The 71,755-nt window shown below is 41.3% G+C and overlaps 3 protein-coding genes across 6 annotated transcripts; all 3 read right to left on the bottom strand.

The window, feature by feature from the left end:
• Positions 1-27,652: 27,652 nt before the first annotated feature.
• SPTSSA (serine palmitoyltransferase small subunit A) lies at positions 27,653-32,298 on the bottom strand. Its single transcript, XM_075151683.1, has 2 exons — positions 32,116-32,298; positions 27,653-28,902 (listed from the first exon to the last, which is right to left on the bottom strand). The coding sequence occupies exons 1-2, from the start codon at positions 32,216-32,218 to the stop codon at positions 28,799-28,801; spliced, it is 207 nt and encodes a 68-aa protein (XP_075007784.1). The 5' UTR covers positions 32,219-32,298; the 3' UTR covers positions 27,653-28,798.
• Positions 32,299-35,560: 3,262 nt separating this feature from the next.
• EAPP (E2F associated phosphoprotein) lies at positions 35,561-41,564 on the bottom strand. The gene is made up of 6 exons (XM_075151682.1): positions 41,439-41,564; positions 40,590-40,771; positions 39,160-39,258; positions 38,675-38,798; positions 37,695-37,814; positions 35,561-36,173 (listed from the first exon to the last, which is right to left on the bottom strand). Exons 1-6 carry the CDS (start codon positions 41,510-41,512, stop codon positions 35,909-35,911), a joined length of 864 nt encoding a protein of 287 aa, XP_075007783.1. The 5' UTR covers positions 41,513-41,564; the 3' UTR covers positions 35,561-35,908.
• A 310-nt stretch (positions 41,565-41,874) lies between these two features.
• Positions 41,875-71,388, bottom strand: SNX6 (sorting nexin 6). Of its 4 annotated transcripts, none has more exons than XM_075151677.1 (14): positions 71,310-71,381; positions 71,105-71,152; positions 65,302-65,406; positions 64,333-64,443; positions 62,633-62,754; positions 60,530-60,653; positions 58,882-58,977; positions 56,604-56,709; positions 54,048-54,123; positions 52,693-52,732; positions 51,438-51,524; positions 50,356-50,515; positions 49,219-49,304; positions 41,875-43,742 (listed from the first exon to the last, which is right to left on the bottom strand). In XM_075151677.1, the coding sequence occupies exons 1-14, from the start codon at positions 71,313-71,315 to the stop codon at positions 43,689-43,691; spliced, it is 1,221 nt and encodes a 406-aa protein (XP_075007778.1). In that variant the 5' UTR covers positions 71,316-71,381; the 3' UTR covers positions 41,875-43,688. The 4 variants fall into 4 exon arrangements, with proteins under 4 accessions (XP_075007778.1, XP_075007782.1, XP_075007780.1 ...); XM_075151681.1 differs by having other exon boundaries at positions 71,105-71,155; positions 71,310-71,351; XM_075151678.1 differs by lacking the exon at positions 41,875-43,742 and adding an exon at positions 43,765-44,463 and having other exon boundaries at positions 71,105-71,155; positions 71,310-71,388.
• Positions 71,389-71,755: the final 367 nt, after the last annotated feature.

Here is a 71,755-nt window from a genome sequence, read left to right as displayed (position 1 = left end):
CAACATGGTAACATTTAATTAGTCTGGAAGGTATTTGGGGTAAAAAAAGAGAATAGAAACTCAGGTATATGGACATGCCAGCAATACTGTTTTAACTGGGTTATAAATTATTACTCATGGTTTGCTTATGTCAAGAAAGGAAACTAGTAATACTACTAGACTGGATAATCAAAATGAACAGTCAGCTAAGGTGATATTAATTGTATTTGACTGATGAGAAGGGGCGGGAGAATGAATAGCTGGCAGAGGGAAAATGTAAAATGTGATGCCTGCTAAATGAGGCATGATGAATAATGGTTTTTCTTGTCAAAACCACTGCTAGATTCCCCTCGAGCTGCGAGTGGGTATTCAGGAACACGTGTCTGGTTTTAACCAGGGGTCTGATCCTTCTCCAATAAAGGCAAGAAATTATTATAACTGATGCAAACAGGAGCTGGAAAAGACCAAGATAATGTCCTACAGCCACAAGCTGAAATTCCATCTTATTTCACAAAATGTACATCCGAAGCAAGTTAAAAACAATCCAGGGAGGGTATCTATTATCTCGCATGAACAGCCAGCAGTTGTTGACTGGAGTTAATAGCATTTCCCATGAAATTGGGCTTAATCTTTTTTTTGTTGAAACCTATTTCTTTTCATGTATTTATTAACAGTAAGTAGAATTTCTGACAAGACACTCTACAACCAAAGCATTAAAAGTAGATCTCAGCTAAATAAAATAATATAGCAGCAACTTAAGTCATTCAGATCTTCAGATAAGGTTATTCAGAGAGTTAATATCAGTGGTTTGTGTTTATCTTACTTGCTACATCTTTCCAGAAATTGTTCAGCTGTTAGCCTACTCTATTTATGTAAGAACTTGTCCCGTTTCAATGTGCATGAGGCTGAATTGCACTTTTTTGGGGGGGGAAGCAGTAACATCTGGTGGCTGCAGTCTGATGTGTTCTAAAACTCCTCTCAGTTTTCATTTAATTTTAAAGAATCAGGACATTTCCTATCACCATTATAATAAAATGAATTTGTGGTAGGGCAACTAATAAATCATTACTCTCTTTAGTTTTCTTGTTATGCAGAAGACAACTGTCCAATTATTTGGGCAAGAGCCCCAGGGCTTATGCACATAGAGACTTACTCCACATAACAAACCAATAAAGATGCTGAAAGTCAGGAGCAGAACAGAGATGCGCTATAAAAGCAACAACGCCTGAGATTCATTCTCTCTAAACTCCCTTTCAGACATTTTTTCTGTATCACTGCTGAAGCAAACTGACACTACATGTTTAACAGCAGGCTGCAGAAATAATTCAGGCACAGAACAAGCAAAGCATGTCCTGGGGATGGACTGCTCAGCGAGCAGAGCCACAGTCTCTTCAAGCTCACACTGAACCCAATGAAGAAAACGCTAAGCAGCAAGGCTGCATAGTAAAAATCATGCAGGGAGGCTATGTGGTCTCCACACCCAAAATTTTAAAACAAAGATCAAAAAGAGCCTCAACCAGTCATTGCATTGCAGAGCTTCTTGCATCTCGCCCAAAGCATCTATTACTGGCCACCTCGAAGTGGAGCCAGTGATGGTCTGATTGCCCTGCGCCAGGCACACAAAAGGAAATTAATGTTTTAAGAGACACAGAATTAGGATTCCCAGCCCACAGGGATTGGAAATGAGACCACATCGCCAGGGTTCAGGCCCAAAATCAAACTTCCCCCAAATTTGGAGGGACTGAGAGCCCAAGTTCTAATTTAGGCCCATCTTTGGCTGGAGTGAAGATTAACTCATGGGCTCAAGGATCAGCAAAGTCCGTTTACGAATCATTCCAATGGCACCAAGCTACATGTGTACGTTGCCACTGAGACCAGTGAGCAGGCCTGAAGACCTTACGGAGGCCCTTGCGGGCCGTGCAGGCCACACGAGGCACGAGTAGAGGTCAGGCTGGAAAGGAAAAGGGACTCAAGCGCACAGCAGGACTCACACCCAGCGTCCGCCTGCAATGTAAATTGGAAGGTGCCACCAGCCATGCGTTAGTGCTAATGAACTGATCCCAGGGAACTTTAAGTTTGATGGCTTACCTTTCGCTATCTCTGCAGCCCTGTAACTACCCAGGCCTTTCTAGTCCGAGAGGTCTGCTAGAGAACTGCTGGAGTACTCGGGAGCCTACCTCTGCCGGTTCTTCCCACTGCAGGGGCGGCTCCGGGCTCTCCCTGCAAAGGCCTCGTAACCGCGACTCCTTCCTCAGACACACGCACGTCTTCGTGACTCATGCACACCTACAGCCACAAGCACCGCCTAAACACTTCGTCTTCTCCCTCCCTCAGACCAACCTGCATAGCGCCTGCTGCAGCGTTCACCCCGCCATCAGGAAAAGCAGCAAGAGCCGGTTTGCAGACGACTTAGAAGCACCTACCTCCTGTCCGCCTATACTGGGAGAGATGTCAGATCAAGCGCCAGCCTGGGTGTGTGCCAGAGGAGGAGTCCGGCTTTCTGGGCAGCGTTTGAGCAAAGAAGAGGCAGAAGCATGCATGGACCCCATGCAGTCTGTAGACTGCTGCTCAGATGACACTGTCATCCATAATTCAGAGAGAAGACATGCATGCTATTCAAGCCTTTTAAGTAACAAAGCCCATGATGCGGAAAGTACAGGTAAATAGTTACTCATACTTACTACCCAGGTAGTAAATAATTTGAGGTTTTGATTTCCCCTATTTTGAGGAAGTTTTCATGTTGTGTCAGTCTTTTTTTTAAAAAAAAAACATATTCTATTTTCTTTTAACTTGCAATGCTTGTGAAAGTAAAAATACTAGCACTGGAGTGACACAAGCGAACTCCACATAAACTTGTAAGCAGATTCCTACAAACACTTCTTCAGCCCCGCCTGAAATACCCCCGCTGATCCCATGCAAAAACTGCCAGTTTCATACAACTGCCTGCTGTTGATGTGACCTTTCAAAGATGTTGGAGTCGAAGTGAATTACAGAAGAGTTCAGTATGCCTCAAACAGGCACTAGGAAGAAAGCACAGTGGTGTGTGCTGTTCAGGAAAGAGGAAAGCGCTCTTATACATGTGCCTTGCTGGAAACCACTTCTGTCTAACAACAGGGTCTCCCATTCTGTGTTCATTTCTGCAAGGAGTATACATTGGTTTGTTTGGTAACAGCGTAAGCAACAAACAAAAAAGGGGAACTTTCACTCCTTTTTTGGTTTTGCCCTTTCCCACCCCTCCCCAGCCTTGTGTGCATATGTGAGATTTTTTTCCCCTCTATTGCCTTGAATCAATTTCAGCATGATGCCTCTTAATCAAAGAGGTGCTGAGGTTGACAGGGACCCTTTGCAGGTCATCTAGTCTACCCCCTGCTTTTCTGCAGATTTCTAATCTCTGTGTTACGAGCACGTAAAAGCAGAACACGGGCAGGAAGCATTCATCCATGCACTTTTCAAAGGACTCAAAAGCCTATCCTATCCTATTAATTTTTCCATACATCATCCTTTTTTTTTTTCCCCACCAGACAAAAAAAGGTGTCCTTGTACGGCACTGTGAGAAACAGGGAATGGGCCATTGCAGAAAATGCCCAGGAACACAAGGTGGGGATTGCCCCTTGACAGCGAACATGCAGAGGCAGACACAAATGAAGCCTTCCTAAATTCAGAATCTATTAGCACAGCCTATTGCCAATGGTAAAACTGTCGAGAAGGTCGTACTTCCACTAGGTGTCATCTCCCAGAAACTGCCACGTTTGAAGTAACTTTAGCTGTAAATGCAAATACACCATTTCCCGCTCCAACTCCTTCCCCTGCGGTACTTTGATACAGCCTGTAAAAACAGCCCCCACGTAAGATATGTTTCCTTTATATCTGCTCACGCAAGCATGGGCTGAAGCTCTCCTTTGCAGAGGTGCTTGGTGGGGTAAAGAAGGGAGAGCGCTCATCTGTGAAATTTTGGAGGGGATTGATGGATTTTTTTATTTTCAAGCCCAGCAAAACATTTTGTAGCATTAAGCTGATACGCAAACACTATACCAGCCTGTGGTAAAAAAGGAGAGTAGGTGGGCAACATCAGTATAAGCTGAGTCTGAAAAACGTGCTGGTGCAGATGGGCTGAGGCCAGGTTACAAGACTTCCCCCTCGCACACAGCAGAGGGCTGTGTTGGGCTTAGCAGAGCCGGGACTGACAGCTGGAGACTTAGTCATAGCTGCAGGAAAAACACAGGCCCTAAGCAGAGAGAAATCCCTGAGTCACTGTAGGATGGGGAAGAGTCAGGAAGGACCAGTCTGACCTCCTCGTCTTCCCTCCTCAGAGCGCCGGAGGTCCTGCCATCACTTCTGCTCCATCCCAGTAACTCGCAGTACAACAGGAGCTTTCGGCCGTGCAACCCATCTTCCCCCGGAACAAGCTTACCTCTCCTTTGGTCTCGCCCAGTGTTAATTCCAAACATTAAATTATTTTGCTACACACATTTATTCCAGGAGAGAGTGGCTCCTTTGCTGCCGCTGTATAATTCAATTGTTCACCCTTTGCCAGAGAAGTACACGCGGTTCTGCTCGCTCCATTACAAAAGGGATGTATCAGCACTGGGAGCGTTTCTGGGACAATCGTTATGGATTATTAGAAACCCAGCAAGTATAGAGCAAGCGCAATGAAACGGGGCTGTTACCTAAGAAAGGAGGTAGGTGTTTCAAGACATCCTTTAAAACAACACAGATACTGTGTACCTGATAGGAGACAAAATATTTTATTTCAGCGATATAATGTGGGATATTCTGAGATATATAGTATGTATTGTTGCTATAACAACCTGTCAAGGGTGCTACCGCCATAGCATTAAAACTGCAGCTATTTGTAATGGAGTTTGATTCATAACCAAAGAGACAGAAGCCTGGAAGGCTGTAATGAGCAGAAGCTTAAGGTCAGATCAAATACTTTTACTTTTCGAGGAGGAGGGGGAAAATAAAGAACTGCAGGATTTGAACGAACAAAAAACAGCGTTAGACAGTTGTAATGACCACTCAGCCTGAACAACTGCCTAGCACCAACGCTGCTTCTCCGTAACGGATTCAGTTTTGCTGTAATGACAAAAAATGGCCCGTGTCAATACAAGGAAGAGCTCTTTTTCACCTCTCGTATGACTAAGCACACGAGGCTGACCTACCATCTAAGAGGCACTCATTTAAGGATGAGCTTTTCTGTTCCTGGCATATCGTGGAAAAGATCAGTTTGCTCTCATTTTGCTCACTGTGATGTGTCAATAGTCTAGAGAAATGACAAGTAGTGTGGTCTAGACAAATCTATTGATGAGCAGCTGCCTCTCATGTTTTTTTGAGAAGTAATAGTTTTGGTGTCTCCTGGAGTTTTATCAAGGGAGCTTTTTCCTAGCAATAACGTATGAGGGAGAACATCAACAGAGAGGAGTTCAGTCTTTATGGCACTTACTGTTCAGCAGGCTCGGTACCCCATTGCTATTTTCATTGTTTGAGTCACCCAAGCACTGAGTGACTTTGCACAGGAACAATTTGTATAGGAACCTATTTTGAGGAGGAAAAGGCTCACTCTCGTAGGTACAGCGATTGCACATTGGACAACTCAGCTTGTTCTCAAATGAGTCACAAAAATCTCCTCATCAGGGTAAATGCCATGAGTCACAGCTGTCATCCTCCATTTTAAAAAAATTTGAATCCTTATGAACTGTTAGTGGGATCAAGACAGAAGCATGATGATGCTGACCTTGAAACACTGGAATTGTTTCCACCATCATTTAGACCGGTCTGTCCTGTAGCATTATTTCAGGTGACTGAGGTAGCACCTGGACCAGAAAGGAGAGAATTTTTATATATAGGAAAGAGCAAGAACTGTCAGAAACTCCAGAAAGTCAGCATCTCACCTAAGCAGTATATTTTAAGTCTCAGGAGTTATATGCGATAAATCTCATTTAAAGGTTGTGAGTTACTGTCTCCCATTTTGTCTTCCTGTATGTCCAGTACAACCTAGGTATGGGGATTACTCTGAATATAAACAATCTTATCAAAGTAAAAATTAGGCAGCGAGCACTGTGTAAGAAATTGCCAAAAAGCTTATACGTATCTTTCCACCATGTGAAAAAATGGTGGGTCTCATTCAAGAGGTACAAATCAACAACTGAAGCCAAATTTAGGAAAGCACTGTCTGTGTTTTCAGACAAAACCAGTCCATTCATGCCAGCCTGATAAACACAGTGATGTACTAATACAAACAAACTAATCTCACTGTCACATCGTTTACGGTTTTTTAAACATTCACAACTAAATTCATTGTCACTTTACAATGAAGCTTAATCAGCTGTAGATTATCACATTGTCTTTTATATACCTGGCTTTGTTGTAATTTCAATTAACATTGCTGACACTGTAACCTCATTATTATTATTATGCTGACAAGGAACAAGTTTGCACGCGTTGTCTATCTGCCTCCAGAAGATCAGCTTTATGATGCTGTGAGGTTCACCATTACTGAGCTAACCATCCCAAAATATTAAAGTTCAGAAAGCAGTAAAGATCTAAAATCATGGCATCTGGCCAGCGCAGATTCAACCTACTCTTTGCAATGCTGAGAGCTAACTCCACAGGGTGTACGATGCGAGCGCCGCAGCTGGGCCACCCGCGTGCGGCATCAGCACCCGTCCTCGGGGACCACAGGACGGACCTACAAGAGGTATGCACTGCCCTGGCACGGTATGGCCCCAGCCTGCTTCCCTTCTCCATGGCCATTGCCGCAGGCAAAATCCAAGAGGTGGTGACAGTGGAGTCACTAAGGTGCGTTTATCCATTCATTAATTTAAAGTATGCAATTCCCACAGGCAAAGGAATAGCCTGCGCCGGGATGCTCGGAAATCGCCACCACTGGTGAGCTCTCAGGTTAGGCAGACGTCCGTCTAGCTCAGCATAGCGGATGCTGCTGATCCGCATAGCTGGTCCTGCGCTTGGCCGGGAGATGGGTAACTTTGTAAAGCAACGTCCAGCCTCATTTTTTCTATGGATCTCATAGAATTTGCTATCCTAACATTGCCTTCACTCTTCTTTTTTTGCCTATTCATCAAAACAAACATCTTTTTTACTTAAAAACTCACAAACGGGCAGAGAAGCGAGAGTTGCCCCCCCTTACAGCAGTCTAACTGGTTTTGACCATTAGTACACTGACCATTACACTGTCTTGGAAAACTGTCACCCTTCTGAGCGGAGGGAAACAGAAAAGGGGCATTGCACCGGCCCATCTGCTCAAAATCACCTCACCACCAAAAGTGCTCGTCACAAGATGCAACGGTATCACTTACTGTCCCCTCTGTCCAAATATGTGGATGTATTGCCCAAGAGTAGCTGGAATACTTAACATCAAGCAGTCAATTAAAAACCTTCTAGATTAGACATAAAACCACAGTGCAACTAGAGGTGTGGTAGGAGCATACCCGAGCTGGCTCTGGTGGAGCTAGCTCAGGTGGAGCAGCGAGGGGACGGCACCGAGTCAGTATGGACCAAGTACGCACATAAACTACCTGCATCTCCCCAGCGATGCTAAGACACATTTTAGATTAAACTACCCATTTGTCAACATCAGGGTAAGTAACCTGACACAAAGCTGAGGGATCCCCCCTCAGCAGCTCTTTCCCCCAGCGTTGTTTAGCTTCCCTCCTAAAGACTGATCATAACTCTACCTTCTTCTGGGGTTGCAACCAGTCACTCTCTAAAAACCACTGCCTCAGGTTGCTCTGAATCGCCCATCAAGCAGGGTCCTCCAAAAGAGCAGTCCACAGAGGCTTCGTCACCTCCTGGGACAGGAGCAGAGCTGCCAGGGGCTAGTCCATATTTGTTTTTACCATATTTGATACGGTAAAACCACATACTCCTGCCAGGTTTCACCACAGAGCTAAGATTTATACAGGCTTTTGCAAAGCTACAAAAGCAGGTGTTTGTTCCTTCCTCATACCAACCACTTCTGATAACAACAGTCGGCAACCTGGTTGTACAAGCCTTCCCTGACAACGAGGGGAAACCTCCATTAGCATCCAAAAGCTGTGGGCTGGAGTAGGCAGTAAGTAATAATCAGGAGTCATTCTACGGCAGACGAAGGCAGGACACCGTACTGGAAACTGTTTGGCTCCCCAGCTGAGCTCCTAGGTAATCTGTAACTAGCACTCCACACTTCTTTCCAAATCACAGTATCTACAGCTGCTCTACGGAAACAACCTCAGCAAGTAACTACAACTTACGAAGATGTTGAGAAAGCTCAGAGAGCACTGGGTAAGCAAACAGGAAAAGTTGTTATTCTATAGGGTATGTTAAAATCAGACCAAATAAAACTGGAACAGTAATAAACATGGAAAGGGTATTATCCATCTACTAAAATACTGATGTCCTTGCCTCAAAAGCCTTAAAACAAGGAAATGGATAACCAACCAAAGCCTTAGAAAATGGGAACAAGGAAACAGACTTTCAGTAAACCAGAAAGGGCATAAACTTAAAACAGTATACGAACTGAAAGGGAACAGAGTAAGCAAAGAGGGGATGAGGGAGGACTGCAGATCGAAAGTAGGAGGACAACAGAAAAGAGCAGTCTTGTCAACTTTCATCTTCCTAAAAATAAGGATTCGGGCTCAAAAATGTTATGAAATGAGGAAAAAGAAAAAAACCTGCAGGATTTGAAGACTGAAAGGACTTCCCACCTCCCCTTTTTTTTTAAATAAAGAATGGACTTAACCTCATTTTGTTTATTAAAGATTTTGACTGTGTGCAGAGCCTGAGCTTGGGTGTGCCTTGTTTGGCACTGAGTCGCAATATAAACAAACTCCAGCTGTGGTGCATGAAAAGCCTAGGAGCGGTGGGGGGCTGAATGTCTCTACTTAATGTCTGTTTGGACCTAAAATGAGGCATTGGAGACTCCAGATAAACTTTGGCACGTAACGCATTTCTAAGGGGAATTAGGAACTGGATAAATAAGAGTTTGTCACTGCTGTGCTCTGGATATATTTGCAAAATGGAGATGGTGATGAGATCAGACTATTTCTTTCCATGCTGTGCGCAGTCATCCTTGTGTCACCTTTTCACTGGCAAGAGCTATGGCAGGTCAGGAAAAGGAGAGAGATGTGAAAGAATATTATGTTTAACTTACCTTCAGGCCTACCCTTTAAGCACTGCAGCTATGTCCGGATTTGACTTGAAACACAAACCACCAGAACTATGGGTTCGTGCCATTGTAACATAGATAGGTTTTTCAACATAGATAAGCTTTTCAAACAAAAAAGTAAGTGTCTGAAAGTCAGCTTTGAGTGGGGATAAACAAGACCACTTTCATTAAACCCACGAGCCAGAAAAGAATCACAACCTTCCTGCTCTCTGTGCATCACAAGAAGAAAACACATGGGGAGCACGCTCCTGCTGCTGGAAAGCTGAGTGCATTTGTGGGCACCAGCCATCCCCACTCAGCTCCACTGTTCTCAGAGCACAGAGCTTTACTCGACTCTGTATTTCCCTGCTGAGGTTTCACAGGCTGAGATAAAAGCACAATTAAAGATAGTGTATAAATCCCACATGTGTGAACTTGCAGTCAAGAAGCCAGGATATTTACTCTTCGCCTCGGTACTACTCCTTACCAGGCAATGCGACGTACTTCTATGCTGTTGTTTCGTTACCTAGGCTCTTGTAGTGCCTACTTGCCCAGGCTTGACCACAACTACTTAGATCCATAATAAAAAGACATCTAACTCACCACACTGTTGTGCAGCATACCTCCCACCCTTCACAAACGTCAAGAAAACATCACAACAGGTCTGGTGCTCAGGCCACCGGTTTGGGGCTGCAGAGACTGGCACAGACACCGACCCCGTGCGTCCCAGTCCCAAAGACCAGTTGGAGCCAGTTCTGGAAGACAAAACAGGAGTTGAGGCTGACCAGGGGCAGTGAGATGGTAGTGGCAATGAGGTCAGCTACCTAAGAAGTAAGGCCCTATAAAAAAAGAATTCTTTCAGCTTCTCGTGCATAAGAAAAGACCTAAGACACCCAGAACACAGAAAAGTTGCTTTTTTCCACAAGTACATGAATAGGATATATCATAGGACCAGGATGCTCATAGACAGCAAAAATCAATTATCACAGTAACAACAAAATATATATATACGCACACACAGACGCACTTTCTGGGAAAAGTCAATGTAAAACAGAAAGGCAGTTCCCTCTGTTCCCAAAGCAAAGCATAATACTGTGGACATCTACAAACCCTCTAGCCCAAACTGCCCATAACAGGCCTGTCTCTAACCCAGCATGTCCAGTTAACTGGCTTCCTCAGCTGCCTATTTTCAGGCCAGGTCAAGGCCTTCAGAAGTGGCTTCTAGCAAACAGGAGTTAGTAACACCTTGTGCAAGGCTCCATCTCCCTTCAGAAACACTTTGTGAACCAGAACTTTGTTTAACCCAGTTTCCCGTGGTCTTCAGACACAGATGATCACTGCAATTACCTATCTAGTGGCTCCTAATGAAAACAGTAATTAATAATCAAAATTTTGAAATGCAGGTATCCAGTATTACGGGCATAATTATGAGTTTCCATTGAGTAAGACATGAACATTCAATACCAGGCAATCCCATCTTTCAGGTTATTATCAATCTTTCAATACTGTGTAATGTAAGATGACCCTCACTTCAAGTCAGGATTGACTCATCCTATCATCCTACGAAAAGCAGTGAAAATTAAGATGTATGGATTTTTACCACTGCCAATCACTTACCAAGTATGATATAAGGTTAATTCTGAATATTTAGTTTCTGTCTCCAAAATATAAGGCATTAGGAAAATGCATTTTTTTTACGAAATACTTGGATTTCCACAGGCCAATAAAAACGAAGAAGTCCATATGAAAGATACGTTCACACAAAGTACCAAAAATTTATTCTATCCTTTAGAAATGCCTTTGTTCCTTGGAGGAAACTTTTGAATACTACTCAGCCTGATGTCCTGCTTTAACCCAACCCAGAACACAGTTAGTATCAGCAGAAGGAAAGAAGGCGTGGAACTAACTTGACTGGATTACCCAACATCGGGAGAAATTTTTGGCCCTTCATTATGCCAAAACAGATTGTGTTTAGCACCGGTATAGGTCTGTAGGAATTAAAAATCTCTGATGTTTTTCCTTCTCAGTTATCCCTGGTTACCTTCGGGTTCTTCAGCTGTTGCCTCAGCTGGGAATCGATCTGCAGAAGGTGGTAAGCAGTGGAAACCTTTCTCCCTAAATTTCTAGGGCACGCCCCTATCTCACCCGTCATGTTCTGCTTGTGTTGCACAGTGCCAATGGGGTAGCACCATCACCACTGGTGGAGCATGGAGCAGGCGGTGCAATAAATGCCAAGCTGAATAAGGACAAGGTGGAGTTTCGTATGGCTTTGAGAGGTCTGAAACAGTATCACAAAGCTAATGGAAGTAAGTCCTACTTGAACATCTCTCGAGGGAAGGCAAAGAGCCTTTTCCACCCAACTCCCTAAGCACAGCCTAAAGTGCAGGCTAAACTGTGAGAAGCTTTTTAGGCAGTTCGCCAGCAATATACTCATTACGAAGTAGAGCAAATAGACTTTCATCAGAAAACGTATTTTAATTTTATTCTTCACTTAAGTTCAATGCACCTTGGTAAAAAAATCTCACATGGAGCTGCTCTGTGCTGCCACAGACTGAACTATATCCCATGCTGTAGCCAGCTCAGGCTATCTGCGGTTCTCGGTCCTGTGCAGAGCTGAACCGTTCAGCCAAGGGTTTTGCGTCAGCAGTTCCCTGTTGATTTGCGTTGCAGATTGAAGGCTCCGAAGCTGGAAGCCTCTAACAGGCACACTGCATCAACGCTAAGTTCACTTTGCAGAAGCATTTACACTGAGTGCAAGGAAAATACAAGTGTTTATGCTTTGAGAAGAGACTTTTACTTGTTTTTCACAAATATTCAGCTCCACTTCAGTGGATTTAGTTGGCTTAAGGTTTGAATTTTAAGTACCACTTACGGAAGGAGAATAAATAAGTGGTAAATATGCTGCACTCAGCAGACAATACAGCCAGGTAGCATGGTCTCTCCAAACAGACACACCGAGGTGAAATCCTGACACTTGGCATATCAGTGACACCGATCCCACTGTCTTGAACGGGGCTAGGATTCCTCAACATTTTGGCCAGACTGATTACTACTCTAACACCAGGGTTACCTAGTCCCTGCACTATCTGAAGACAACCAGGAAATTGAGAAGAAAAGAAAATAAGAGCACTGGCTCCAGACAAGCAGAGACCTGTCCTCTACTCGCAGCTTGTTGCTATGCCGTTGCCATCAAGGCATGGGGCTCATGAAGTCCGAACCACGAGGTCCCTCACCGCAGCGCAGCTGAGCCTGCAGCCAAGGCGCTGGACCTGCTGCAAGAGCACGCTAAGCGGAAAGAGAAAGGAGCCGAGGGGAGGCAACGGGCTTTACATTTCTTAGAAGCACCTGAAGTAATAGGCTGTACCCCTACCAGCTTCAGCAAAGTTTCAAAATGAGCTACAACATTTTTTCCCCAGCAAGAATCTGAACAAAATCTTTTAAATAAAAGGAAGTGTCACAAAATTATCTGCTGCTATAATCTGTACATCCTCCACTACTGTTTATCTCTCCCTACTCAGTTTCCTTTTAGTCACCAAAAAGGGGGCTTTCACCAGTGAACATCAGAAAACTACCCAGGGTTTCTGTGGAATTCGCTGGCTTTTCAAATTTTGATGACAATCTGACAATTTTCCCAGCCTCAGTGTGCAAAGCGCTGCTCTCCACTTCAGAGACCAGCCCTACCAATATTTTGTGCCCGTCATCTCCCTTCATGACCTGTATTGGGTAGGCCTGGATAGATACCTCTGCATTACTTTGAGTTAAGTAGCACTGAACTGCCTCGTTTATTCAGGTCGAGACGAGCCCCATAGAGAACGTGTTTAGCTCAGGGCTTCTCATCAGCACTCCCTGCTGCCCTCCCTGCAGCCAGCCCGCCTTACCTTCCCACACCACTTTCCATCTCCAGATTCTCCCTGCTCCACAAAGAACACGTGCAACCTCTGGTGATCTCAGCCTTGGCTCTGCCCTCTCCCAGCTTCACCGGCTCAAAGTGAATGCCACACTTCTTAGAATCATAGAATCATAGAAACATTAAGGTTGGAAAAGACCTCTAAGATCATCGAGTCCAACCATCAACCCAACACACCATGCCGACTACACCATGTCCCTAAGCGCCTCATCTACACATCTTTTAAATACTTCCAGGGATGGTGACTCAACCACTTCCCTGGGCAGCCTGTTCCAAGGCTTGACCACTCTTTCAGTAAAGAAATTTCTTCTAATGTCCAATCTAAACCTCCCTTGGTGCAACTTGAGGCCATTTCCTCTCGTCCTATCGCTAGTTACTGGAGAGAAGAGACCAACACCACCTTGCTACAACCTCCTTTCAGGTAGTTGTAGAGCACGATGAGGTCTCCCCTCAGCCTCCTCTTCTCCAGACTAAACAACCCCAGTTCCCTCAGCCGCTCCTCATAAGACTTGTGCTCCAGACCCTTCACCAGCTTCCTTGCCCTTCTCTGGACACGCTCCAGCACCTCCATGTCCTTCTTGTAGTGAGGGGCCCAGAACTGAACACAGTATTCGAGGTGCGGCCTCACCAGTGCCGAGTACAGGGGCACCATCACTTCCCTGCTCCTGCTGGCCACCCTAGTTCTGATAAAGGCCAGGATGCCGTTGGCCTTCTTGGCCACCTGAGCACACTGCCGGCTCATGTTCAGCCGGCTGTCAACCAGCACCCCCAGGTCCTTTTCCTCTGGGCAGCTTTCCAGCCACTCTTCCCCAAGCCTGTAGCGTTGCCTGGGGTTGTGGCCGAAGTGCAGGACCCGGCACTTGGCCCTGTTGAACCTCATACAGTTGGCCTCGGCCCATCGATCCAGCCTGTCCAGGTCCCTCTGCAGAGCCTTCCTGCCCTCCAGCAGATCAACACTCCCGCCCAACTTGGTGTCGTCTGCAAACTTACTGAGGGAGCACTCGATCCCCTCGTCCAGATCGTTGATAAAGATATTGAACAGGACCGGCCCCAGTACTGAGCCCTGGGGAACACCGCTCGTGACCGGCCGCCAGCTGGATTTAACTCCGTTCACCACAGCTCTCTGGGCTCGGCCGTCCAGCCAGTTTTTTACCCAGCGAAGAGTGCACCTGTCTAGGCCGTGAGCCGCCAGCTTCTCTAGGAGAATGCTGTGGGAGACAGTGTCAAAGGCTTTACTGAAGTCCAGGTAGACCACGTCCACAGCCTTTCCCTCATCCACCAGGCAGGTCACCTGCTCATAGAAGGAGATCAGGTTGGTCAAGCAGGACCTGCCTTCCATGAACCTGTGCTGGGTTCATGAATTTACGGCTGCCAGGAGGGACAACCTTTTGGGGAAGAAGAGGGGAGTATTTTCCTGTGGGGAGGGTCTTATTATCTCCTCCAAACATACTTCATAGTCACTCAAACTTCCATTTTGAAAAGTGCTGGTTTAATTCAGGGCCCCTGTCATCCTTTCTTTATGACTGCCATACTGCATCTCCCCTTTAAAAGGGGAGTAAAGTGGCATGGGAAGCATCTACATCTGATCAGAAGCTCTCCTCCATTTCTGTAACAATGCAAACGCTTTACTAGCTCTGGACGTGATTTGCAAAAATTTTAAGTTGCTTTATTTTTCTTCAGCCATTGCATGCAAGATGTTTGCTAGGATGCCTAAGTAGCATCCCGGGTCAGGAAGAAGGGTGCCAATCAATATTTCATACCTCAGTGGCTGCAGTGCTGAGAGCCAGAAATGATCAAGCTTTATAATTATTAGGCCACACAATCCATTTGCTACATATTCAGTGGCCTTATGACACATGTCCTCCCCTCCTTAATAACTGATACGCATCTCTTCCCCACCTTCTACTCCTCCCGTCACCTGGTATGGGTCAACACTGCATATAAGAGCTGTACACGGCTCCACAGGAGCACGGAGCGTCTGTATGGCATCTAGGGAGAGGTACCGATCCACAGGCCATATGGTTTGCACATACAAGTGAATGGGCAGAGTTTCTTCTGGAAGGGTAAGTTAAGGAGAGGAGAAGTTGGTATTTTTTATTTTGAGAATGCTTTGTGGTCTGGACCACTTCAGGAGTTAAACCTGCCCTGTGGTAACAGAGACGACCGAAGAGGAAAACAAACACGAAGATGTCACACCGATTACAGTTACGCGGACGAGGCTTGCTGTGAGCACACCCCCCCTCACTGGGCAACCTCACCCAGAACACGGTAATGGCAGGGAAGCCCCTGCCCAGGCTGCTTTCGGGAGGGGGGCACGGCAAGACGCAGGCCTGCGGAGGGCGGTAACGCACGTGCTTTCTGAGGCAGCGGGAGGGACAGGAACACCAGGAAGCCTGCTGGATTTGGTGCTAACGCGTAGGGAGGAACCAACTGGGGACGTAAAGGTGACGGCAGCCAAGAAATTATAGACTGTGTGATCCTTTGGAAGGCTGGGTAAAAGATAAGAAAATTACCTTCAAGCCAAGGTAAACTCAAAGAAACTTGCCCGTCATGAACTCTTTCTCTGAACTAAGGAAAAAAGGAGAATTAGGGTGCCAATTCCTCAAAGAAATTATACCGAAAATCTGAGCACAATCGGTCCTAAAGCAGAGAAGAAGGTGTATAGCATGAAAGTAATTTAGGTACATCATGAGCTCTTTATTGACCTCAGATAAAAAGGGGGAAGTGTACAGAAAACAATCTAGGTCATACCACTAAAGATGAGTACAGAAGAATAGCAGGAGAGCCTAGGGACAAAATCAGGAATGGCAAGACAAAGTGAGATGTAACTAGAATACTTCAGCAGCTAGAGGAATAGGAAATTTAGAATAGGAATAAGAATTTAGAAAAGAAGAAAAGTTATCAAAATATGGCACAAGTCCAAAACATTTAATGCCATCATATAGGAGTCTTCACTAGAAATGTCAGCAGCATGCAGATGGTTAATACCAACAACAAAAAGACTATGATTACATACAGCACAGTTACTCAAGTATTTCTAAGAAAAATATTTTAAAAGTAAAGAGAAGTCATTAAATAAGAGCAGAGATTCAGAGATAGCTTGAATTTTTAACCCAAAAGCCCCAATAAGAAGAATAGGTTATGATAACTTGGCCATCTTTTTCGTATTGGTTGGGCATGATGTTGTTTGTCCTAGGATAATTCAAAAAAACAGAGGAATCAATATCAGAAGTGTTGATGGTCATCCTGGAGAACTCTCAGAACATAGGCAGTTTCTGGCTGACAGAAGGTCTACTACTCCACAAGGGGAGGAAAAAGAGGAGTTGGAAATTAAAAACCTGTCATGTTCAATTACCAGAAAACTACTAGAATAAATCATACCATCTGTAAACCCACCCAAGGTACTAAAGCAGATGAACAGTAGGGAACAATCATACCAAACCAATCTAATTTCCTTCCACAACAGACTAAGAGGCCTTGTGTACAGAGAAGAAACAATCGATGTCAAAACTCGATTTCAGTAAAGGCCTTTGATGTCACCTAACACGACGGAAGTAAGCTGCAGAAGCAAAGATTAGATCAAACCACCATAGGATGGCTGCAAAAGTCTTCAGACACTATTCCTAAGGGGTAATTATTCACAGTTCCCTGACAAAAAGGAAAGATGCATTGAGCTGGACATTTCATGGATAACTGCACCACCTCCAACTTCATTCAGTGCTTTCACTAATAATTTGGACAATGGAATAAACCACCTTATCATATCTGCTTATGAGAAAGTAGAGAGAACTGCAAGTATACGGGATGGCAGACAGAATTCAAAATAAACAAACTGAGAAGCAATCTGGAAAATGACACAAACTGAGCAGGAACTTATGTCGAGCATTGCATTTTCATAGTAACACCCAAGTGAATGACTTTGTGTCAGGAAATGGCTGGTGAGGTAACAGCTCTTAAGAGGATGGGAAGACAATAGATATCAAGCAGAAGGCAAGTCAATACAATGCCACTGTGAAAAGGCAAACATCAGAACAGGATTATTTCATGTGTCTTTCAGGATACCATTTTTCCACTTTAGTTGGCGCTGATAAGGCCTTAGATGAGATAACATAACATCCAGTTTCAGAAGAGATTGATCTATTAGCTTATAGAAGATTGTTAATTCCCTGCCTCATCCCTCCAGCCTTCAAGTATATGAAAGCCTGTTGCAAAGAGAAAAGGAACAATCAGTCATCTTGGTGGACAGGACAGGTAGCAGTAGGCTTAGATGGAAGCAAGACTATGGTTAGAGATGAGGAAAATCTTTGTAATCAGAAAGGTGACAGCCACACCCCACAACAGATTATCTGGTTTGTTCCTTTATTTGTATAAGCATATGATGCATCCAAAAAGCATCTTGAACAGACACGTAAGGACAAGAACAATCAGAAGACCTTTGGTTCCCAAAACTGTAGATGACCCCACTGACCACAAAAATAGACTCCCTTCTCTTCAAAACCGTGTACGGCTTTTTGCTGTGCTAGCAGTCCCCAAAACGAATCTCTAATTGGAACAGAGCTCTGCAAAAGCGCACAGCTGGGAACAGCTGGGGAATCGCCACTTCCAGACAGACAGATGCCATCTCCTTTTCAGCAGTGCAAACTCCCCCTCTCGCTGACAGCATCCTCGTTAAAGGGTAATTCCTGGGGGGGCCGGGGGGTTGTCGTTGGTTGATGGCTTTGTGAGAAGGTTGATTTGATAGAAACCTTAAACTTACAGCTCATTTAAAAGCATAGCAGTTGTTGTTTGATGTTTGTAATCCACTTGACATTCTGGCTTGTTATACCAGTACATCAAGCTGGTATGACAACCAGGCTAATTAAATGGAGAGCAGGGACTATTTTCACAAGCTTCACCCACACTGTAGAGGTGAGCTCTAATTCCTTGAGTGCTGTCACTCAAAACGTAAGTCACTGCATTTAGAGTCGTTGCCAGGGGCCGGGGGGGGTTGCACGGATCAGGTGTAGTTTCCCTGACTATCAGTTGAGTTGTCAGTGGGAAACCTGTCTCATTCCCCAAGTGAAATTTTCAATCAGGTGTAAAGAAAAGCTGGAAGCTAATGCACTTGGGGCCAAACACATAGTGTGGATCAAGGGATACCTATGCATGTCTGGACATGTGCTAATAAGGAAAGCTACAGTCTCCTTAATACTAAATTCATTTGGACGTGAAGGCAGGGACTGGAAGCTGGGTTCCCCCAAGTGAGTGACCATATGACTGCACTGCAGCTACACAAGTAAAGCTGGCGCTAACTTCAGCTAGCAAGAGTAACCCCATCCCTTACCCTCTAAACTGGACATAGTGACAAGAGAAATGCAAGTTACGTGGATCCTCGTTTTTGCTGAGATCTCAGCGCTCTTATAGTCCAAAGAAGCTACAAATCACCCCTAGCAAGAGCAGAAGCTTCCTCCCACCCTTTTCAACTACTGGAAAAGGACACAAAATAAAGGTCTAGGTTCTGACTGAAGGCTCCGACTGAAGGCTCCTAAGTGGCGGTTTTTAAGTGTTCTCACATCTACAAAAAAAAAGTTCTTTACAAAGTGCTTTTTTCTTGTTGATGATGATCCAGGACTGGGAGAGAACAAAGCATTCCTTTTTAACAATTCTTCTTAACCGCACATCGTTCAGGAATTCACAAAAGAACATCAACAGCAATTCTATAATAACCAAAAGGAAAGAAAAAATTACTCCGTAAGTACTGACTGCAAAAACAGGCTTGTTTTCTCTAGTTTACAGTTTCAGGCCATTCACGAGAACAATCAGCTCCCATAAATAAGCTATTTTCAAGTTCCACAGGGAACAGCCGCAAACTGAATTAGTGGAAATTAGATTCTTCTTTCTGATCTCTTCCAGAACCAATACTTTACAGAAAATGGAGATGAGACATTTTGATTTCTTAACAGCAGAGTCATTCATGACTATGACATGTTAAGTATCAAGTACAAAAGTCCCCAGATGTGGATTAAGATGAATCAGCCTTTGAGCCCAGAAGACAACTCAGGACATGTGTTCCAAGGCAAAGAAAAAGTCACTTTGCTGTTGGTACAACATTAAAGTACAGGGCAAGTCCATGAGACACCTATTCTGGAAACAGAGCTCATGAAAAGGTAAATAATTCTGCTCAGCTCACAAGCTGCTCAGTTTTACAGGAAATGGACTTCCAAGATACTACAGCACATGCCTGTCCTGATTCTTTTTCTCATTTCAAGCTCAGAAGATAGTGCTTTCCATTCTGTTGTTTTCAGTCTCATTAACTATAATTTTTATTGACTAATAATAGCATTGAGGGAAATGCAATGTTGCTGTAGAGATCATCTTGGGACCACGTCACCAGTGTCATCTCAGCACCTTGCCTGTACTTTCACTCTGTCATCCTATGAGTTTCTAACACTTTGGGTTCTGTATAATTCTCCTAATGCCTACTGCTTCAGTTGCTATTATGATCCATGTGAACTTTTTGGTATTGCTCCTTCGCCTGACCTTTTCCTTAGTCTTTAAAGAACGATAGAAAGTTGGTTCAATAGGTCTTCTGGAGATCACCCAGCCCAACCTCCCACTGAAAGCAGGACTATTGCCAGCACTAGTTCCAGTCAGGTTACTCATGGCTTTGTCCAGCCAAGTCTTGAAAACCTTCAAGGACAGAGTTTCACAACCTCTCTAGGAAACCTGCTCCTAACTTCTGAGCATCTTTGTAGCCTCTTGTGGACCCTCTCTAGTTTCTCACCATCCTTCTGGAACCAAAGAGCCCAAAACCAGACACAGCATCACAGCTGCAGCCTCAACAGCATGAAGAGAATAATCATTTCCCTTGATCTGGTGGCCATGTTCTCCTGCTGTAGCCTAGCATACAGGCTGACTTATTTATGTTGTGAAGTCACTGTTGGCTCATGTTCAGCACATGCCACTCTAACTCCCAGGTGTTCTCTCAGCAAAGCTGCATGGGGTTATTCTGCATCAGGTGCAGAACTTGGCACTTCTCCTTGTCAAACTGCATGAGGTTTCTGTCAGCCAAATCCTGAACCAAGGCTCTTATCTTTCAGCTTATTAACTCCCTCGCTCAAAGAGTAATATTATCTAATTATCAGGGTCATCTATGAAGATACTGAACATCGGCCCCAGTATCACCTTACAGAATACTCCACTTTTAACCACCTTACAAATGAACAGTTGTTCAGTGCGATTTGAGTCCAGTGATCCAGCCAGTTCAAACCTCCAAACAGTCCATTCACTTTACTCATATTTCCTCTGGTCCAGATGAAAATGCTGCGGGAGATTGTGTCAAAATTGACACAACTGATTCTAAAGTCAAGGTACAAGAACATCCACCACTGCCCTCATCCACATAACAAGTCATTTAATCGTATACAGCAATCTGTTTGTCTAAGCAATGCTCTTACACATCTCCTTTGTAGCACGTCCTTACTTCTTTCCACTTCTTGCGTGCTCTTTTTTGGCATTCTAGTTCACTAACAAGCACCTTGCTTATATAAGTAAGCCTTTTGCAAAGAAAATTCACCCTCTTCACCCTCGTAGGTAGGAGGTCACAGCAAACCCTCACCACAGCATCATCAGTGCTACTTTCCATGTTTTGTTTTCCTTTGTTATTGTAATGCAGTGCTTTACCCTTGGCAACTCCAGTCTCCAACTATCAAAACACAAGTGGTAACTCACCAGGTGAAACAAAATGGACATGGATCAATTTTTGTTTCTCCTGTCCGTGTTCCCTCTTGTGGCTACTGTCCTACTCTAGATCTGAAACTGTCTGAGAAAGTATATAGTGGTAGAAACCACTCTAATGCACAATGCAAAGGGTTTATCAGTAGCTGTACGAAGAGTTCAGGTGTTGCTGAAATATCATGCAAAAGAGGTTTTCCCAAGAGGACTGCTTCTTGCAGCAGGTAAAGACATCCATAACACTGGTATATCATGGGGTGCACGTATGTTGGCTTTAAAAGGAATAAATATTACCATCATCAATCAACTCGGAGACCACCAATCTGCAGAGCATCTGCTGCCCAGATTGCAGTCACCACTCAAAGAAGGAGGAATGAAAGGCTTGAACTGCGCCTGCCACTCATCTGAACAAGCCTTATGATTTTCAAAAGGCACGAGACAGAACGTTTGTGCACACATGTGCACATCACATTTAGCAGAAACAGTACTGAAAACCAAGATGTCATGCAGATGTCCAAAGGCTGTCCACCTCACGCTGTGCAGCACAGCGCAGAGACCAGAGCTTGCATCTCTGCGTGCTTCAGCTTGTTCTGGATTCCTCGCAAACACTTTTAATCTTTTCAGCGTAAGCATGGCTTAACATAACTCTCTTTCCAAGGAAATGCAGAGAAGTTGCACAAGCCCTTCTGCCGGGTACTTCTGGATCTCAGCATTAGGCACCATCACATTGTGCAGGCATACCCTGCAGCTGCGTCCTGACCCAGAAAGCCTCACTTCCACAGAAGTTGTGGCATATTCTCTGGGTATAGATAGCCCCTTGATCACTTTCCAGTGGAGCCTACCTTTCCATTTGATTAGATACCAGGAGTGCAGCAGACCGTCTAAATATGGTCCCTGTTTCTGTGGTCTTTATCCTCAGTCACTTTGATCTGAGCCCTACTTTTTGTCTAGCCTACTGGAATACTCTACAATCACACGGGAGGGGTTTTGAAGATGTTTTTTTGAAAAAAGGCTAACGACCAAGAGATAATTTCATATAATCACCCACTAATTCAATCCTGAGTTTGGGAATTATCTGCTAATTCTGAGTAAAATTCAGCAAGTATTACCCAAGCATATAAACTTCTTGGGCCCTGGGATGCAATACAGGGGGCTTTCTCTCCAAAACGTTCGTTTTGAGCCGGTAACACAACATAAGCGAAAGAACGAGCTGTCATGAGTCTGGCACCTGTAACTAGATACTCAAATTCAGACCAAGCATGCCTTTGGATAACTCCTCAGGTGATCTGACAGCACAGCTGTATTATGCCAGCAAGAACATAATGCAAAGATGTCTTCCAGAATTTCATAATCTTACTGGTGTGTATTAAACAGCAACTCTGAAAAACGTGTTCTGATGCATCAATTTCTTGCTTTTTGAAGTATACGAAGCAAGAACACCTTGAAGGAAAAACAATCCAAATGGAAGAGAGGACAACAGCTAATCATTACAGAAGCAGGAGAGGAACACAAACCTTGGCGGGAGGATTTTTGGTTTAAATTCTTATGTGATCACAAATACTTAATTTTTTCTCCCCAGGTAGACCCCAAAACAAGCAAACAAACTTCACAGAAAAGACAAATAAGATCAATCATTGCCAAGACAATTTTTTTCCCAAAAAATTATTTTGGGGGCTGTGTAGTACATCTTCTCGTCATCGTGAAATACGGGCCTGAGATACGCTGTCCGTCTCAAATTGCAGGGAGCCCAAAATGCAAGATATGCCAAGGCAATTCCACCTGCAGATATGAGCATGAATAAAAACCAGACGCGTCAGACACGATATTGTAACCATATGAATATTAGTGAAGTGTTGATCATCTTTTAGTTCCAACTATCAGCTAGATCTTCGAGCAGGGAGCTTGTACAGGAACATTCAGGCTTATGAAGATTCACATGCAAGAACTGTCAGTTTTAATGAGAAAGCAACTAGCTACAACTATAAATTGAATCTTGGGCTTCTTCCTCCAACATTATCTGGATAACCTCTTTAATAGGATTAAATAAAAGAAATACTATGATTCATTTTTTTGTGAGAAGATAGTAGTAAGCTGTTTATTAGTCATATAAAGCAATAAAGACTAGAAGAGCTACCTACAAAATCAGTCAACTTTTCACTGTTAAAACACCCTCAATGTAATCCAGCCTAATGAAACCTACTGCTGTGACAAGATTGATGTTGTGCACAGCACACACCCTTCAAGATTAAGAGCGAGCAACAAAAGACAAAAAAGAGAGTCTTCTGTCAACCTACAAAAGCGCCTTTCAGCCAGTAACAGGCTGTGACAGAAAACCACCACCATGATCACCAACACGGAGGACGGCTGTTCCCCACACGGACACACTGTCTTTTCCGAGAGTCTTACGTAGGGTTTGTAGCTGCAACTGGCACATCCTATATCCAATTTAGTGATTACTGCTCCACGATTACCTGTCTGCAACTGGCACGTCCAATATCCAATTTAGCGATTACTGCTCCACGATTATCTGTCTAGCTTAAGACAGGTGTCGAGGCCACAGGGTTTTCCATCAGTTTATTTCATCAAAACATCCGTTTACGTAACACAGATATAACAGTAAAGCCTTTAGGATGATTATTCAGTCTCTAATCCCAAACACCATCAGTCCAAACCTTTAAATAAATAAATAAACCACTGTGACATCCTACCAGTGCTAGCAGGTGCCTTTATGGCATGAAGGATCTCCAACCTAGGTGAAACCATGGGTCCACACATTCCAACCACACAGTCTAAATATGCAGTGGTATTACCAGGGTGGTATTATCATCCCCTTAAACCAACTTTTCTGTAATGTAAGGCTCCTACCTTGGTAATTGTTATATTTACATGAAATATTTACTTTCTTTTGTCTAGTAAGTTTTGGGGTTTAGCACAAGTATCAGCATCCGTTTGAAAACAAGGTTACACTTTCTGTTCAGGGAAACAACTCCTACATTTTTTCAAAACATTAGAAAATCCCATTTTGCTAGAGTTAAAGTTTCACAGAAACCAGAGGCTTTGTAAAAGGATTTTCATCCCTCAGTTCATCCTGTCACTTGTCCAAAGACAACATTTTCATTTCCAATCTCTCTTCTTTTATATCAATTCCATTGTATGCACCGTCCCCATGATTTCTCATAATGAACCAATTTTAGATTAGAATCACTGTAACTCATTTAAAAATTCCTCCAGAATGAAGAATGCCATTAAGAGAGGGTCTTCCCCACACAGGAAAGTGGAATCTCTGTAACAGACTCCAAAATGCCAAGGAGCTGTATGCTTCTGGCGCCACGTGTCTTAGCAAAACATAGGGAGCTGTTGTAAGTGCAAAACAAGACTCTCTGATATTTGACAGGGCTCCTTCCAAAATAAAGCATACTTATAGTAACGTCTAAAGACCATATTATAAGGTCTAAATACCTGATCCATAAACAGACGCAGCTTATAAATTGTACATGTACATCATCATCATCTTATTCACTATTAAAATAAGCAGTACTACCTACAAAATAAAGTGCTAGCCAGTGCCTTAGAGTTAGTTTGGTTTTGGGTTGTGGTTTTTTTTTTTTTAATACAACAGGAACTCCACCCGCAAATAAGCAGAATTCTGTTAAGCGTACATGCTGGATGGCTCGCTAAATCCAGAGAGCACTGTCAAGAGGTCTGTGGCAACACAACCTCGGCAGAGTCTGACTTTCAGCCAAGTCCGCCTCCCAGCTTTTGTACAGTGTGTTAAACATTTAGTGATAAGGTATTGCATAACATAATTCCCCATTTTATTTAACCGTAAGTACTTGTAACATTTGAGATAGAGACCTGCTGCCATTGCAAAATTATTGTAAAAAAAAGCTCGACTAACGATACTTTAGAAATTGGATTTACATCAAGGCCTATTCAGCTCTTATCCAGCCAAACTCTCAGGGAGAGCAGATGATCATAATTTCTTAGTCTTCAATCATGCTAGGACACTCTAGATGTTTTGAGGATCATGTGATGAACATGAAGGTTAAGAAAAGCAGAGGGGTTTCTGCTGAAATCCCACACTGGGATATTTCTGATCTAGAATTTCATCTCTCCCCATTACAGGGGAAGGAAGGTTGATCCAGCTCTATCCAGCTCTGCACTATGATGCCAGATTTTCTCCTTAAACCATCGTTACACAAACAAAAGGCAGAAGAGACAGCAGCTGTTGTGCTCAGTGATGATTACCGTTTAAGGCTGACCTAGCAGATCAGAGAAACAATGCAAACCACATGGACAGCTTCATGCCTTTGTCTTTAAAAACAAAAAAAAAACACACTGGTATCAGGATAACACGTCAGCAAGAGGGAAAGAAACACTTTTCCTACAATAGCATCGTAGAAAACATGAACAAATTAGCAGGTGAAAGGAACTTCTGGCACTGAAAACTTTTATTGGGGTCCCAACTCCAGAGTATGCTGCTCTGGTACTTCAGAGGGTGGCTGCTGTCCCCACAACTTTGTGCACCGCCCACTAACCCCATGCTATCAGATCTTTCCAAGTTGTGTCTCTTCACTTCAATATAAACTTTATTTGTTGTTAGCTAACAGCAGGTACCCCTTCTTCAGTATTTATAATGCACACTTCATTACCGCACCTGAATGCAACATGGCAATGCTTCACGTCATAGCAGCTGCACCAATTGGCAGTAATACAATGCACATCTATCCCAGAAGGCTGAACTTCACAGTGCTGTGCTCCTTTCACACCTATTCCTTTCTAATATTTCATATTTACAAAAATCCACAAACAAATGGTTTTCTTGCTAAATTTTGCCAAGAAAGTCTCGATTTAGGATTCTCTGGTGTTTTCCTCACAAGGTAGTTAAGAAACCAGAAAAAAAAACAACAACCAACCAACCCACAGCCTATCTCCAAACTAATTACTACATAATAATTTCTGACAAGAAATAAACAGGCTATATATATATGCATATATATATATAAAAAAAAGAAATAAACAGCATATATATACATACACATACACACAAACATCACTGATCCAGGACATACATACACACGTCCTGGATCCGTTTCTGGCTCCAGACTGACTTTCTGCAATACTATGCCTCAGTTTCCTCTTTTGGTTATGGCAGCTCCTACTGCAAAGGCTTTTAATTATTATTTCTACAGCACCCAGCCCTCCTGTCAGCCAGGGTGGCTCTGCGGAGCTGGCTCTGGAAGCCACCACGGCCGCAGGCTACGCGGGCTCCTGCCAGGGCGACCAGCGCAGCAAGTCATCCCACCGGGCGGGATGCCCCGGCCACACCTTTTGCCAGCCTCAGGCGGGGGCTGGCTGATGGAGCTGGTATTAGCAGTTGTGCCGCAGCACACTTAATGCATTTTTAAAAGCTTATTTCTGATTACTCAATCTAAACCCCAAGACCTATTACTATTAAAAGACTAACATAAAGCCACTTGCAGGGCTCTCAAATTTTTTTTTTTCCTTATTTCTCACAATTATTTTTTCCAACTTTAACTAAAGCATTGATGGCTCAATTACTGTCACCTTTTTAAACAGAAGCATAGCTGACCAGCTGCCTCCAAATGGTATTTAAATTGCTTTTGACCTCCAGCTTACACAGAAAAAGCTTAGTTATATGGTAAGAAGGATACGATCCCCCAACTAACGTAACAATAAAGCAGGCTGCAGTGGGAAAACAGCTTGATAGCCTTATGATTCATTTATTATTCAAATTTAATGATTAATTAAATCCTTACCAATACCCTTATGTTAAAGAAGAAAACTTACTCTGCTTCGTAATTATCATCCCTTGAACCATCTCTTCACTAGATTAGCTTTATGAAAAGGACACGTTGCAGAAACTTTCTTCTAGAAATTCAAACTCTAGTAACATATAGCATATTATTAATGAAACTATTCCATCTTTAACAAAGTATCTGGAATCTAAAAGAACAGTCCAAGACTATAAGATTCTTGACTTATAATTAAAAAAAGAAATACTGAAAAAGACTGTACGCAAATTAGCAAATTGAATTCACGTATGATATCAATCAAGCCCACTCCCACGTACCCCAAGTTACTGGAGATTATGGTTATTCTTTTTTTCTCAACAAAAAGCAGACAGATAATAAAAGTCAGTATATCAAAGCCCTTTTATAAAACCTTTCACAATTAAAAATCATGTTTACATTCCTAATGCCACTGCACAGAAGGGCTTTTTTCCCCGCCTCATACAACTGAAACCCTTTCTCAGCAGTAGATGTGTATCAATCATGGTAGTAGTTCACAAAGAAACATCACAGTACCAATTTAATCCATGGACAGCAGGAATTTATGCTATATTACTTCAAAAAGTGTACGTTAACTTATCGTTATCTCCATATATATTTAAAATACTCATGTACAACTCTGGATACATTAAAAAAACCAAAACAAAAACACCACCCTAAAACCCACCTATGTTTAGATAGCCAGTTTTTATTAAGCAAAGGCACTAATTTAGGGGGAGACTCCTACCAACTTCAGTAAAGCTAGGGTTCACCTAGGAAGTTTAATGGCCACTGTTTATAGCTCCAAGACGACAACGGAGTTTTTAATCAGATACCTGTGAAGTTCTTAAATATGGGGGAAAAAAACTCTTTTCTCATGCGTATGCATTTGAGAAAATCAAATAAACCTGAAAGACAACAATTTAGTTGTACAACTTAGGTATAGTTCCTGATTTCAATAAAGTTGCATAAAAGAGGTAACAGTACCTATTATTACTAGCCCATTAAAAATCACAATTTGTTGGTCAAGTATCATTTTTCACCTTTTGAAAAGTTCTGAAAAAAACAAGCAGCATTCAGAAACACATTAACTTCTCAAAGAAAGTTTTGCATCAAAGCTCTGCTTTTAAACTTTTATTTTTTAAACAACAACAAAAAAAAATCCTCCACTTAGGAAAGTTAAGTTGTCACCATCTTACATTTCAGAATACAAAACTGAAAAAAATCCCTGTTAAAAAAAAAGACAGGACTTCAGCCAAGTATTCAGCTACTTATTGCTGTAGTTGTAACTCAAGTCCATTTAAACCCCTACGTTTTGGTCGTTTGTAGCGAGAACATGTTTGGAACAATAGCAGCAATAGAAAACCCCTTTAAAACCTAGACATAGTTACACTGTTGAGTGAAAATTAGCAGAAACCATAACCACTGGAACATAATACATAGTTGTAAAAGTACAATTGAATTGGTAGCTAGAAAAAAAGGGTTGATTTAAAGTGCTATCCCAAGCCTTATGTGGGCCTGTGTCAGTAAAGAAAAGTCCTTTTTTCCCCACTAGCTAAAGCCCAGAACCACAGCACTACTCCAAACATAACGAATGGAGTCTTCACGCTGTCTCAATGCCTCACCTCCCCCGCCCTCCTCCAACAGGTGGAATACAGAAACTTGAAATAATTGCTAATTCCAAATTTAGGTGATATGCACAAATATACTGTTGAGCAGAGTCTGGACAGCAAACAGTACACCTGAGTTCAGTCATACAAACTAACTTTTGTAAATAGCGTTAGACGAATATATCCGTGTCTCTAATATGAATCTAGATGTATTTTCTTACAAAACGCATTAATAGAAATATTCAGGCAAATACATACCATACAATAGCAAAAGCTTTAAGCCCCATTTAATAAGATGACTTTCCGATTAAAAATAGAAGGCAATTAAGATTTACTCAAAATTACAATTAAGAAAAGCTTTCACAGTGCCATATTGAAACTGTCACAAAGTTAAGAAAATACTGATATCAAAGTACAATCACAATGTTAAAGTAGACAAAACTACTATACAAGGGCATATCTTGTAAAATTAAAAGGAATGAACACAACATAGGGGACATCTCACGTCCCTGCTCTACATATCTCATTTCCTAGTCTTCAGAGTCATAATTGTGTCTTTCTGACATCGGCAGAAGTCTTGTTAAAACTAAGAGGTTCATTCTTCTTTGCAGACCAGATTTCAGAGCCCGATTACTTCTTGAAAATAGGTTCTTCATCACTGCACAATTTCAAAGTAGTGCAATATTGCCATGATGTGCTGAGGCATGAACACATAGCCCGTGTACAGTGCCATTCCAACAATGGAAACTAGCATGGAATCTGAATTACAGTTGAGGAAAAAAGCATTTGAAATAGTAAGTGCATTAGACATCACATAACTATAGCATTAAAACTTTTCTGGTAACTATCTTGTAACATTACATTTTTAAATCAGACGGGGTCAACTGCATTCAACAATTACAGCTGCAGGAAAAAATGACGGAACACTGAAAACTGGTAGGAGCGATTTATAGCTGAATTATGGGAGGATGCCCTGCAAAGTTATCCACTGCCTTGTCATGGACACAAGAGGACATGCTGAAGTGTGGGAACGGTGATGGAGGAACAGAAAACAGGCACTGAGAATATACAAGTTTTTACATGCATCTTCCCAGCTGTTGAGCAAGTCTTGCAGAAGCCAGCCCCATTCAGCCAAGCAGAAAAAAGTCAACCATCACAAAAAAACCCAAACCAAAACAAAAACACAGTATGAGTAGCTGTACTGAATAAGAGTTCTTAGTTGTGGATGAACTACTCATTTTTAAGCAGACAGCATTAGATGCTGACCTCAACTTCTTGGAATAGTATGACCTAATAGATTTAATTTATGATGCACAAAATACATCTGGTGTGAAAGTTGTACTGTTAGCGTAATAAAGTCAGGAAACCTCAAATCCATTTCTAGCTGCCTGTGTCCTCTATGCTTTAAGTCACTACATTATTTGGTCCGTTTCTCCATCTGCATGTCATGCTCAGACCCTTCCTCATGGGCAAGCAGCTCAATTTATGTGTCATTTGACAGTACTTCGGAAATAGAAACTGCAGGAAGAATGAAAAGCATGAGTAACACTGTGACACCCACCTTTCTAACACTATTTCACTCACAAAGCCTCAGAGCATCAGCATGGCCTGGAGTCAACTTGCGTATTTAAACAAATAGATACTCATTATTCGTGTCCTCCATCACGGCTTCCCTGCGCTTCGACGGGGCCCTGAATGTCGACCTGACGGAGTTCCAGACTAGTACTTTACTATAGTGGATCACACTGCAAAACAAACTTCACGTAAAGCTATCTGCTAAACAATCTTAAGACGACCACTTTTTTAGTTGAACTCCTAACAGGGACCTTTTGTAAAACTTATATAGAGAAGTGAGATGACAGCTTATAATGCATATACAGCTGGACCTCTGCCGAGCTCTAGGGTTCACAAAGCTTCATCTACAGAAATTATGGCATCAGCTTACCGAAAGATTATGCCATTCGAAGTTTAAAGTTTCAGAAATTCAAAAGAAGTACTCTAAATTAATAATAACCTGTTGACTTCATCCAACTACCTGCAGAGATTCAGTAAACTTAGACAGAAACACTACAAAAAGCACTGGAGATTAACAAGCGTGATAACACTGGACTCAGTTTCCACAGGTGAAACCAGAGGAGCTGCACATGCTCTGTGTCTTCGAGAAATCAAGTCACCGCAGCACACGTGTAACAAATGCTCTACGACCAACTTCCCCGTGGCAGAGCAGAGGTATTAGCTGCGCTTATTAGAGCATACTAGCTTCTTGGTGTATTTTTAGTCCCAGAAGATTATACAGTATAAGATACTAAAATGAAGGTCAACTCATAAATCCACATTTCCGTACCAGCGCTCACTTCTGATTCTGGAGCACAAGCAGCAGCGAGACGCAGCAGAGCCACACGCCGTTAGCTCCCAAGGCCGCTGTGTCCGCGCCGCATCTGTACAGCACCCAGCAGACCTGGCCCACCTACGGCGAAAGCGTCCAGTTTGAGGACAAAAAACAGTTTTGCTGACCCACGATTGCAAGCGATACTTGTGCCACTTATGACGTTTGTAAGTTCAGCGGCAATTACTTCACCCCAATATAAGTATTTTATAAAAGTAAACATACACACACACTTTGATTTACTTAAATATTTTGCACAAGTTAAAAAGCTGCATGGTTAACACAAAGGGGAAAAAAATACCCATAACTAATATAATTGCAACGAAAGCAAAGATGAGGTTTCCTCAGGATACAGACATGGCATAAAAAGAGGAAGGTATGTTAGCAGGGAACATAGTATTTTGAAAATAAGAACTCCTACCTAAATAACTGTGCACAGTAAGTCTATCAATACTAGAAAAGAGAAATAGTAAGTTATCTCCACTTTGACTGACTTTACACAGGAAAAAATGTCTAATTGCACAGCTGTAACTCGGGCAACCGAGTTTTATATAACAAAACTGACCAGTATGTCAGTAAAAGCAGGTTCTCACTACTACTTACACCCTTCTCTTTGTTAATTTCCCTCTTTGCCTCTCAACATTAATTGGAGATGGCTCAGGGTCATGCACATGAGACATCATTTTAAGTCAAGATCAAAACAGCCACACTTAAGAGAAAAATATTTGTGATGCCAAAACAACACTTGAGAGAATATACTGCCTGTATGAAAGCGCTGGGTAAAGAAGCAAACCTATAAATAGTCTTTATATAGATGCCTTCACATTAGCATCTATCAAGCTCTTCCACTCCAAAAGAGCCAAGCAAACTTACCAGCTCGAGGATTAAATACTCATCTAATAAAAATCATGTGACAAAGCACCATGCAAACGTACGCTTGCAAGGTTTTGCAGCGTGCACATTTACTTTCCACTAGGCAAAAATGCAGAAGAATTCATGAAAGGCACCTGTCCTTAACACAAACCTTGAGATGGCAGTGCAAAAGACAGGAGAAAGAACTACCGTAACTCTACAGAAGAGAAACTGAAGGAGAAACAACTTCGAGATACAAACTGACGCCGAGGAGCAGCGGAGGCGATCGCCGGACGCCCAGGGGCAGGATGCGGAACGCCCGCACGAGGACCGTTCCCCTCCCCGGGCAGCTCGTTAGTTGTGACGAGGCTGCCGCTCCCCTGCCCGCCGCGGGCACCCGCCGCGCTCGGCGCCTCGGGCCAGCTGCCCCCCGCCGCGGCCCGGCCCTCCTCCCGCCGCCCCTCGCCCCGCCGAAAGCCCCGCCGGCGGCCAGCCGCCCTCAGCGCGGCCACGGCCCAGGCGCTTCCCCGGCACCGGGTGGCCCGCCCGGCACCGCACCCGCCGGGGAGGCGGCGGCACGGCCGGCGGGGCCGCCACACCCGCCCGGCGGCCTCGGGGCGGCCCCGGAGCCGCCGCCGAGCACGACGCGGCAGGGGAGGGCAGCCCCCCGGCCCCCAGCGCCGCGCACACACACGCCCGGCCCGCCCCGCCAGGCCCCGCCGGCAGAAGGATACTGAAGACGGTGCGCTCCCAGGGCTCCAGCATGTAGAGCGCGGTGACCAGCAGGTACTGGTAGTACAGCCACGACATCTGCTTCCAGGCCGAGCCCAGCGCCATGGCGCGCCCCGCGCTCTGCCCGCCCGCCAGCGGCCCTGCGCCCGGCCCAGCCCGAGCGGAGACGGGGGGCGGTGGCAGCCCGGGGCCCGCCCTCCCGCCGCCGCCGCCGCCGCCGCCGCCGAGCCTGGCCCCGCCCCGCGCCCGCCCGGCCGCGGCCCCCCGAAATGGAGGCGGCGAGGCCCGGGGCCTCAGGCGGAGGGTGCTGCGCTGCGCAGCCACAGCGAAGCTCCTCCGTCCAGCGGTGCACGGCGGAGGCGCAGAGCGGCACAGCGGCGCTGGCGTGCCCCGCAGAACCTTAAAACCCAGCGGTGTGTGCCAGTGTGTGTCCGAGCTGATTAAATTACACGGCTGACCATGAACTTGGAGTAAGCTGCCGGCCCGAGTCATACCGAGGAAGATGGTGCTGCAGCCGATTTTCCCTCATCCTATTTAATGTGAATTGACGTTCTGGGAATCACGGAAGACCCGAAGACTGTGCTGGGCTGGGCCCGCGGGGAGCGCGGCAAAAATGCTCTGCAGGAGCCTTCAGTGGCTTCAGTTGTCCGAGGGTCAAGCCCAGTCAGAAACATGGCTCAGGTAAATGAGACCTTAACATCGGCAACTCTGACTAGATTAATCCCGAATGAATGGGAAAAATAAAGAGGCGATAGACCAACTGTTTACTGTAACTGTTGCTAACTTGGCACTTCCCTAAGGCACTTGGGGCCAGAAACCAGAGGGTGTGGGACACCCCTGCCCTGAGTGCTAATTGACCCAAGATAAGGAGAAATTCCCAGAGGTTGGCCTGGGACTGCACGATTAGAAAGTTTATACTGGCAACCTAGTTTAGAAGGCACTAGTTGAAAGTCTGCTGGAAGTGGTGGTAATCACTTTATCTATGCAGATTTATTTCAGCACAAGAAGAAGAAATGAGAGCATTCACATGATTAATACCCCCACACAGCTGGCTACAGGAGCTGTTGTCCCTGTCCAAGACCACTGTTGCTTGTTGCAATTGCTGCTGGAGGAGTCTTGTGTTGGTGTTGCTGCTTGAAAAAGTGGTGGTAATCATGAAAGCTTCCTTTCTATATAAACACATACAAAGTCCAAGGCCAAGTGGGGTATTCAGCGCAGCTAAAGCATTACTCCCGTTCAAAGCTGCAGGAACATTATCAATATGGGGCAAACGAGTCCCAGCCCTGCCTGCTCCAATGCTTCCTAAGAAGCAGCTCTGCAATTCAAGTGATAGGGCAAGCCAGAAGCAGCAGCAAGAAAGTACCTGAGATGAGAGGAAAGGTAATGTTGGGGCATGCCAGCTTCAAAATCTCCTGCTACATCTGCCCAAACCCACCAGGTGGTGCCCAGGCCCCTTACACCTTTTCAGAATGGTGCATTTTCATGGGACAGTTTTTTTGCTAGTTAGCCCCTTAAGAAAATTAACAATACTCGTCTCTATAGTTTCTCCTCCTTCGCCAGCTCCATTCTACCCCTGCTTAGGGACTGCCATCACTTACTGTTCCTCCTACCACCTTGGCACTTGAGCCCTTGAACTACACTCCCGCATGCTCATGTTTCCAGTAGCTCAGTGCAAAGACCCTTAACCTGGCACTAGACAGAGCCTTCGGGCTTCACCTGGAACGTGAAGACAGCTGCATCGAGGCCAGCATGGCCCACAGCACAGGCTATTATCTTCCATCACATCTGCTCCTCCACACTTCTACTAAGAAGAAACAGTTCTCTGTATGTTCCATGTTTTCCTTACACACCTCCTGGCTATGGCACACAGTAACAATTTATCCCGCTTCAGATGATCCCATAGCTGTCAATATGCAAGTCAGACACTCCACTGATCAGTCTGACTGTAGGTAGCAAAGACGACATTGAGATCTTACCTCAGGCAGATCCCAAGCCTCAAAACAAGTATGGCTCAATGCTGATCGTGGGTTGCACGTGCAGAGGAAGGCATACCGTGCTAACCAACCAGGCGGTCAGCAGCTGCCTCAGCAGTTCTCCACTTCGTCAAGCAGAGGTTAAGTTTCTGCTGACTTGAAAACAGGAAGTCAGTGTTCTCTTCATGCAATCCTGACAGAAGAACCAATGTATTTTTTTCTTCCTAATCCCACGTAACACTGTGTAGAATGAGTGTGTGTAGTTTAGTAAAATACAGCACCAGGGACTACAAAAGGTAACCAAAGAGTCTCAAGATTTTATTATCATCTAAGGCACAAAAGAAGTATGTTCTTCAGGTTCCTACCTCCTAAGTTTAAATATTTCTGACAATTTCTCAAAGCACATGTAACAAATTATTCCTAGTACTAGTAAAAGAAAAAGCATAAAGATGAGATTTTTTTCAGACAGACCCTTGTCAAAGTGAAGTGTTAAAAAATATCAGGCTATAAAGAGGAGACGTTGCTTACTAATAAAAAACAAGAGTTCACCTCTTGGGAGCATGCCTGGAGGAAGAGAGGGAAGGATCCATTGCTAACATTGCAGTGGCTTCATGGACTAAGCACGAAGTCTAAATATCAAGTAGCAGAAACTCTTTATGCTTCAATAAAAAAGCTATAGAAGTACTAAAGAAACAGAAAAAGCACACAAACTACTGCTATGATAATAGATCTGACCATAAATTTCTTCTTAAAACTTGTCGTAAGGAAAAAGGACGATAGAAAAAAAGTCCAGTATTTTCTTCATATATTTACATTAAAAACTCTTAACTGTATTACTAAGCATCAATATGTTGATTTAAATGATCCATGCCAGAATGATCCATGCCAGCAAACTCGATACTAATCTTCCACTCTGTATAAATAAAAATTTCCATTTTAGAGATCTTAATGGGCCAAAAATCCAAATGCGATGACAATTCCTTCTTTATCAAACCTACCGGTGTGCAAATCTACCAAGAATACCAGCCTAAAGAAGCCCAACATCCCAACTGAGAGTTTTTACCACATGCCATAGTGAGCCACATGCCAACTGAGCCTGCGCAAGAACAAAAGGTTACTAGCGGTGATGAAGAGGAACCACTAACCTTCATCCCCACGACCCCCGACGACCACCACTAGGAGGCAATGCGCAAGCGCGGATAGGAGGGGTCTATGGAAATGACTTCTTGGAACTCATTTTAATACAAAGCGGGGACAGGTCATGCATATGTATAGGCGTATTATGAAACTCTATGAATATGTAATGTTTTACTGTATATATTTATGGTAAGTGCCGCGTTGAGGCGCGCACGACTTTGGTGGGACTATCCCCCGTGCTGCCCAGCGCTGAATAAACATACCTACTTTACAATCTCATAGACTGTGGAGTCCGGTTTCCGCAAGTCAACAGAAATGACCAATGCAGCTATGGAGAACCAGTTACTATACAGTATTTATTCTAAGCAGCAGTTCTAATACATATTGAGATAATGGGTAGTATATATACAGGGAATGATCATAATACACAGATCTTACATTATATTTACAAAATTGTAAATCCTCAATGATGCAACCACCTGACAGTGTGAAAGAATATTGCTCTCAAATGCACGCAGTTAACTGTATTCCTTTCGTAAACTTTGCAAAAATCCAACCATTACAAAGTTCTCCAACAAAAATGTACATTTAAAAGACCATATTTAAAAAAGGCTAACATGCCTGCATTTCTGATACTTCACACAGTATCAAACAGTGCAGGATTTTTTTCCCCTGCTTTTGCACATTAGCAGTGGCTGGCTAGAACATTGAAGAAGTGAAAAACTTCATCTTTATCCATTACGGCCACTTCAGTTGAGCATTCAGTACATAATACGGGATGATACACTTCCTCCTCTTCTTGATTTGATTGCATAGAGGTAGTTTCTTTGCTGTACTTCATTTTCTTACTTCTTTTCTTTAGCTTCTTTCTGTATTTCAGAATTTCCTCTTTGTTAACAACACAGTTCATCACAAACATTGCTCTATACTGTGTTTTGTAAGATTCATGTCTACGGAGAAGGGGAGAAAATGCAAGTCATACCATTGGTAAAACTCTGCTTCCAAGAAATCAGTTACCGTCACTGGAAATGGGATTAAAGATAGGAAGTACCATGCCAAAGGGCTGAAAGCCAAATAAATACGAGGTTTTATAAACAGAACAAAAGTCACAACTACAAAAATCATAAAAAAATAGAATTGTAGCCATCTGTCTTGTTTTTAAGGCGTTTTTAAAAACACGCTGGTTCTGGCCAAAATAAACACCCCAGAGTACAATGGTATTGGTACTACAGAATTATGCATTGCTACATATAGCTGATGATAGGGAAAAGATCATGAAGTTGTGAGTGCAAATGACTCAAATACTGGCATTTATGTCCTAAAATGTCTTGCAAGCCTGAAATTCCTTATTTATAAATAACAAACATGGACACATCCCGCTTCAAAAAGCACGTCTATTAGAAAATATAAAATGTATTTTCAGCTGTCGTCAGTATAACAACTCTATAGCTGGAGTACATAGCAAAATTCAGGGCTGCAGTTCAATTCAATTCAACACAGCATCCCTCAGGCTGCAGTTTTACAGCAGCCTAAACCAACATAACAGGTGGCTGCAGAAGTCCTATCTCGACTTCTGCTGGCTTTACTGCTTGTATAATTCTGTGCTGAGCTATTTCAGTTTATTAAAACAAAAGACTAGTCTGACAATAAAAATGGACAGTTTTCTGTCAGCTTGGCAAACTGAAATACTTAACTATAGAACAGGGTCAAGGAATACCATAGCCAGCAAAGGGAAGAGAGCGAGAAACAGCACCCAGTACTTAGATGATTTTAGGCTCCTGTGGAATTTCATCCTCAATCACCAAAAGCACTCAATAAATGAGAGGTAGTTTATTCCTCATTTCACAAGATTTCTTTCTCCTTTATTCCCAGTTCAAGAGTCCTCTCCTTAGCACAGGTTAGCAGTACTAACTAGGTTTGCAGTGCAGTCAAGATACTAGAGAGCTGCACATTCTCATCTAAATGCTTTCCAGGCACTTTTTAATATAACTGTACTCAAAATCACAACTGCTAAAACTCAAACCAAGTAAGAATACACTATCTTGATTTTGCTTAATCTTCCCCAGAACAGGGACTTTCACGGAAAAATAATGGTTAACCTGGAATAATTCTATGCCTCTAAACATCAAGCCAACATATTTTTCAAAAAAAACCCAAAAAACATCACCCATAACTCACTCTGAACTTCTTGTTTAGTCTCCGTGTAATTTTTTTTTTTATAGTTTACCTTCTCCACTATGCTAAAGTTCTACCCCGTTCTTCCTCATCTCCATGTTACAGGTTAAGCTGATCATCATTCTTACAAACTAGCATTCACCCCTAAATCTGATTCACATATACCTGCCTTCTCTTTCATTAGCTCCACCTCGCAAGACAGACTTGATCAAATCAATTGATCAAATTGAAACACTAAAAATTCAACTGACCAAAAAATAGACATTCCAAAAGACCCCTTACTGTTCACCACTTACCTCTGACAGTCCAGGCATAATGTCGTCATGCAAGCAGGGCAATTCAAAACAGCATCACTATTTGGAACAGCTGAAGGTCTTGCCTGCTGCTGCTGCGGCACTCTTCTTTGATTACGGTACCTACCAATTCAGGGAAGGAGGAAGGAGAGACAAAAAGTGAAATTACGTGCTCTTGTTGTCAGATATATCAATTCAACTTCCAAACCTTTTTTATGGTAAAATACACCAGTAAATGTTTGTCTCCTTCTGGACACCTTTTTCACTAACTCAAAGCACATAAATAAATACACTGGGGGAAAAAACACATACCGGTATCTTCATTTACTTTGTACAGAGGATTCTTATCTGGTGAAACAAATACATCTAGCATGAGAATTTGTGCCTAATAACCCCCTCCTCTGATGAGGCAGTTGTCTCAAATGCAATCTCGGCAGGCAACATGCATTAATGTTATCTTTTTCAACAGACTTACATGGAGAATTTTACTTCTGCTGCAGCAACCATTTTTCTCCTTCACCCATCAAAAAACTCTCAGTAAAACTGCTTTGTGCTGTTCCTATTTTATCTGAACATTTTGTGGCTTGCTAAATTCAAAGTTTTCCAAAACCATAAATACAATATTTAACAGGAACGGATATTAATTTAGTATCGTAGGGCATTAAAAATCAAAATTAGCAAATCTTACAACCTTTTCAACCACGATATGGTGGTTTAGATGAGATCTACAGACAAAACTAGCTTACCAAACTAGGAAATTTTCATTTTAAAAAATTGCAAGTTTTTGAATTGTGTCATTTTGAAGACTCAACTTCCATTATATACACGTAAAAATTTTACAGGCTTTTACATTTCTATGCTGTAAATTCTAAAAAAAAAAAATATTTTCATTACATAGACTTCTTCTCTATATTCAGCATTTTCATTTAAATTTTTCATTTTATGTTAAGCATCCTACAATTCAAATATTTATGGTCTCTTACCCCCTCCTCTGTGTGTCTACCCACTCTTGGTCTCGACTGTCTTCTTCTGGGTCATATAGCAATTCATCATTGGAAAGAATCCGACGCTGCTGCTGTTTTCTGTTTTTCCGGACATCCTGTGTAACTGGAAAGATTTGTGCACGCACATGTTACATCCATCAGACATATGATAATTCTCCGCTTAGATAATCAAAATACCGATTTTTCATTTTTCTTTTTCCATACTCACAATAAATCTAAACTAAAACATAAAGGTCTAGCACATCTCTCCTCCAAATGCACCACCCCAAAGCATTAATGCGCCTTACATACATTGGGATACATCACAAAGTTGCAGGAACTACATTGAGATGATATAGGCTGGTAATTCCCCCCAAAAAGGCCACCTTCAGGAACAGCCCTTTGATCCCCCCCAAGAGGACTCTACAGGATCTGAGAGTTCTATTGTAAAGGTGTCCTCCTCCCTCCTCTCCTCAGCCATTTACCTATTTTATCTTCATCCTCTGAATCAGAATCAAAGTAAATGTCATCATAGTATTTTGAAGTGGTGGCAGGTCCAGTCTGCCCACTACTTGAGGAAGTACCTATGTGTGAAATTAGAGAGAGAAGTGGTAAGAACACCCCACCAAAAGGACAGCAAGCGTACAGGCCAGAACAAACCTTCGTTTTCAAGTTACTCTGTCCAGAAGTGCTCTGCTTTATCTGGGTGTGTTAAGTAACAGCTCTCCCAATTTATTCCCACATCCTGATCATCCACATCGCTTGTGTTATTTCACTTAGAGCTGCTCTCTCAGAGCAAAGCTGCTCACTCCCTCCGAGATGAACCTCAGGTACAGTTCAAGGGAAACTTTCTCCCGTAGGCATAGAGGACACCGCATCAAATATGCCTGCCACACAATCTCAGACACTCCATAAATCTTCAGTCATGCGAAAGAAATACAGGTGTGGCACATTGTTTCACAATGTATTACAATAAAATTCACTAAAAAAATCCCCCAAAATTTCAGGGCCACGGAAGTTCAAAAAAGACGCAGATGAATTGCCAAGCACATCTGTCACAGCCTCTACACCAAAAATCCTATTCTGATGCTGGATGGATGTGGTGGTATTACTATCGCTACATCTTCTTAATTGCACACTAAAACGTACAGATCAGATTTGCCCACTAAGATAGATAAAACTATTAAACCTGCTGAATGCAGAGTGAAGTCCCTACATTAAAGTGAACACTACGTTGATTGTCCAGGAAATTAAGAACACTTTACTAGGTGTTTTGTAATAGGTAAAAAGAACATATGCTTTTCAAATGCCAAAGCAATCCATCTCTTGCACCCATAGCACACAAACACCAACACACATATATCTTTAGTACAGTTTTACTATTTGATGTAACATGTAATTTTAAGCAGGTAAGGGAGGGAGAGATTAATACTCTTCCTGACTTTTTCCCCTAACTGATTTGGGATCTCAATCTACCATACACTATTCCTTTCTTCAAGAAAGGGCTCCAAACGTTGATAGCATCCGGAGCCACTAGACAAAGTACAGGAGACCACAACCGGCTCAAGAGGCTTCTAAATACATGTGAAAGAACAACTTAAAACAGAAGTTATAGAGATATTGGAAAAAAGGCGACTGATCCAACAAAGAGAAATCATATTAAAGCAGGAAATCAGAAGTTCAGAAACACCAAAATCGAAGTCTTAGAAAGATGAAACAGACGCATTCGCTGAAGTGGCACCTGGTGACCGTTTCTGCAGATCAGCCATTTTAAGATTTTCTGTAGGCTTCAAACGGCACTCGACTGTCACCACACATGCCGCTAGCCACAAGATTAATATATTAACTTCACATCTTAAATGGACACCACTTAACTCACGATTTCATATGCAAGCAGATGTTAAGTGTGATTTACCCATTTCTGGTGATTTCCATTTGCCTTCTATAGTCCTCATGGTGGTGTTCAGTTCCGCTTCCATCTCCTTTTGGAACTCATCGTCACTGGAAGACTCGCTCTCCCCAGTCAGGCATTCCCGTATCAGCTTCCGCTTCTGGTCAGGAGTGCCATGTAAGAGCACATCCACCTCATCCTCTGAGCTACAAATATTTAAGCGTTACACACCTAATTACGATAACCAGCTTAAAACATTGACCGAGTCATTTGGAGAACGAACATCTGAATTGTGTGGGTGCACCAGGAAGCACTTATTCGAGTGTTTATGGGAAGTGTATTTATTAAAATGTTTTATTATCTTGTTGGTGTGAAAACTCTGGTTTTAATGCAAAGGAGCTTCAGCGGGCCGGCTGCGGCCTGCCGCGAGGCCTCTGCAGCGCTGGTCAGCGAGCCTCCCTGCAGGGGCAGGACCCGTTTACACACTGGTACTTGCAGGGCTAGAAATGCAAATACTCCGCTTTCACGGAAGAGGATCGCCGCGGCTGTTGCGAAGCGATCCTCCCACAACCGCCCGCCCGGCACGCCGGGGCCCTGCCCAGCGCCCGGGCCGTGAGGGAGCCCCGCCGCGCACCGCAGGGCACCGCCGGCCCCGCCACCTGCGGAGCCCAGCACCCCGGCCTGCCGTCCCGCCGGGCCCCGCGGCGCCTCCCCGGACTCCGGCCAGGAGACGCCAGGCGACAGCGGGGAGCGGAGGGAAGCGGCGGCCCGCTGCCGCCGGGACGAGGCACCGCCGGCCGGCCGGCCCGCCCGCCTCAAGCAGGGCAGCGACGGGCCTCCCCGGGCCCGCCCGCGGCCGGGGCCCTCCAGCACCTGCTGAGCGCTCGCTCCTCGTCGCTGGGCTCCTCCACCACGTACGGGTCGTCCTCCTCCCGCAGGCAGCTCATGGCGGCGCCCGACGACCCGCCCGCCGCCGCCCGCGCACCGCCACTTCCGGGCGCCCCGCCGGCTTCCGGCAGCCGAGCCCCTCCCGCCCCGCCCCGCGCCTCCGCCCCCGCCGGGGGAAGCCGCCCCCGCCGCCTCGTCCCGGCTCCGCCCGCGGCGAGGCCCCAGCGGCTCCCGGGCAGCCCGCCTGCAGGGGCGGCCCCCGCGCTCCCCTCCTCTCCCCCCGCCGGGGCCGGTACCGGCCGCCCGGCCCGGCGGTGCTCCTCCTTTTTCCCCGTGGAGTTGCAAGTCCTCGGGTCACGTTTTAAGTATTTTTCTTCACCGTTAGCCAGCCAGGGGTTCGAGCTGTAAGAGACACACCCAATACCGAGAGGCTTGGAAAAAATTTAATGAGGTGGTAACACCGAACAACGAGGACTAATCTAAAAACGGTTCCCACATCCTACTTAAAATATTTACAATTCTGTTAACTGTATATACATTGTAATCTTTGTCCCTTATAGTCTACTTATAGATTAGTTCCTTAGGAATTAAACCTGTTATAGCTGGAAGATGAACAGCACAGTATTACTGTAGCAGTCACTGCTGGAAAATACTACGTATCCTAGACGAGCTGCTAATAGCCACTGGTAATCAAAGTCTGAGGCTATGCGTACGCAACTCAATGCACAATGCAAACAGCACGTTCAGCTGAGAAACTTCTCTGCCTTTGAAATGTTCCGATGTGGCAGCGGCAGTGTAAGTACCCTATTTGAGGGGAAAAAAAAACCCCACCCACCCAAACCAAACCGCACACCTCTGTGCGGCAGTACAGGGAGTCTGCAATCACAGAGACATTGACTTACATCGATCCCCACCTCCAAATACCCCATTCACCCAGAATTCTGCTGCTCCATTGAAGGTCTACATACCCATAAAAAGCAGCAATCCCACTGTGAAGAGGAATTCCTCAAGTAAAGCCTAATTTTATGACATCCTGAAATTACACAACAGAACAGCACCCTCTTGGAAAAGTTTCATGGTTCAAGTAAGAGAGACAAAGCAATACAACAAATAAAGCGGATTCATAGCTCTAAGTTTCAAGTCCACTTAGCAGAATGAGATCCTTTTCAGGCATTCGTTTATTGGGTATACCTTTACTTTTTATATTCTGAAGCAAAGCTTCTTACCTGTATCAAAGTGGGGCACAGTATTACCTTTCACTGATATTTTACGCACTTTCTGAACTCCCTTCTGCTACTTTATTTCCCCTTCCTGGGAAGAAACCCAAGAAGTTCTCAGAAAAGCATTTCTGCCAAAGAAATTGCAGAGTCAGCCACCAAGCTCAAAACAATTTAAGTACACTGGATAGGAAAGTCACAGACAAATGGATAGGCAAGCGGATAAACCTGAGAATGCAAGTGAAAAATTACTGGGTGAGTATTTAGTGTCAGAACAATCCAATACTTACTCAATGGCTTTACAGGATGAATAGAGAAAAAGCTAATTAAATTAATCTGATTTACTAGAAAATATTAAGCTTACAGATGATACAATGTCTGCATAATTTTAGAAAAATCATCGATTTCATGGTTTATTTTACAATAATTGGATTAGTCTACAAGTTAAGGCAAACATACTAATGCATTTGCTTTTCTTTTCAAATCATAGTTATAAAGGTTACACAAAGTTCTCCAAAATTTCTAAGAAACGTTCACAATTGAAAAAAAGATTAAGTTTCTTGATATCAGTACATGGAAAAAAACTAAGACAGTGTATACAATCCATTATAGTAACAATATTCAAATATCTAATGGTATATTTAGGCCATTTGAACAATGTGCTTCAAATGGTGAACTTCAGAAATTACTTACAAAGGTAAATAAGATTGGCAGCCATATTGTAGTATTCATAACATGAACATAATTATATTGGCTATTTTCACAAAAACAGAGCATTTGGTTTCTGAACAATGAAAGCATATAGTGATTAAATAAACATGAATATGTACGTATAACAAGTATGCTGTTGCTTCATTATAGTCTGGAGCTACTTTCAGGTGTTTGTTTTAATTCTTTTGAAAGAAGGAGCTTCCTTATGCACACTTTGTCAAATGTTTTCTGTAAAATGCCTATTTAAAGTCATGAAAACAAAATCCAGAGGAGGGCAGCCCTTGTTAGTGGGAGGACGGAGCGTAGCTTATGTGTCACCATTTAACACTGCCAGGCAGCTCTGCAGCAGCTGTAAGTTACCCTGCAAAAGTAAAGAAAAATATGACCACATTTCCCTACTTTCTTTTACACTTCTGGCAAAAAGACGTTTTTCAAATATCAATGACACTACTAAAGAAGAACAGACAGGTATTAAGCTTACGTAGAAATATTTATGTAAGTAACTTTTATCTCAAAGAGTTTTTTGAATGTAGGAGCATTGTGCCACGGAACTAAACAGAGCCCACTTAAAAGTCGAAAATAAGCGTTTAGTACCCTTTCCATGTTTCTTCACAAGTTTCTTACTAAAGATCTAGTCTGGCCACAAAAACTATTCACTGTAGAGCACTCTCTCAGCAATGAAGTTCAAAGTTACAAAGTTTTAATTTTGTATATAGTATTGCCATTACTCTGTCACTAGAATATTATTCCCAAAGCAGAAGTATTCATATATTATACTGCATACTGAATTCATCAAGAAGTGTTAACCAATTCACAGCACTCAGTATCTCCTCGCTATAACAGCCACCTAAGCTCGTAGCTCTGTTCAGGACAGGCCTTGTTTGCAAGACCACAGACTGATTAACATGCTTAGCCAGGGGATTTAGCCATCAAAGTTGAGTTTAGCCATTAGAGCCAGAGCTACAAAGTGATTATCAGAACATTATCAGAAGCTGTGATTTGCATGTCCTTGATAAACAGTCCACACAAGTACTAAAGAATTTGTATTTCTTACTTTTTCAGTTGAAAGCATTCCAAGTGACCTGTGGTAGACAGGCAGAAGGACACTCATCCCTCAGCCCAAGAAGGTAAGAAATCATAATTCTATCCCCCATTAAGGTTTTTATAATCCAGATTAAGCAATTAACTAATTCAAGGCTTCAAAGTAGAAGATTCCCAGTTGTGTCTACTGAATCCTATTCAGTCTTCTCCAGAAGACAACGATTTCAGTTATGGCTTCAACAGCTTTTTGTCCTTTTATGCCTATACTGGCAGAGGACAGTCACAAGCTATTTAAAAGGCTTGTAATTCTGCAATATGAACAAGTTCAATACACGAGATGCATGGGGACTTGGTAGCCCATCTTTGTAGTGTAGAAGATTCATAAATTTAAGGTCTCCATTACTGAACAGCTGACTACTGGCTGTAATGAAGTAATGAATGAAAAGGAATACATCAGTCTTCAAACGGAATACTTCAGTCTGAAGTATAATTGTGGACCGCACGCATGCTACCTATAACAAAAGTGTGACAGTGATCTTTTGGCCATCTCTTTATAGCCCATCAGCAGCATGAAGTATATTTGCAATTCAGAGGCCTATGCAATTCAGACTACGTAGCACTCTAAAGAAAAGACAGTACCAAGACCTCCTTTGTACATTAGTCATCTGCAGACTCAGCCAGCCAGTCTACTGAAATTTTCCAAATAAGCAAATAATTCATTTTCATTAGATCAAATTTACAAAGTTCACAAGAACCTTATTTAAATTATAATAAATCAAGGACAATAGAGCTTGTCAGCCATTACTCTTTCTGGCTGCAACGTCTGACATACTTGACTTACATCAGCATAGCTCGAGAAAGTCCTATAAATTCAGATTCAGAAAAGCGTTTCTTGCCAACTCAGACTCCTAAACTCTAGATATTACAATTATTGGCAGAACCATGATGACAGAAACATCCTTCTCAGGAAAGAGAGAATTACTGACAAAGCATTTAACCAAATCCCTTAGCATTGGATTTTGCTTCATCTGTCAGTTCCAAACAGACATCTGTTGCTAGTAATGCAACAAATTCTTTCTCCACAAAGACCCATAGAGGCAACAGCATATATATTAGCATTTGTGGAAAGAGATGTTTACATTTTTTTATTTTTTATTTGAAGGAAGTGGCTATCTTAGTTACAATTCATTTGTCAAAAGACTCTAAAAGTATAGCCAAGGCTATAAATGCTGTAAGTATATGATCGTAACACCTTAGCAGTTTCACCAGCTATCAAACCTCCCCTCTTGAACATGAAGTCCAACACAAGAACACCTCAAAATCCAACTGTTTAAAATACTGAATAGGTTTAAATGCAGCTTTTGCACTAAATGCCCAAACACTTAATCAGGTCTTACGTTAGGTATAGTTGCATGAAGTCATGAAGAAACACAGAGCTAGCAAAACAGAAGCTAAACACTACACCTAGAGGGATAGTCAGACAGAATGGCCATAGAAAAAGAAGTATCAATCTGTTTAGCATAGGTCAGAGACCAAGCAGAATCTAAAGCTGCAGTTTGGCAGCTATTTCAAGTAAATCTAGGGTACATGCTGCTGATAAGGTGTCAGTGCTCTCTTATTCTCAGACCCTCCCAGCCAAAACTTTGACACAAGGGATGCTGTGAAAACAAGACTGAAAGTAAAGCTTAGAAAAACCCAGAGCAACTCTTAGCTCCATCTTACTACACAGCTGCACACATAATAGTGCCAACATAAGGGAAAGGAACAGAGTCATGCATCATCATCCTTCCTGGCAGTAGTCTGCGCTTGCATCAACTTAAAGCAATCTCAACCCACAGTCTGATTTTTAGCTTTTTCAAAAGTCTTGAGCTGCAACCAGGAAAGGATAAGAGGATATCAGCAGATTAAAACAAGTACTTTATAAGGAAGTAGTATAAACATAACTGGGCAGAGAGAGTGTATTTAGTATTTGTATATACAGTGTCCTTGGTTTACTAAAAGCTTGATTTCCTTATCACTCTCCAGTCTTCTAGAGCCACACAGCCTGATATAGCTCAGGAAATGTGAGCTGTCTCTCAGAAGCTTCTCTCAATACTTTAGTCATTCTGACTTCTTCAGTGCAGCAATCTCTGTGTTTTGGGATTTGTGTTTTTCTTTCTGCACAGAGCAAACAACTTTTAACAGCAAGTCATGTAGCAGCCTTCACTGTGGCTGAATTCCTCCCACAGACAGCCTCTCAGGTGAGTTCCAGCACCCATTGCTGCATCGGATTTCACCTCCATGCTTTCAGTGCCAGGCAACTCCAAGTCCAGAAGACACATGGCTAGACCGATCCAGACACAGATGCATCTGCAAGACATCTAGTCTGGAGGTACTTGTTTCAGCAGAAAAAAAAAAACACAACAGAAGACTTGTAGCAAAAAGCCTGCAGCAGTGTTATCTGTTGCCCCCAGCCCCGCTCCCCAGTTAGCTTTTTTTGCTGGAAAGAGCACTTAGACCTGAATAACAGCTCATGTTGCAAAGTGTGGGAGAGCTGTGCTCCATATGCCATTGACAGGCCAAGCCATTTCCAGTTTGGGGATGCTAAAACTTCACGTGCCTCCAGTAGCTGCAAAAGCATGAAGACAGGGACTGCTGCAGCATCAGGCAAAGTATTTTGTCTAGAACCTTAAAGCAAGGGGCTTTTGATCCAACTTCATTAATTTATTGCCTACATGAAAAAGTAGCTTTCTTTTTGCTTGTACCAGCCCTTTTTTTGGCTCTACTGCAAGAGGAATTAGGTGTCTACAAACACCCCAGCTTAGCCCAACCAAAACCAGGGCTACTTAGCCTCCCTGTTCATGATTTGCATTGCAACAAGTATAAAAATGTTCTCTCCGGGACAAGGAGAAACCTTCATATTCCCCTAACATTGCTCTTCACACATAAGGGCACAATGCTATCTCAAAAAAAACCCAAGTCTTTTCATATCTTCTTTCTTCCTTTTATGGAATTACCTCAGAAAGTCTCCACCAAACCATTTCATCCTTCAATACTCTGTACAGACTAATAAAAACCTACCCATAAGACTACCCTCAAATACACAGGTTATAGCATTAATAAGAAAATTTCCCATTATATAAAATTGAAAAATATGATCTATTGCTCTTGTAAATTCTGTAATAATCGAACTCAGAATCTGTAGAAACAAAAGCACAGCAACCAAACTGATCCATCTGTAGTAGCTCCTTTTGAATAAATATGAAACACAGGCTTTGAGAAAACAGAACTTTCAAATCTAGTGAGAAACAAAATATCCTTTCATTCAACAAGTCACAACATTTGTTAACATTTCAAGAACTGTCACCATTAGTCAAAATGGCCTTTTAGACTCTACAGCTTTAAATATTCAAAACCGTCAAGGGTCAGCAAGGGTCAGTTACAAGAGGTGATCATGAGTCAATGACTGAAGCAGGACAGAAGGGCTGTGGATTCATTCCCTTATTACAATATGATATGGCAAATCAATAAAAACTGTTGCAAGTATAACTGTTAGGACTATTAATTTCACTAAAACCCGTAACCAGTACATTCATTACCAAACAGGGGGATTTCTGGGAGACTCAGGGCTGGATATATAGACAGCTGTTACACACAGAGAAGTAGGAAGGCTGAATAGTGCCAAGTATTATGAGAAGTTTTAAGACTTCAGGGGAAATACAGCTGAATTTCTGATATAGCGCATTAAAGTAAGCACTGTTTATCTGAAAAAGAAGTCGAGTATTCCAGACTTTACTGATTACTTTACCAGCTAAATATCCCATCACACTGAACTTACACCTACAAAGATTTAAAAAAAATAAAAAAGAGTCCCCAAAACAACCCTTTTTACAGTGCGTTAGTTTTACAAACAATGGGTTTGATGACACTGTCAACACTACTGAGAAGAGTGTAAAGCAGCAATAAGTTAACCCAGCAACGCTATACACCTCTTAACTAGTCCTTTCAAGGAGTTCCGAGTTAATTCAAAGCTTAGTAGTCAACGCACTTTCAGATTTGTGATGAGAATGAGAAATGCTAGAGTTGACTTTTAAAAGAAAGCTACCTCCTGCTATAGGACTGTTAAAGTAAACGACTGTTGTAATTGTCTGTGAAATCAGAGCAGCTAACCTGATTTAACCAAACCCATTCATTTCATACAGATTAAAAGAATCAAATACATTGTGAAATTTAAGGACAGTACAGGCCCTTTGAAGTTTTCTTCCTGCAAAAATTTATTTTACTGAAAAGGCTATCTGCAACATTCCTCTTTTGTTAGCACTTTATAGTTTAAAGGCAAAAAGATTCAAAAAGCATACTCAGAATAACACTGATCTGACTTCAGACAGGCCTGGGTGATCTCATGCTTAATAGTTAGTTTATCCTATACATCAAGTCCCCAACATCTGGATAACAGGAGAAACCACTTCCTATCTCACAGTAAAGTGGTGAAATGAGGTTTTAAAAATAGGCAGGTATTCAAACTCTGCAGCTATAAATATCAAACGGCTAGAGAAACATAAAACTGAAGCCAAAATTGTCTTCAAGAAGTTGAGTTTTCCAAAAGCACCCCAGTCCATCGGAGATATTTCACCTATACTTCCCCCCCCCCCCCCTTTATTATTCAAGAAAGTTCACCTTTCTGGATGATGCTTACCTTCAAATTCCCCTTCCTGAATGTGAAGTGTGTATCACACAACAAATGTAGCCATTTCAGTTATTCAAGCATATAATATTTAAAATGAGTTGAAATACAGGCCAAAAAGGATCACAATTACCTTAGCATGCTTTAATTCCAGTTCTGCTAGTTCCACCAGATTTTTTCTGAATGCTGCAACTCTTCTTGTCTTAAAGTCTATCAGTTCTATAGAAAATAAAAATGGATTAATTAACAGTATTATTGCCAGTGCCCTCAACTGTTAACAGACTTTCCTTCAGGATGGCAGAGGTAAAGGGTAAGACAAGGCAACAGGAAAAAACTCAAGTTTAATCTCAGCACGTTCCAGGCTCAAAGATACTGCTACACTGTTGGATGAAAGCAAACCATCATTGCAGTTCCTCATCTCTAGCTAGCCTTTTGTGGACACAAAGTTCTTTTGAAAAAAGACTGCAATGTGGATGCTTTTAAACATTTAGTTCTCTTACTCCATGTGCACTGTTCTTTCAAGGCTGATACATAAAAGTATCTAGGGAAGATACTAAGCTAAAACTAGCATGAAGAACAGAGGAAGCAAGTATGCTTCATGGATATACCTTTGTGGCTAACAGGATCGCTCATTCTCCACTGTCTCATTTATAGGAGTCATTAGCCAGATTTACAGGGTCAAACAACACTTAAGTGATAAAAACAGAAGAGCATGGTGTTTAGACCTTGAACAAATCTGCCCCAAATAATGAGTCAGATGACTACTAACTAACAACAATCTTAGCCTAAAAAAAAAGAGTAAGTTTCCAGGAAAAAGGCAACATGTAAATAAGGTTTCTTTTCTCTAGAGCTACTGTAACACTGCAACTTCAATGAAATCTCATTTCATGATCTCTGCCTTTTCTAATGTAGTATCATCTCTGCAACGGACTGCTGCCTTCACAGTAGAATGCATAAAACCAAAAGGGGAATTTCAACAATAGTTTAAAAGATTAGGTTTGCCTCTACTGCTAGCAATTATCATTTTGTATCCTATCCTATTCATATAAAAAAAGTGGTTAACAAGTAATTTGCACTTAGACTTTGCTTTGCCTGATGGACCTATGAGGAGCCAAAGGAAAATATCATTTGAGCTTTCTAAAATAAGTAAATACTGATTAAAAGATAATAGTTCAGCTTAGGAAACAGAACAAAAATCTATTCTCATTAATAATATCCTAAATCTGTTAATTTTCAAGTAGTATCATAGGATCAAAGACCACCCAAATACCTTGTTTTGCCGATTCAGATATTTTCTCAAATTTCTGACAGCATATTTGCTGAGTAGTTTCAGCTTGCAGCACATCTTTATTTTTTGCTCTTGCTTTATCCAATGCCTTATTAGCATTTTCATAATCCACTAGTGACCTAGATCTTCTATATAGGAGATCCTATTTAAAAAAACATAAAGAATGTATAGAGTTTACAAGAATCTACCCAAGAATTTCCATATATACCAAGTAATAAAAAAAATTCAGATTAATTTTAGTCTTTCTTGCTGTATTTCAGTTCTTACTAAATTATTTGCATTCACTTTACTTCATCCTGCAAGTCACAGGAACGTCCATACTGGATCAGACACACAATTTAATATTGTTTGGTCTGCATCTTGTTTGACAGAGGCTAGCAACAGATGGCTTAGATGATACTCCAAAAAGCCCAAGAAGGGGCAATCATGGGAAATTTAACAGCTTCTTAAATTAGAAACAAACTATATTTAGATTATGTATTTGAAATACACACAGGGCCCAAGAAACAGTAGGGGCATTTTTTGTGCAAGTTATTGCTGTGATCTTCTAACTACAGACGTTTTCTGTCAAATGCTTCCTCACTCTGTCATGTTACTTAATCACCTTACATCAAACAGCACTAAAATGAAATTTTCTGTAGATACAGAATATCAAATTTGGCCCATATGTTTTTGTATCACCACTTGCAGATCATCTGGAGTATGCATTTTGAATATTAAAAAAAAGTAGAATTGCTTGCAGTCTACCAGCAGCAAACACACTGCAAACACATGAACAATTCACCAACAGCTCTTCCACCGTTTTTAATTATCGAGGCCAAATCATACAGCAGAAGTGGATCACACAGTTCCAAATAGTCAGTCACACAGTCAGCAACTCCTTACATACAACAGAGATCCAGTTTTTACAGCTGAGGGAGAAATTGCGGGCTAGAGGCAGCGTTTTAACCTATCTGCTGTGTATTTCTCAAGATGATCCCTTACCTCTTTTTTTTTTTTTTTTTTTTGCTTCTTTCTTTGCTTAAAGAAACACTATTTCACTGAACAAAAAACCATAAATTCACCTTAGCAGCTTGAGATTCCCTTAGGTAATATTTCAGAAGATCAGAAAGTTTAAGATCTTCATCAGCAGATACCCGGGCCTCTATTTTCTGTAAAAAGGGTAAGTAAAAGCATCAATTTAAAAACATCCAGACTTTGGGTATTCACTTGTGTGATGTAAATACAACATAAAATATAAAACAGTACCTGACAGATTGTCTTTTTCAAAAACTAAGATCATGCATTTGTGACAGAATACTTAAAGATGCAACATGAGAAGCAGTATTAGGATTTTGTATTAAAATGCAAGCAATAACCTACTGTGAGAGCAGTAATTGACAACTAGCTTTCTATTTTACACAATGCTTTCTTCCCAATTTCAATTATATGTATCATACACTAGGAAAACAGCAGAGAAACAAAAACTTATCTAGTATAAAGAGCTGCACAAGAAGTTTTGTGTTGTTTTTGAGATCAAAGGAAAACAAATCTTTAAGGCACCTTTGCAGACTAGTTGTGTAACTGCATGTATTAAATGGTCCAAAAGCCCAATAAACTTATTTGCTTGTATTTGAAGCAGACATTTCTGTGAATTTAGAAAACAGAGTCTGCAAGTGTATTTTTTAAATCTTAATTTAAAAAAAAAATTCTAAAAAGCAACATTTTAGGTCAAAGCAAGTAATTCTGTTAACTTCATTTTCTTTAAAGGACGTATGCAGATATAACTAACTGTGTTTAAGAAATGCACACATTTTTCATTCAAAAGTTTTCCTGATACATGGCATGCATCTTCTGCTCTACCAAGCCAAGCAAATAAGGCAAAAGAGACAAGATATTTGAAAATCTGGTTAGAAGCACCAGCAATAGTATTTCTGAGTCAAATAGTTGCAGAAACAGATCTTGGTTCCAGAAAAAAGCAGCATGACGGGCATTTTTTGGATTAAGGATTACATTTCTTTATTTCTTTTTTCTACGACAGGTTCTGCGATACCCAGTAACAAGTATGGAAGGCCTCTAAGCATTTTAGAGAACAGCAGCTTTGCTAGTGTATTACACAGAAGACAGGAAAACTGCCTAGAAATGTTTAGTAGACTGAAGACTCCTAAGGATCAATCATTTTACAAAACAGATGACTGAAATCTTACGCTTTTTCATTCCCTACCACACACTGCTTAAATGCTTCATATAGAAGCATCCATAAAACGTCCACATATTAATGTCCTGACACTTCCAGGATGTACACAAAGAATGTATCTAAAAAGGTTTCATAGTACATACCCTTGTTTTGTCAAATAACTCTGATACCTTCAGAAAAAACCTGCACAAAGGAAACAGCTTATATTACAACATTCATTTGAACAGTCTAATTACTTTCTAGAACTCAAAATATAATCTGTGTCTGGCAATAAAGACTGTAAAGGCACTGCTTAGAATTGTAATTCACAGAACTTGGAGAACATAATAGTTTCAAATTGTAGCACTTCAAACATCTGGAACCGTACAACTTAAAGAAAAGGTAAGGGACAAATGAAGCAAAACGGATGATGTTTTTTACTTTACTTTTTTACTTTTTTTTTTAAAGAATAACTGCACAGCTCCTCAGGGATTCTTTGTGCTTCTGTGAATTAAACCCCAAACACTACCACCCTGGTTAACGGTCCTCTGCTATTATCAAGTGTCCTTCACTCAAATTTGAATGTACTTTTCTTCGCACAGTAAACATGATGCATGCCCTACTTTGAATTCAGGGAGGTTGAGCAACAATGTGGCACATCTTCATCACAGAAGACAATACAGAGGTTCAGTATACCACCAGACTGAATTACAGTCAAATCATACTATTTTGACAGATGGCAGGCGCAATTCCTGACAGACTCTAATAGACTACATCAAATCTCAATACTATAATCAAAGTAATCGATATGTAAGCTATCATCACATTTGAAAGTATATCACTGTAATTCAGGTAAATTAATAAAAACAAGTTAACTTTCATACTCCTCTCCTACCTGTCATCACACTAACTCTAAGTAGTGTACATGTTCACAAGCATCAACATCTTTAAGCTAGTTAACTAAGTTTTACTTTCAGATACACCAAACTTCATATTCAAGCAAATGACTTAAAGATTAAAGGACAAACATCTGTACATAGAGACTCTCTTCTATTTTCACAGTTTTAGGAATCTCTGTAGATTCCTTTCTTTTCCTAAAGGCATTAAAACTGCCAGAACAGTAAAACTATTTTTCAAGGTGTTGGGACAGGGAACACTGACAAAAATCAGTGTACTCAGACTGAGACCTGTTCTTGCTGCACATGTCAAAGCACTTAACACACTTTAAAAAAACCTGGTGAGAGAGTTGGGGTTTTTCCTTATTCTATGACGAATTTTCCATCTCATCTATGTAATTTTCTACAAACTGCAGAAAACAGCTTTTTTTTCCAGACAAATATTAAAGCAAAAATATTAGAGCAGCCTGTTACAGAAATGAAACACTAGAGAAGAAAATTTCTTAATGCGATATAACTATAATAAATTCTGTTTTTCTCATAACAGGAAAGCTACCGATCTCAGCAGGTCACCGTTAAGACTGCTACGTAGCAAATTCCCCCGTAAGTTATTCATATCTTACTTGCATATATCTGTGGAGTCCTGCGTTCCTAATGCATATAATGAAGAACCAATTCTATTATAGTCATCCGCCACATCTAGAAAAACAAACAAGCACTTGTTTTACTATTTCATTCCTCTTCTTTCTGAAAATTTTGACGTTCCTCTCTTTCTTCAAGAGTAGATGTTTTTCTAAAAGGAACATGCTTTAACACAAAAGCAGAAATAAAATTTCAATCATGTCACTTATTATGAAGGATAGCTTCACACAATAAACATGGCGCTTTCACCAAATCGTGAAGTCTGTAATTTATCTAGGAATATTTCATACAGTTAGCACCTGCTGGGTAAATTTATTGTGCAACTTTGTTAGCTTTTATTTTGGTGGAAGATGTACAAACTTAATGGACTATTCAGACTAAAGTCTGAATTAAAATCTGAATTTAAAGTCTAAAGCTATCTGAAAAAAAAAAATCAGAGTCTAACAATAACGAAGAGTAAGTTTGTGTGCTTGAGAGCAGTAAATTGAATACAAACTCCAAACTATCAAAATGAAGCGCTATATACACAACACCTTTCTAGCACACACCTAATTTTCAGGAAACCCTTACCTCATCAACAAGTGGTCACTGACTGAAATAGTATTAGCGTTAAAGCATTTTAAACAATGAAATTAGAAGCAGGGTTTGTAAAGAAGGCTGCATAATTTGACTTGTGAGGTATTGCTATATAGTAATTATAAAGATCAAATCTTTGCACAGATGGCTTTTTTAAAGAGCTTTTAGTATAAACTCAATGGATGATGAAAACGCTAACAGATCCAAGCAATGAACAGGAAAATATATTTGCTTGTTATTTTTGAAGTTTATATGCCTTTAAGCAGAATTTTTTTTTTTTTAAATAACACAATCTTGTTTTAACAGATTGAGTGGGTCACCTTCCACCCAATTCATTACTCCATATATCCCAAGGGAATCACTGCAGTTGGTTACAGTGAAGAATGGTATTAGAAAGCCATTAACCTCCCCTTCTATTCCTCCCATTTAAACATAAAAATAGATTTTCTGCTGGAAATAGGAAGTTACTATCTTTGCAAGCCCTACAGCTCTCTGTCAATCATAAGTTATCCATAAACTACAGATTGCCCACTTCCAAAACAGGCTTCCCAGGTCATTGCTCTACTCCTCTAGCCAGAATTTCAAAAGGTGCCATTTGTCCCAGTTTGCAGTTTGATAAAAGTTGTCAATAAAAATGCTAGGTGATTTGAGTCTGAAAACCAGGGAAGCTTTGTCACGAGTTTGATCAATCCTTTCCCATCAGATCCTCTACAGCCTCATTTCTAACAATTTTCCTGGTTCTACAATGAACGTGAAAGGCTCTCTCACTATCTAAAGTTTGGCACCTAACTATCATGACTGAAGTTCAGTTTTCATTTTAAGAAAGCAAACAAAACACCAGAAACCATTCCAGATGGGAACTGAATGAAGACACAGGGTCCCTTAGTACTTCATTAAGCCCTAACTGACTCTCCCCATCTCCTAGCACAGATACTAAAGCTACAAAAGACTCAGTCTTCATACAACGGCAAGAGAAGCATCTGAAGAGCTCACTAAATTCTTGGTTTAATGTCTCATTCAATATCCACTTTAGAGTCCTTACCAATGGAGATTCATAAAAAGTTTGTGGCCTGGTTTTGCGTGAACTGTATTACTGTAGATAGCAAAGACGGAATCCGTGAATCAGACACGAACTTCAAGAAAGTAGATAGAATCTAGTAGTTCAATTTTGATTTATCTAGTCACAAAAACTTAAAATCAAGGGCAATAAAGGTCAACTTTTTTCTGAGCTTCTCAAAACACAGTAATCCTAAATCAAACACAGTAGTCCTAAACTAAAGATTTTTCATTTTCTCAAATAAATGCACTGCACTTGAGAAGACTACCTAGAGCTTTCAGAAATCACATTAGCTAGCACTCAGCTCAGGAAGAGAAATCAATAGCTAAGTGGAAAATCTCACCTCAGTAAGAAAAGGGGTCCTGCAAACCAAGCTACTGAATGTACACATTCCAGTCTCCATTCTAAAAGGCTGAAAAACAGAAACCTGATTTCCCGGTCTAGAACTAACGGCCCAAATAGGAGTTTGCTGCTCAGCAAGGTAATGCAATGCCTTGTGTGCCAAGAAATTGCACTCTGATGAATGCAAGCTCATCCAATCAAGAGCAACTTCATTAGGAGTAAAATCACATATACTGCTATATTACCCACCTTTACACTTTAAAGACTAAGAATCAGACTTCAAAAAAACGTTATTACATAAAGCGTGTTTCTTTTCAAAGGGACAGCATGAATAATCAAGATCTCTTCAGTGTTGCATCAGGCTGTTCTTAATCCATCTAGTCTATTACAGCAAAGGCTAAACTTTGAAAGTCAGATTAAACTTCTTTAGACTACCCAAAGACTACTTGGAGAAATTAATTAACTTTTCACATGCAAAAAGAAAACTAAAAATTACTGCTCCTCACGAACCACTTCTATACACTTTAACTAGTACTGTTTTCACTCTGGAAAAAGAACTCACTTTTATGTGATCTTGTCATTTTATCAGATTTAGCAGAGGCATCTTTGACTCGGTTGTGATATTCTACAAGGAATGTTCTTTCATGTTCAAAGAAGTCATCCACATCCTACACAAAAAAAGAACAATTTAAAAAACAGAATTTCACTCACTCTGTGCAGAGCAATTGCAGAGTAAATTTGCATATATTGGTGTTGCTGTGACATGAAATGCAATCTATTTTTATTGTCTAAAACACCATTTATGTAAACCGATTTCTTCTTCACTTATTTTATCATGATCTGAAGTTTTATTAAGAATTTATTAAGTGTGAAATATGTTCATCTGATTCGTGTGATGAAGTGTGACCTTCTGTCCTACATAGCCTTGTATGACCACAAGCCTAAGTCTAGCAGAGTGGTTAATGTATATAGTATGTATATAGTTCCTGCTTCTTGCAAAAGCCACTTAGTGAACATTCTGGTATAGTAAATGAATTTACTAACTTTTTAGAAAAGGGGGGATTGATAGTGGGAACTAACACTTAAGGGTTAATAACAGAGCCATTGTCTAGCCTAAGCCATAAATTAACTAACAATTCCTGACTGAGATTTCACCATGGTACATCCTCCCACTTGATAAGGGCGGACAGGCCTTGAGCTGGCTTGTTAGGCCTCCTATGTAACAGCTGTGATGAGATAGTGTCCTATGTAAATCACTAATAACGAACACCTGTGAAAGGATAAGTGTTAAAGGACAAGATAACCCAATGCCTTGTTACATTACAAGAGTCGAGGAACGGATGAGTTAATTAAATGACCATATATAGACAAAGGAAGCCCAGAGTTCAACTAACGGACACAGTGAAGAAGACTATGAACGACCACCGGAGAGGAAAAGACCCTAACCCTAATTTTACTGCGCATGCTTGGACTATGTAAATGACTTTTGGAACTCATTTTAATACGAAGCGGGGACAGGTCATGCATATGTATAGGCATATTACAAAATTATATGAATATGTAATGTTTTACTGTATATATTTATGATGAGTGCCGCGTTATGGTGTGTGTCCTGGTGGAGCGGAGACTCCCGGCACACCCAGCGCTGTTTGCTTGCCTCTATTCATTTAATAAATTGTAAACTTTAATTGGAACCTTCTTTGGGGTTCAGTCATTTATCACATTAAGAATTAAGAATTTGTAACAAGCATCTTAAAGATCTAGATAAGTAAACCTGAAGTGAAGGAAATAACTACCACTTCGGTGACAGAAAAATAGAATAAATGTTAAGTACTTAATAGGACATCTACCTAAAAAAAGGGGAGGGGGGAAGAAAGACACCCAGTTGCACAAATGCTGCAGTCATAGCAGAGACTACATGAACTCCTAGCTCAGGAATGCTGACCTTGATGACAGATTTCTTTCAAGTTGGTAAATGTAGGTAAATTTTAATATTTTCTGTATTACAATTTGAGATACTTGGTTTATATTTATTTTAAAAAACCTTCTAAAATAGCACAGATGCTCAATACCATGGAATAGCCTACAACATGGGCTTTGAGCAATGTGCTTATGAAAACTACTGATTATTTGGACCTTATCTTTTTCTACACGTCATAATTAATCCATTGTTATATCCACTTTCCAGCAGTTTCAAAACTCAAGATTTTACAATTAGGAACTTTAGCTCCTCTAATTTGCTTGCAAATGGAAAGTTACCACTAAACACAAAGGAGATCAAAACCACCTTCTGCAGAATTTATGCTTGTTATAAAACCAATCTTTCAACTTTTTCAAAAGTTGAAATGTAATTGAATTTTCATTAAAATTCTTTTTTTTTTTTTTTTTTGACTCAGTTACATTCTTGCATCTGTTGGGAAAAAATGTATCTCCTCTACTGTTGTTCTTAGCTTTGAAACAGTAGAAGGATGTTACAAGGCTGGTAAAATTCACACTGCATTAGTAACTCCTGAGCTGTAGCAGTTGTCAAAGCTAGTGCACCTTCCCACTATATAAAATGACAGGCCAGAACAAAAAAACAGATTATCAATTATGGATTAAAAAAATGCTTAATTTCATAAAGCAGGGGAAAGAGTGCTGAAAGCTCTCTTTTACAGAAGCAGTCAGATAACTCTCAGTTGTCTTGCATCCAGGGTCACAGGTTCCTCTGCCTCTAATTCTGAAGTTAGATATTGGTACAAAAATCCCTTTTTTGTAGCGATGTAAAATTCTGCTTCATTAAAAAAAGGGGACAACAATGTTAATACATTTTAAATCTTGATATGTTAAGCAGTAATCACCTTTACTCCTGAAACAATGACACCATCTGCTGATTTAACCATATTTTTGAAGAAGTCTTCAAGTTTCTCTTTCTTATTTTTCCCACGAACACTCAACTGAAAAACAAATGTATTTATCAAGTTAGTTCATTTCCTGGAGGCAATAAAAGCTTTTTAAAAAGAAAAAAAAAAAAAAAGAACTTCATACCACAACTTGCTACTCCTAAACCAGCTTTCCTGCTCTCTGCTTAATCTTTTACTCTGCATTAATAGGGACAGAGCACCATGCACCCAGAATGACAGACTACCTCATTTACTAGACTGTTCTTTATCACCTAAAATACTATTCCAGGAAAAAAAAAAAAATCAGTAACATTCTAGCACCTGCAGATAATACCAAATGTACAAGGTGTACATTTCAGTTATCAATAATAGAGTATTTATCACATACAGTATAGCTGTTAACCTAATATAACCAGGTATGCTCTTTTAAGTGTAGAATGGCACACCTTTGACATTCAGAAACTACAGAAGCATTCACCCCTCTCTGCACTGAGGATAATGAGGTTTCAGCCTCCTCACACTCTTCCTGTCCATCTAAATTTGCCCAGTTTGGGTAAACTGAGTTCCTGAACCAGTAAGCATTTCTACATCAAGCAACAAGAGGATCCTCTGTAACATATTTTGAAGTTAAGCATGTACTCAGTTGAGCCAATCTTTGTCATGATTTCTTCAACATTCAATGCTGATTTCTGCAATTTTAAAAAGCAACTAAAAACTGTTTGCAGAATATGAACAACCACTTACTCCAACACCAAAGAGTTATTATGAATCCAGAAAGTCCTCTCCATTAACTTAAAATTAGATAGCAACTCAGTATGTAACATGTGGATAGCCACACTAGTCCAGTATCTAGAAAAAAATTAACCAACTTTTCACCTACATTATTAACAAAAAAGCTTTACTTATCAGAACATTTCATTAGAAAGCCTCTCTAGTTTTGTTAGCAATAGACTTTAAACCACAGTTCCAAACCCTAAAAATGACTGTTCTGTCTTTGTTGCACCATCCTTCCCTACAAAAAAAAAATATTCAAAGGGTGGACAAGTATAATGTAATGCGAAATCACCATGCCCTGGTTTCGGCTGGGATAGAGTTAATTTTCTTCCTAGTAACTGGGATAGTGCTGTGTTTTGGATTTAGGATGAGAATAATGTTGATAACACACTGATGTTTTAGATGTTGCTAACTCAAGGACTTTTCAGCTTCCCATGCTCTGCCAGGTGCATAAGAAGCTGGGAGGGAGCATAGCCAGGACAGCTGACCCAAACTGACCAACGGGGTATTCCGTAAGCCCTGCTTTCCTGGAGATGGCTGAACACCTGCCTGCCGATGGGAAGCTAATCTTTTTAATCCAAAACATATTGGATTCCCATTAATATTTTTGATGCTGAGGCTAGAGCACATAGTGCATTTGATTCCCCAGGTGGCAGCAAAATGAACTACTACAGACTAAATGAATTTCTAACTTTTACAATACAAATATGTCTGGTATGAAGGAATTGATGCAATTTGCTCCAGGAGGTAAAGCCCTCTTAATCAATTTTCCATCCTACCATAAAAGTACATCTTGATTTCTCTTGCCAGCAACTCAGTTTTCAATACTCACATCCTGATTATATTCCAAGAATACATGGAAATTTAAATCCTTTCTCAAAATAGGATGTGCTGCCACGCGACACAAAAACACTTCATGCATTGCAACTGTCTTCTTGAATATTGCCAAATATTCACTGAAAACAAGAAGTTAGACTGACATAAGAATTTCATATGAAGCAATTAAATTTGAGACAAGCCTAATGAGCAGCTTTAAGAGATCCTCAGTAAGTATACAAAATTATACGCTGATATAGTAGAGGTTATCACTCTAATATTTGATACATACATAAATAAATAATACAATGTTAATACTAGGGGGAAATTTGAAGCCCTAACATATTACAGAGAGACATTTAATGAACACTCAACAAATACATTCTAACTTTTAAGGCTAGCTAACACAGACTGGTTTGCTGAAAGTGTAACCTCACGTAATTGTCCCTTCCCCAACTCCCCAAATTCAAGAAATTGAGATACAGGCTACAGTCACTAGGCACTATGTAGCTGATGTGCAAATTCCTTCCTCCCCATCTCCATCCCCTTACCTATTTGCACCCTCCTTACTTGTTTAAACATTCATGTAGTTTTGTTAGCTCTTTAGATAGTAGTCTTTTATTCCATGTAAAAGCACCTAGCCTTTTTGGGCTGAAGCTTACGTGGACATCTTGCTTCATAGTGGTTCTAAAAGTGAAATTAAGTGCTGCATTTGGTAGGTACAACCGAAAAAGTCACGTTGAACCATGACAATCGCATAGTTGCCCAGTTCAGCCAACTCAACTTTAAAGCAATTACTCATTTGTGATTTAATTAAGAGGAAGGCATTCTTATCAAAACAAGTTTGCTAGAATTCATTTTGCTTTGCAAATTCAATTAATAAGATGTTACTTCTCTAGAAATGAGAAGGGGCTCTTTTCCCCATTCTGAGGTCAAATGGTGAAATGATAATCAACACTTTTGCTTCCACTATGTGCAAGGAGGTTAAGATTTACATACCAGCAAACCAGCAGGGCCAGTGTTGGGAGATGTTTGATCTCAGTGAGAGTAGTAGTCATTCAGTGAAGACAAAAAAGGAGGATGCAGAGGATGGAGGTGGCAGTAGAAGAAACCCAAAGTTTTCTGTGTTATCCAACCCCTAACCAGACCACAAGAGAATCATGATCAGGGCCGCTGGAAAACCACAGATTCTTTAAAATCTATAGTGTTTTGCTAATTTCCAGTTTTCTGCATGTGAAGTGTATATCTACTCTGCTATAAATTATGTTGTACATAACACTGATACAGAGCTTTTTAAGACATTTGCTCACAGCAGCTGGAGTTCGGAGAGAAAGCAGCAGTTCTAAGAGTTCTATGTACTTTTCTTGCCAATTCAGAGCTCTTGATAGAAGCAGTCTAGAAGCAGCGTAAATATACACTTGAAAACTGAAACCAACGACAGGAAAAAGATCAAAGAAGTGAATGCATGATAAGTAAAGTGGATGAAGCAAGGAGAAACTTCACTGTGTAACTCGATATGGAACAAAAAGCCTTAGAGCAGATATTTCAATACACACTAAATTCACAGTAAGGGAAAATACTATTTTCAGGAAGTATATTCTCCTTGTGCAAAAAAAAAAAAGCAGCGTCAAAAAAAAGTACTTTCTAGTAATCTCCATACTTCTTGGGAAACAGAAAGTTGGCATTTATGTTTACAGTACCAACCACATGCAAAAATCCCTAGCTCAAACACTACATGTATAAACCTTAAAGTTTCATTACGGTTATAAAATATGGAACACCAGAACTAAAAAAGGTAGAGGTTACCTCCTCCCTTTGCAGGTGTTCTGTGAACACAAGAATCTAACTAGTTTTTTCCTTATAAAAGAATGCTCAAGAACAAGCTGATTTTTCTTCCTGTTTCAGAAGATCTTCTATGAAATTATTTCTACAATTTTCCTAATGGCTCTGATCATGATCACCAAGACAACCCTGGTTATGTAGCAACTGGATTCTCAAGCCTATATCTCACAGAGAACCAATACAGTGAAACCAGAAACATGGGACAGCAAACAGCATTAAAAGTTGAGGGATTTTTTTAAAAAAAAAAAAAAAAAAAGTAGTAATCAAGTCTACATACGCCTCCAGTTCTTGTTTCATCTTGGTGAATTCTTCTTTAGTCATTGATCCTTCCCCTTCTCCAAGTTTCTGCAATTTCTCCCTTGAGGCATCAAAGTCAGGCCTGGGTGGTGCTGGCGGAATCTGGAATTGAATCAAATTTTTTTTAATTGCTCATCTTCTCAGTCAAACAACATCCATTCAGTACAGGAACTGTAAACTGCCTGCAGCTTTTTAATATATGGCTCGCTCTTTCATCATTCATTACAGCATTTATGGATAAATTCTCTCATTCATGAGTTAGACATGCTGCATTACTATACCAATTTTGGCCAAGTGTCCTTGAAGATTACTAAAGAATTAACTAATGGCTTCAGTAGTTTAATTACAACAGAAACCAAATAATACCTAGCTTTCCCAATACAATTAAAATTTGAAATAATTATTTTATAATTAGTTTTGTTTTAGCTTATTTGGTAAGGATTGTTTCTTGTTTGAAGAAAAAAAAGAATTCCACAATTGTTTTCACACCATCAATTTATAACTCCCCAAAACTTTAAACCAAAAAAACCATTCCATATTGTTTGCAGGCACTAGTTCTTTCTTGCAGCACTGTTGACATTAAAGATACCTCTGTTGAAATAACAAAGCACACAGTAAACAAGTCTCTAGGTTAATCTTGTAATATAGTATATTAACATTGAAAGAGAAAACACCACAGTCATACTAATCCTGAATTGCTATCAGTAAAGGGACACAGAACAAAGGTAAGCTACGCTTAAATTTTAGTTCACTGATATTTGCCCATTACATTAATGCATTACAAAAAACAAAAATCCAGCATCTATGCAGTCAACTCTCTGAAACTAGTTATTACCACACTGAAGGTCTAGTCACTTCAAATAGCTTTTCTGACTAAAAAAAAGACTAGCTCAAGAATGGCATGACACATCACAGATCATATTCGTCATAATGTACCCACTAGTCAATTACAAATATATGTTTACCTTCTGAATCAGTAGACACCCCTCCAAACACAAAATGAGTACCTAACTTTCACACCAAGATGACAAATATTCCTATTTGTAATTAAAGTATGAATAGCAGCACCCATTTTTAATAGGCAGTATCGTAAGGTGAATATTTTGGGACCTCTGTTCCCTGGTGGCCTGAAATAAACTTCAAACCATAAGTTGTTGTGTATTAAGGTTCTCTGTAGTTCTAGACGGTATTTGCGTTGTTTTTTTCCCCCTCCACCTGATTAATGGTAAAATGATTCTCATCTTCGTAATGAAAACTGGAAAAGTCTAATTACTAGAGCTCAGTTACTGCACTCTGCCATTCCAGCTAAAACAAAGGCAACATGAAACTTGTAGCTAAGTTAAACATTAGCTTGCAAAAACAATACCACCAAGTTACACAGTTCATGTATCTCCCACACTTTTAACACAGTGGACTAAAAATACACTTGGATACAGATTAAACTACTCACTCCTTAGGAGTGAAAGGCAAGAAAGTATGACAACTACAGTAACTTTCCTCCAAGCTTGCTTCAACCGTTGATTTTGTATAATTGCATAAAATGAAGTATTAGAGCATCTGATCTGATTTTAGAAGGAATGAAAATCTGCTGTTTCCATTGCATTTAAAAGCAGTCACAAGTACTTTTGATAGAGTCCACGGAAAACAGTGCACATAAACCAAAAGAACTGTAATACTTACGATATAGCCAGCATAGTCCTCATTCTCAACAAAAGAATCATGAAGCCAAATAAACTCTTCATGTTGCCGGACAACAGAAAATTCATTTTGTTTGAAATTTGGTAAGGAACTCTAGAAAGAGAAAATGAGGAAGAATTATGAGAAAGAAAAAAAAAAATCCACCACAAAAAAACCAAAAACACCTCCTCCCTCCCGCCCCTCCCCAAAAAAAGTTTTTCATTACTATATGAAAAACACCTTGAAGGAACAACAAAAATATCCCTGTAAAAATAATCCAAGTAAGGATTTGACCAAAAAAGGTTCATACAGCAATAATTACCCCTGACTTAATTAGTGCAGCAATCAGTTGGAACGGGTTGTCCAAAGAGGTTGTGGAGTCTCCGCCCCTGGAGATATCCAAAACCCAAACGGACAAGTCCTGAGCAATGTGCTCTGGTTCATCCTGATTTAATGGTAGGAGTGAGGGAGGAGATGGGGCTAAATGATCTCCAGAAATTTTATTCAACCTCAACTATTCTGTGATTCTGTGATCAATAAACATTCAAATCTAAAAAAAAGAAAAGCCATAAACATGCAATAACTAAAAATGATTCATGAATGTAATTCCACTATGAAAAATATTTTTAGAATCTGAAACCATGGCTAATCTAATAAAAAACTATACTGAAGAATATTGAGATATATTAAAGATTCTACCTGCAAATAGGCCAATTAATAAGCACGGGAATGACATGACAACGCATCATACAAAAAACTGAACGTCACTTTTTTCTAAACAGTTTTTTAACTTCTTAACTTTTTAGCCATCTTTTTCTTAAGCACTCTAGCTACACAGACTCTTAAACATAAGATAATGCTACTTTCTCATTTCCTTTGGATTATGTTACACTTGTTTCAATAAACAGTTTAAGCAAACTTTCCTTTCCATATAATTAAGAAAATGTTCAGTGTACAAACCCAGGCTTTTACCTTTGTATGGACAGTGAATTTCACTTTGTCCCTCTCACTGAGTGCATCTGAGATATCCACTTGCAGAGCAGCATCAGTCTGGAGATCTACATTTATTGCTCTAAGCTAAACAAAGAAAAATCTATTTAGCTTAAATTTTTTTTAAAAAAGTTAATTATATTTCCCTTATTCTTCCCTTGAGAAGAACTCTGATCCCGCAATGCTGAACATCCTTAAAAGACTGAAGATAGATTACAAAAAAAAACAACATTGAAAGATTATTTCCAGCGGAAAAAGAAATTCCAGTAGTACTCCTTATAGCACACATGACTATACAAATAATTTCCTTTTCAGTACTCCTTGTTAGTGCACTATTGTAATTTCTGTGTATTCTTAACTTGCTAGTAACTGAGATGGTCAAGACAAAGTATATTTACAGACAGCAGCAAGTTTGGTAGGTTTTTCTCTTCCTTTTTCTCTTCATTCCCCCCGCTTCCCCAAACCGACAACCTGCTCTAAGTAAATGTACTTGTAAAGGTAATTATAAAGGCACTAACAGTTGGAAAGATACTTTCAAGGAGAAAAGTGGTCCTATACTTCAAAGAAGCAAGAGCTATTAAAGACCTGGTTTACTCACATTGTCTTACACTATTCTTCTGCTTAACATTTCCCATGATATACTGAAAAAGCTTAAAAAAAAAAAAAAAATCCTGAACTTCGCAGAGCTAAGTCTCCTTGGAAATATTTTTCTGGGGGGGTGGGGGGGAAACAAACTCCAAACCCAAGATTTCAATCTCTTCAAAATCAGCATGAGAAATGGCAAAAGTGCAAGGAATACGCATCTTTTTTTCCACAAGATGTGAAACCTGAACTCTCTCACAAAATAATTCCAAAGTCACATCGAAAAGAAAATGAGACCATGATCAAATATAGAAAAATTGGAAGATTATCTGAGCACTGCAATGTTTGGCAGTAACTGGACCAAAGGCTTCAACAGTACTTGGTGAAACTATAACCTCATCTAGACCTCAGCCGGAAATTTGAGTCCCCTCACCCTTGCACCCTTGTTGTTCTAGAGCAATTTGTCCCATGACAATTTAATCATCATGATCAACAGACATTCAGAATATTTTTACAAGTACTAAGACTAACTCTGAAATCTTCTCCAATCGAATTGTCAAAAAATATTTCAATGTCATGCTCATGAGGTTTACTTTTTACTCAGACACCGTGTTTTCTTTGATGCTGCTTTTTTTCTAGAAATATCACATTCTACAATATGAAAAGGCTTTGCCATACAAAGATATAGACTTTTTCCTGCAAAATTTTTCAGGACTGCATTTTGAAGTCCATACTCACGTACAAAAATGCTTTAAGTATCAGCAACACACAGTACAAAGGTTACACACGAGCAGATTTTGAAGGTAATGCTGCAAGGCACTGGAACAGCACTAGGAGAGAAGCATCAACTGTCACATCTTCTTTTCCACCAGTTATCTTAATCCTTGTCTTAAATCATAGTGGTCAGCTCCCTAGTTACTCTAGTTTTCTTGTTAACCTCAATGCACGGACAACTCTGCTGCTTATGTAGCACCAACCAGATTAATATAACTTAGAATTAGCGTATTAAAGTAAACCAAAATGATGCAGTCTAGCATATTTTGCTAGGCTAGCAAAATATAACACTTCAATAGCTATTACACAAATAGTAATAGCTTTTCCTTACAGCAAAGTTGGAAATCATTAAAACCACCGCACAGTAACATATTCACATGTGTGATTCAAGCATCGCTTTTTGTTTTGTTTTCCCAAGGTTTAGGGGGTCACTGCCTCACACAAAGGCATATTGTCATGCAACGATCCATTGCAGATCACTTCTCAGAGGCAGAATCTCCTAGCTCCTACTGAGTTCCCAATGTGCTTAACATCTAATTTAGGAAAGAAAAATATAATCTGACATACCAATGTCTGCTTTATGTCATGACACCACATTTTTCAGCTTGTAGTTTTTAGTGGTTACACTGTCTGGAGTGCTGTTTTTTCTCCGGTCCCCCAGAATGCATTAAGAGACAGAGTAATCTCAGCAAATAATCTGGATTATCTAAATGGTATTTCTGTAGTCTTCCAGGGGTCACAAAAATTTCTACTAAAATGCTTTTTTCCCCTCCCTTTTTTAAAAAGTGGTACAATACAAAATTCTAAGATTCAGCATAACAGCTGTTCAAGTCTGTTGCATACGCAGTCCTGGCCATATGCACTATTCACAACTTTACAAACAAAATGCTTATCTGTGCTGAGAAAATTAAGAACTACCTAAACATGACAACTTCACTCATGACATACAACTGTAAAGGACTATTTGTCTGATTTATACTGAGTTAAGTTTGCAACAGTTTTGAAGAGTTTAATCGTATGTTAAATTATGCTGTGTAGCCTGACTGCCAACAGGGAACATTTTCATCTGCAATGGTAATGAAGCATTTATGAAAGGTGTCAAAGACAATCAGAAAGTTGAAGGACTTCAAATGCGTTCATGTGACACAATGGTTCACGTTGCATTACTGGGAATTAAATTCACAAACATCATCATCACGCAACAAGCTTAAGCAATCTCCTCATCACTACTTCCAAAAGAGAACCTCCACCAATGGATGTTTTTCTAGTCATGAACGGAGTAGAAAATGAAAAAATGAAATGCTACAAACACCGACTTGGATGAAAACTGAAATGTAAGTACCTTAAATTCTGGAAAAAATGGAGGTGGGATACAGTCCCTTTTTATCTTGCCCCCCCCTCCCCTCAATCTAATACATACAACATAGCACAATAATTTTATGCTTAGATATATGCCCTACACCCATGCTGAACAACTTGCAAAACAAAAGCTAACTTAATTTAGCTGCTTTACAGTTTCCTATGCTATACCAAGTCCGTCCCTGTTTTATTCAAAGGGTCTAGAAAATACCAGAAGCCAAAACCAGGGCTAAGCGATGTTACAGTACTAAAAGAGAACACAATGCAAGGAGAGGATTTAGCACCTAAGCTCTTGCTCAAGGATCAATTATACTTCAAATGATAATGGAAGGAAGCTGGTAGAGACAAGGGAAACAACCAAATCTTACATTCCTAGATAATGTCATCCTTTAACAACAGTAACTTTTTTTTTATACTCTAAGCGCTTTCAAAAATGTTACAGAAAAAGGATCCTTTCTTCAGCGAGTTCTTTACAGGCAGGTAAATACACAGAGCAAGGGAAACAAACAATGCTTTTACAACAAAAGATTACAAAGTTTCATCACAGCATTAAGTTTCTAGCAGACCTTTTCTAAGGGATAGCTCATTTCCCCTCAATGAATAGACAAGAGCATTAGCCAAGTCAGCTAAAGTTTGTATAGATATAAAACACAAGACAGTACTAGTAGAGCAATACTATACCACCTTTCAGAGCACGTATTGTTTACATTAGAGAGACCACAAAAAAGCCCAGCAGGAACTGAGTTACTCCAAGCGAACTCAATAGTATCTTCCTAAGTGATATTTAGAAAAGCAATTCCCACAAGTTCATTTTATGCAGACCATTTATAAGAAGTTCCTTCTACAGACCACCCACTGCTACTTCCTCAAAGATGATTCTCAGTGCTCCGTTTTACAATTTTCCGGAAAAGGCTCCATAAGGTATAACACAATTGTTTGAAAATTACTGTTTTATGTGGCATCAGCATAATTTCCAGCCCTCTTTTCATCCCATCACCCCCATGTTAAACTTAACACAACTGTAGCTGACCAACATGATTCTGAAGTTAAAAGTACAGTTGTCATAGCAATATCTGAATTATAGAGAGGAAAGAGTACTGATTTTCAAAACTAAAAGCTCAATTACTCTAACCAGAAGTTGCCATCCATGCTTTCAATAAAGGCTTAACCTACTCGGTTTTTAGTCGCAGAGGAAGGCAACAAATAAGAATCAGGGAAACACTTTATGAAAAGCTGTTTATTTTTACTACTGCTACTAAGAAAAAAAAAGTTATGGTTTTGAAGATTAAAGCACAGCAAATCCATTCATGAACAGACTGCCAGTATTGCTTTTGATTAGATTTTCTGTATCACAATCAAAATCATGCAGATAACAACCTGTGATTTAATCCCAAGAATTTACACAGCAGTGAAAAAATTAAAAACCCAGAGTCATTGAAAATAAGAAACCTAAAAAAATCAGGGAAAGGAGAAGGACACTGTTCTGGTTTAATTCCTCAGTGCTGGATGAAGATGGGGGAGGAGGGGAAAAAAAAAAAAAAAAAAAAGACGACTGCACTGGGCCAACTGAGATGATGTAAGTAGTCCAACAGCACAAACAAGCCTGCTAAGAGATTTCTTAAGGCTTTCAAATTACCTTGTGAACTCTGACTACCTGTAGCCTTAGAGGGAAAACTAATAACCAAACAAACAAACAAACAAGTTTCACACAGGATCAGATCTGCATTGTTATGTTCTACCTGCGCCTTCAGATAAAGACAACTTAACTGTGCACTTCAATGTCTGTTCCTAAATATCAGGGACAACCTATGTAAAATACAACTCCATAATTAACAAGTTCTTCAGCTCTTGTTCTGAAGACACTCAAAGGACAACAATTTCCACTTCCTCTCTTTTTTATCCAGTATTCTTACTAAAGTAGCGGTATAATTAAAGGCAAAAGCTCTACAGTGGCTAGAATTAGCCTAATACAATCCTAGAATTCCTTTTTAAATTTCTGGTCATAAATTGGAACATAAAATGCACTGAATTCCTACCATGTGCATACAGTAAGAAATCACTTAGTACTTAACATTATATTTGACACTTGAATATGGCATGCGTGATAAAAGGGTATACCAATGTTTTTCAGATTTTGTATTTTTAGTAATATACAGGACGTAGCCACTTTAATAACCAGCAATAGCCAAGGCAACCAAAGCAACCCAGAAGCTGCTCTCCTACCTTGCTCAGAGTCAGTCTTTCCCAAGATACTAACCAATAGGGGTAATCGGTCTGAATAAGTTATACTAGATTAGCCAATTTGTTGCTTAAGTGAGACAGGCAAGTTAAAGAAAGATGGAGCAGCTGTTCGAATAGAAATGAAGGCCAGAAACAGCAGGGCAGAGAAAAAGGTTTTTTCAGTAAGAAACATAATCATGGCATCCTGTCCCAACAACAGAACTTCTTTTCAATAAAGAGTTTATTATGCAGCGCGTGCGCCTGCCGTGTAAACGTCCCATTGTTATCTATGGGACAACCTCTGGGGCCTAAAGCGAGAAGAGAGGGCAGGACTATTCCACCTAGGCCCTGGCTCAGGATTAAAGATGGAACCTGGTGCTCTCCACACGGCTGGTCAACCTGGTCAGGACCACGGCACAACCTGGGTGTATGCGGGGGGAGAGGGCACGTATCGGGGCAGGGAAGGACACAGAGAGAGTATGAATCTCTAGCAACATACACAAACCCCTCTCAAGCTATTCCAACAAAAGCACGAAGGAACTGCCCTTCCAAAACTTGGGTGAAAGAACAATGAAAAATTCGAGGCAAAACACACGCACGTAGACACTAATTTCAGAGGGAGGCGGTGCTGTTTCCACATTAGCAGATCCCGGCAGACAAACACCCCGCACCCTAACTGCCTGCCGCCCCCCGGCATCCCGCGTCCCCCCCGGTACCCACGCAGCGGGCTCGGGCCAGGCAGCAGCTGGAGTGCCGCCTGGGAGAGGGCCCCCTGGGAGGGGGCCAACCCTGCCCTCCCCCACCCAACCCCCCGGCGCCGGGGTCCCTAACGCCTCCCCGCGGCACTTACCCCTCGGTCCTCCTCCGAGAGGAAATCTGGGCCGTCGTCCGAGCCTTCCTGCTGGGGGCGAAGGGGAGGAGGCGGAGCGGGCCGGGGGGACGCGGAGGGGCACGGCCGGCAGCGGGCAGGGTGAGGGGGAGACAAAGCGCACACGTTAGCGACCCGGCCGCACACGCCCGCCCCGCCCCGGCACCACGGCCGCCCCGAGACCCACCATCATGGCTGCTCGCAGCGCTCCGCGCCCGCCGGCCCTCCCCCCGCCAGCCCGCCCGGAGCCCAGCGGCGAGGCGGGGCTGCGGCGCGCGGGGGCGGGGCGGGGCGCGCGGGGCGGCGGCGGCGGCGGAGAGCTGCACCTCTCGCGAGGGAGCGGCGGGCGCGGGCCGCGCGCGGGTAGCCCTCCCTCCCCGCCCCGCCCTTCCCCGCCAACGCGCGCTCGGCGGCCGTTGAGGGGAGGGCGCGAAGCCTGACAGGGGCGGCGGGAGCTTCGGCTGCGGGCCCTCGCCGAGGCCGTGGCGAGGCCCGGTGCCTGCGGGATGGGGCTCTCCGCGGCGCGGGGAGAGGGGGGACCCGCCCCCGGCGGGAAGGCTGCGGCCGTGGCCGCGTGTGTCGCAGCCGCCTCGGTTTTCCCCTTTGCTCCGTGGGTGTGCCCTGGCCCGTGCT

Source organism: Calonectris borealis, chromosome 5 (genome assembly GCF_964195595.1).
Source record: "Calonectris borealis chromosome 5, bCalBor7.hap1.2, whole genome shotgun sequence".
In the NCBI taxonomy this organism is placed as follows: domain Eukaryota; kingdom Metazoa; phylum Chordata; class Aves; order Procellariiformes; family Procellariidae; genus Calonectris; species Calonectris borealis.
Note: the sequence above shows the minus strand (reverse complement) of the source record. Positions and strands in the feature narration are given on the sequence as shown.

What these genes read in the sequence shown, in the direction of transcription:
- SPTSSA (XM_075151683.1), bottom strand. Translation starts at nt 32,218, where the DNA reads ATGGCGCTGGGCTCGGCCTGGAAGCAGATGTCGTGGCTGTACTACCAG. An exon ending in CTGGGAGCGCACCGTCTTCA is followed by an intron (nt 28,903 to 32,115) that starts GTATCCTTCTGC and finishes ACTGTAATTCAG; the next exon opens with ATTCCATGCTAGTTTCCATT.
- EAPP (XM_075151682.1), bottom strand. Translation starts at nt 41,512, where the DNA reads ATGAGCTGCCTGCGGGAGGAGGACGACCCGTACGTGGTGGAGGAGCCC. An exon ending in AGAGGATGAAGATAAAATAG is followed by an intron (nt 38,799 to 39,159) that starts GTAAATGGCTGA and finishes AAATCTTTCCAG; the next exon opens with TTACACAGGATGTCCGGAAA. An exon ending in GTAGACACACAGAGGAGGGG is followed by an intron (nt 37,815 to 38,674) that starts GTAAGAGACCAT and finishes CTGAATTGGTAG; the next exon opens with GTACCGTAATCAAAGAAGAG.
- SNX6 (XM_075151681.1), bottom strand. An exon ending in GGGAATCTCAAGCTGCTAAG is followed by an intron (nt 50,516 to 51,437) that starts GTGAATTTATGG and finishes TTTTTTAAATAG; the next exon opens with GATCTCCTATATAGAAGATC. An exon ending in ATCTGAATCGGCAAAACAAG is followed by an intron (nt 49,305 to 50,355) that starts GTATTTGGGTGG and finishes TATTTTCTATAG; the next exon opens with AACTGATAGACTTTAAGACA.